Genomic DNA, 72089 nt, shown 5'->3' on the forward strand with positions numbered 1-72089 from the left:
TGATTGGATGAGACCCAACGGGATGCAACAATAGCCAACAAGGCTCACAAAAAATGTGTCAAAGCACACTTTGACCAGAGTGTTAAACCTCGTGCCTTCTCAGAAGGTGACCTAGTCCTTTTGTACGACCAGGAAGCCGAAACATTAAGAGCTAGCAAGATCAAACCACTATGGTTAGGTCCATATATCCTCAAACTTGTATTAGGAAAAGGGGCCTACAAACTGGTTGACTTTGATGGAATCCCTTTGATGCAACCTAGATATGGGTTTTACCTAGAAAAACACTATGCCTAGTTTACCTTTGCATAGTCACTATGTACATGTTGTATAGGTGTGTTAAGTGTGTTTGTAGCGTGTTTCCTTTTAATTTCCTATCATATTCGTTAATCTTGAATTACATTTGATTTGCATATGTTATCATTCCCTCATATATATTTTGGTTATGTTGATGACACTAGTCATAATACTCGAAACCTTTCTTCTGCAACATGGGAAATCTATTTTCTCGATGACAAGTTGGTGACTCTACAAGGAATTTGTATTAGTTTCTCAACTACTAATATCTCTATAGCGCAATCATTGAATTGATGTATGTTACTATTTCGCATGGAATTCGCTATTTAGTTGCTAGAATTGACTCACCACTTGTGGTATAACATTTAGATAATGTATATTCAGTCATAAGTTCAACTTTATTACACATGTTTTTAAAGGTTAGCCTTCTAGAATGATGTTTTGATTACATTCAATATCAAATACTCCTAGAAGTCTACAACACATTAACTAATGCATTAGCCAATTATGTTTTAGATAGACATTTGCAAAACATGCACATAATTCAATCAACATCACACATTGAACAAGAAAATATAGAAAATAGGAAATATCAATAGATAACTATATATAGAGTTTAGTTATAAGAAAAATTGTGTCCAAGACACATATGGACACATGACCTATAATATCAAAATACATGTACACAAAAATGGCTCAAAGGCCTCCTATTTTACTAATCTTGATGATGATCACGATAAAAAACAACTACGCATGAAACTTTTCACATCATTCAACTACCCATTGCCTCATCCGTTGAACTAGGTCTTGGAAGCTCACAAGAAATCCAACAAGGACAAAGAAATGGTATCCTCTATAGAGAAAAAGAGATTATAATAGAACCATACCCTGTAGGTTTTAACCCCGTACAGAAATTACCTGCATACAAATTCTAAAACGTAGAAAAGAAACAATGCGAGAGCATAACACATAAAACACATATACACAGAGATTTTCCCATGGATCCAAAAACTGGGACTACCAGCTTGATTTTTCATTATGTTCCTTTCAATGTTACAATACATATTTATACATGACGAAGCATCCAATACCATGGGCCGAAAACCATTGCATCCAAGACCATGGACTGAAAACCATCGCATCCAAAACCATGTGCAAAAAATCATCCACAAAACCATAGGTAGGTCCGCCCAACCTAATATAGGGTCCAAAACCAACATTTTCCAGGGCGTTGCCCCGAACCCCATAAAGTGGGGTTACATACACCCCTCAAACAACCTGTGACACCCCCCCCCCCCACTACACAATCGACACAATGAAGGGGGGGCTCCGCCCCCCTTCTAACCCCCCGGTTAACTACGTGGGCTAGTCGTGGAAAGAATATAACACAACCCAACATTCTCCCACTTGTTGTTTTCTTTCCACAGGGGGCCACAAGAGAGATTAGTCATTTATCCAGCCTTGCAATATCCATTGTTTCTCTACAACAAGAGAACTTCTCAGAGCTCACAGATTTTGTCAATGCATCTGCAGTATTCTTCAAAGTGTCCACCTTTACCAACAACACCTTTTTTTCTTCTATTATATCCCTCACAAAGTGATACTGAACATCAATGTGCTTTGTCTTTGAATGATATGCATGGTTCTTTGCCAAGAAAATTACACTTTGGCTGTCACGGTCTATCCTTATAGCTCCCTGTACTAACCCCATACTTGAACACAATCTCTGCAACCAAACTGCTTCCTTGCTTGCATGAGTGGCTGCCATGTATTGTGCCTCTGTAGTTGATAGTGCCACTACATATTGTTTCTTACTCATCCAACTGACTGCACCTCCAAATAGGTTAAACACATACCCACTTGTAGATCTTCTTTGATCCAGATGTCTAGCCTAGTATGCATCAACAAAGCCATGAATATCCAACACTCTGTCCAATCCTGGTCTTACTTGGTAGCACAAAACATAATCACTAGTGCCATGAAAATACCTGAAAACCCGCTTCACTACTGTCCAGTGCTCCTTCCCTGGTTTTGACATAAACCTGCTCAATACTCCCACTGCATGTGCAATGTCTGGTCTAGTACAGACCATCACATACATCAGGCTAACAACTGCACTTGCATATGGAACATGGGACATGTCCTCTTCCTCTTCTTTTGTCTTGGGACATTGTTCAGCATATAACTTTACACCTACAAGAATAGGAACCTTCACCGGTTTACTATCCTGCATATTAAACCTCTACAATATTGTCTTGACATACTTCCTCTGGTTTAACCAGAGCTTCCTCTTTGTCTGATCTCTTTTAATTTCCATGCCCAAAATATAGTTTGCAGCACCAAGATCTTTCATGTCGAATTTGGAGGACAAATGGATCTTCAAATCCTGGATAATTTGTTTGTCATTTCCAACCAGCAACATATCATCCAAATATAAGACCAGATAAATAACACGGTCACCAATTAATTTAAAATACACATAGTGATCTGCTTTTCTTTTGGTGAAGCCAAGTCCCCGAATAAATGTATCAAATTTATGATACCACATCATTGGTGACTATTTTAACCCATACAAATACTTCTTTAACTTGCATACCAGTTCTTTCTTACCTGCTTCATGTAGATCTCCTCTTCCAGATCCCCGTGAAGAAATGTTGTCTTCACATCCATCTGCTCTACCTAAAAATCAAAAGTAGCAACAACCGATAAAAGTAATCTAATAGAAGTTACCTTGGCAACAGGAGAAAAAATATCACCAAAATCAATTCCCGACACTTGGGAATAACCTTTTGCTACCAACCAAGCTTTGTATTTCTCCACCTTTCCTTTTGCATTTGTCTTATTCTTGAACACCCATTTGCTGCCATTGGGTTTCCTTCCAGCCGGTAACTCCACCATATCCCAAGCCTCAATTTTATGCAAAGATGCCATTTCATCAACCATGGCCTCTTTCCAGAGTTTTCCATCATCCGAATCTACTACTTCCTTCATAGTTCTGGGATCATAATCAGTAATAGATAAAACAAAATTTGAACAGAAAGTAGATGGACTATACCTTTTTGGCTGCCTTCTTTCTCGAACTGATCTTCTCACACCCGAAGTTTGTGGCTCTTCATCTTCTGATTCCTCCTCTGCTATAGAGTTTGATTCTTCCTCCTTTAGCTCAAACTCTATCTTCTCAGGTTCCTTTGGTTGGATTTCACGTTTAATAACATATTTCACTTCTATGAACACCACATCTCAGCTGTAGACAACCTTCCTTATTACTGGGTTCCAAATCTTATAACCCTTTAAACCATCCTTATACCCAATAAAGATGCACTTTTCAGATTTACTATCCAACTTGGTTCTTTTCTCCTTTGGAACATGTACATATGCATCACATCCAAATACCCTCAGATGTGAAAGAGAAGGTTTCTTACCAGTCCATACCTCTTGTGGAGTCTTATCTTCCAATGCTGATGAAGGTGATTTGTTGACCAGGTAACATGCAGTCTCCACCGCCTCTGCCCATAATTCTTGTCCTAACCCGACACCACTAAGCATGTTTCTTGCCCTTTCCATCAACGTCTTGTTCATTCTTTCTGCAACTCCATTTTTCTGATGTGTATATGGAGTAGTATTCTACCATTCTATACCACACTTCTTATAGAATTCTTCAAATTCCTTACTGCAAAACTCTCCACTGTTATCTGTCCTCAACACCTTTATCTTCCTCTTTGTTTGGTTTTCCACCAGAGCCTTAAATTATTTAAACCTGTCAAAGACTTCAGATTTCTTAATAAGGAAATATTTCCATGTATTCCTTAAGAAGTCATCTATAAATGATACATAGTACATAGACTTACCCAGTGTTGTAACCTTCATAGGTCCAAACACATCACTGTGCACAATCTCTAATATATGTTTCGCCCTCTTAACACCAGAGGGGAAACTCACGTGATTCTGCTTCCCATATTCACAATTTTCATAGAAATCAAAATCCAGAGAGCTATCACTCATACCTTCTACCATACATTTAACATGAAGTATTTGAAGGCCCTTCTCTCCAATATGTCCAAGCCTTTGATGCCACAGCATGGTCTTCTCTCCAGAGACCACTAGATTTTCTACTCCACTTTCAAGAACCACAAAAATTTTGCACCCATCAACAATAGTGCTACCTTGCAGCTTGTACAGAGTTCCAATCCGAACTCCCTACATCAATACCAGTGCTCCTTGAAGCATTTTGCAGGTATCCTTCTCAAACACTGTTTTTACAACTGCATCATCCATCTTGCTTACGGAAATCAGATTTCTGGCCAATGTAGGAATATGCAGAATTCCCAGAAGTGTTCTAACCCTTCCACTTTGTAACTTCAACTTTACTTTTCTGCGACCAATGATTCTAGCCTTCCTGTCATCCCCCAAGAAGACATCACCACCATCATATTTCTCATACTCGCAGAACCACTCTCTGTGGGGAGTGAAGTGAAAAGATGCACCTGAGTCAATCAACCATGCCTCATGATATACATGTGTACTTGAAGAAGCCAAGTACACATCCCCACCTTCATCTGAGGTGGTTTTCGCCTCTGCAGAAGGAGCATCATCAGATCCCTTTCCTTTGTCAGGAGCTTTAGATTTACAATCCCTTTTGTAGTGCCCTTCCTTTCCGCATTTCCAGCACACCACCTTTATAGGTTTTCCTGGAGATTTAGATCTCCCTCTAGATTTAGATCTCCCACTCGATGACTGATTTTTGTTTTTGTTCTGGGACCATCCTCATACAGACAAGGATGAGACTATTTCATCAAACTACAAGGCAGTTGCATTGCTACCTATTTCAATAACCAGAATATCGCACGAATCTGTTAGAGAACACAATAAACCGATGCATTTATCTTCATCTGAAATTTTAATATCAACAGATAATAACTGACTTACCACAATATTAAATGTGTTCAGATGTTCTGTCACTAAGTCTCCATCTTTCATCATTAGGTTATACAGCTTTTTCCATAGGAACAGTTTATTCACCAGAGACTTAGATTGATACAATGTCCCTAACTTGTCCCACAAAGCCTTCACCGTAGCTTCCCCTGATACATTCAGTAATACTGAATTTGAGACACACAATCGTATTGTGCTCTTAGCCTTCTGATCCAACTTCTTCCATTCTTCATCGGACACTCCCGTTGGTTTAGTACCTAGATCTACCGCGACCCACTGATCTTTATCCACCAATAGATCCTCCATCTTGAGTTTCCACAACTCAAAACTCTGACCATTAAATTTCTTGATCTTTATCTTTTCGCTGCTCGCCATCTTCTTTCACCACTAGAATCAATCTCACAGATTTCCCACTGAACAGGGTCTACCATAGGCCTGAGCGAAACCCCTCAGCAACAAAGGAATCCCCTTAAAGACAAAACAACTTTGACACCAAATGAAGGTTTCAACGCCATACAGAAATTATTAGCACACAAATTCTAAAACACAGAAAATAAACAAAGCGAGAGCATAACACATAAAACAAATATACACAGAAATTTTCCCCTGGATCCCAAAACTGGGACTACCAACTTGATTTTTCATTATGTTCCTTTCAATGTTACAATACATATTTATACATGCTGAAGCATCCAATACCATGGACCAAAAACCATCGTGTTGAAAACCATGGATCGAAAACTATTGCGTCCAAAACCATGGACCAAAAACCATTGTGTCCAAAAACATGTGCAAAAAATTATGCACAAAACCGTAGGTAGGTCCACCCAACCTAATATAGGGTCCAAAAACAAAATTTTCGTGGGCGTTTCCCTGGACCCCATAGAGTGGGGTTACTTGCTGATTCAAAAATCCAAAACTATCACATAAGAAGAACCTTTAAAAATGGCGGATTACACTATCGGGAGTGAAAAACACAAGGAAACAATGGAAATAGAGCCTATCGAAGGTCAAAACAACTTTTCATAGAAGCCGTCGGATCTGGCTGATCAATGGTCCAGATCCGATCAGCATATCACAATCGGCGGTGACAGGCAGAGGCTATCGGAGGCAACCATATGATAGTTTCAATCACGATTAGCATGGGTCAATGAGGACCGTTGATCAAGCACACAGATCGACAACCCAGATTAACTCGCAATATTGTAATCGGCGAATATAAGGAGCGCTTACCAAATGGCTCCAGGTCTATGCGATATGCGATTACGATCAATCGCATCGCAATATCGCGTCAGAGCAGTACAACGGAGCGGGATTGATATACATATGACTTGCGATAGCCAGACCCGATGGAGTTATAGATGATATTTTATATATTTTGAGGTTCGGAAACAACATTTTCCTTTGTATTTCGCATTTTTGTTAAATAAACTAAATGCAAAGGAAATGCGCCCAATGCGATGAAGCGGACCCCATGGAACTTATAGATGAAAATATATAGCATTTCAAGTCCGCGATAAAGCCATTTTGTGTTATTTTCAGTGTTTTAATGTATTTTTCAAATAGAAAGGGAAACCACGGAACATGGGCACTTAGGACTTGTGATAGCAATTACAGGCGGACTCGATAGGAGTTTAGAGTGGATTTAAGGATATTTGAAGTCCGATAAATGACAGTTCGGCGAAATTTCCCTTGTTTTTAGAGTATTTTTCTATGTAAACAGAGAATGCTATTTTTGGGGATTTCAAAGGCCCGATGGTCCCTTTCATTGCAGAACAGGTGGCCACCTTCCCTGAAGATGTTATGCCATGATTGGTTAATGATCAGAGGGGATTTGAGCAGATAGAGGCCAGGAGCCAGAGAGCCCGAGAATGGGAAACAAATAGACAACACCGATTGGATTTAAAGCCATAGACTGATAGAGACAGAGAAGGAGCAATACTGAGACAGAGAGAAAACAGAGAGAGAGAGTCAAAGAAAGAGTCTATGTACTCAGAGAGGCTTGAGGGATTCAAGCAAAAGTTCTGCTGTTTTGTATCTATTGTGTTGAGACTCAATTTGAGCTCACACTTTGTAAAACTCTGCTCTTGAAGACATAATAGAGAGGTTACCATTGAAGGTTGGACTAGGAGACGTAGCCCAAGAGTTTTGGGTGAACTCCATATTAAACTTGCTGTGTTATGTCAGTTTGTCTATTATGTTTCTCTAACTACTCAATTGCCTATATTATTCGCAATCTTATCGATCCATTGCACTAAGTAATATAGGAAAATCCATGCACATGAGTCTATAATACCTTAAAAGTAATCTAAGATCTTCATTTTCAGATCAAGTGGTATCAGAGTCAGGTTGGTTTTTGATTTGTTAAGGTTAGACAAGCTTGTGCTGGACTTTTTTTGAATGCTAACAAGGCCAAATCTCAAACTGGGAAATGGAGAACTTGTTGAGGCCATCCCAGAAATTGGAAGAGTCTATCAGAGGAGGAGAATGGCAGAAGAAGCTCATTTGGAATCAAAATCTCAGTTCATGGACGGTTTTATGGCCATGACAGCCATCGTAGAAGAGATGTATCGAGAATTCAAGAAAGTTTGAGGTGAAAGTACTTCAACCTCCAAACAAGATAAAGGAGCAAAAGTAACCTTCTCTAGATGCCCTAGAGGGAAAAGTGAAAGGGGAAAATCCTCCTCCATCATCTCCTCCACCATCTCCTCCATCATCCTCATCTCCTAGCCCTCATAAGAAAAAGAAGAAAACCTCTTTGATTAAATTAGATGTAAAATTTGATTTGCCAATATATGATGGAGAATTAAATGCAGAAAAGCTAGATAAATGGATTAGACAGATTGATGTATATTGCAGGGTGCAGAACATCGATTCAGAAAGGAGAAATATTCAGCTGGCTAGCCTTCACCTTGGAGGAATTGCCTTATCGTGGTGGGAAGGAAGTACACAAGATGATTTTAAGAAGCATGGTAAAATTCTTTCTACCTAGAGTGAATTTGTTTCTGCCATTAAAAAACAATTCTATCCACTAGCTTATATGCAGCAAGCAATGATGAGTTAGAAAACTCTTCACCAATTAAATGGGAAAAGTGTACAAAGCTATACCCAAGAATTTAGAAAAAGAGCTTTAATTCTAGGCATTTCTCTAGACTCACCTGAAACATTGTTGAAGTATATAGGTGGTCTGCATAGCTATTTGAGGCACACCATTCTCATGTTTAACCCTACTAGCATAGATGAGGTATCAGTTGAGGATACACATCTAGAGGCTAGAGGCAAGAATGTGAACCCAGAGATTGGGGGATCATCAAAACCCATTGCAAGCAAGAACAAGGAAAAGAAGAAGCAAAAATGGAAAGAGAGGAAGGAAAACGTTGTACATAAAGACAAACCTTCATGCACTCACTGCAAGAAGGATGGACATGATGATGCACATTGCTGGTCTTTGCATCCAGAGATGAAACCCAAAACGTTCGGTGGTAAGAAGAAGAAGACTACTACTGCTATTCAGAAAGACTTGAGGTCAGACTCAGGTGGTGAAACAACAATCACAACCATAGGTATAAAAGGTAAAAATTCTGAAGCATCTACAAGTAACTCTGCACAATCTATTGATAATGAAGATAATGAGAGGAAAAGACATGAGATTTTTCATATTAGAGTTATTTCCAAGCATCAAAAGATTGATACTTTATTTGATAGTGGATCACAAGTAAATTTGATTTCTGAAGCAACTGTAAATAAGTTGGGACTACTAACCACACCTCACAAGAAGCCATATCCATTAGGTTGGGTATGTGATAAAGCAAAGCTACAAGTGACTAGACAATGTAAACTTAGGTTTGCTATTGGGTCAGCATTTGTAGATGAGGTTGAGTTAGATATAGTTCCCTTGGATATATGTGGTATTGTTTTATAAAGTCCTTACTTATATGATAGAAAAGCCATTTTCTATAGAGTTGAAAATACGTATCAACTCACTAAAGATAGAGTAGAATATATTGTAAGAGTTCATAAACTCAAAATTAATTACTCTCACATAAATTCAGGGCAGATGAAAAGAATTGTAAATTCATGCAAGAAATTTTTACTAATGATTGTAAAGGAAAAGAACCCTGATAAAACCAATGTATTTGAGGGCTCTGATGCTAAACAGAACGCTGACTTAGAAAAAGTTGTTTCAGAATATGATATCCTATTTCAAGAACCTAAAGGTCTACCACCCAAAAGGGAAATTGTACATGATATTCATTTGCAGCAAGATGCTCCATTGCCTAACATTGGAATGTACAGGTAATCCACTTTAGAGAATCCAGAGATCAAGAAGCAGGTATAGGAGATGCTCAAGAAAGGGTTCATAAGACCAAGAACATCACCATGCAGATCTCCAATCGTGTTGGTGAGAAAGAAAGATGGTTTGTGGAGGATGTGCATTGATTATAGAGTACTGAATAAAATAACGATCAAGAATCGTTATCCTCTTCCTCGCAATGATGATCTATTATATCAGCTGAAAGAAGCAGTTTACTTTTCCAAGTTGGACTTGCGTAGTGGCTATCATCAGGTCAGAGTAGTAGAACAAGATGCATGGAAGAGTTCTTTCAAAACAAAGCAAGGGCTGTATGAATGGCTGGTTATGCCTTTTGGCTTAACTAATGCTCCTGCCACTTTCTTGAGAGTTATCAATGATGTACTCAGGCCTTTTATTGATGCTTTTGTAATTGTATATTTAGATGACATTCTTTTTATAATAAAACATCAAAAGAACATTTGAAGCATGTAAAGCAAACTCTAGATGTTTTGAAAAGAGAAAATCTCTATGTTAAGTTATCAAAATGTGAATTTGGCAAAACATCTTTAAATTATTTGGGTCATATTGTAGGGGGTGGTGAATTGAAGATAGATCCCTCTAAGGTTGAAGTCATTGTGAACTGGCCTAAACCCAAATCTGCTATAGAAGTTAGGAGCTTCCTAGGAGCAGCACAATATTGGAGATAGTTTATTGCTAACTTTTCCTTGATTGCAGCTCCTTTACATGCTATGACATGATTGAACAAGGTGTTTCAGTGGGGAGGCAAACAGTAGAAATCCTTCAACACCTTGAAAGAAAAAATTAGTACAACACCAGTACTAGCACTGCCAAATCTTCAATGACAATTTGAGATTGAAATAGATGCCAGTGACTATGCCATAGGAGAAGCGTTGATGCAACATGGTAAATCCATATGCTATCATTCTGAGACATTTAATTCTGCAGTAGTTAATTATCCCACATATGATAAAGAATTGTATGCATTAGTACAGAGTGTGAAAAAGTGGAAACATTACTTAATGGGCAAAGAAAAAATTATACATACTGATCATCAACCACTTCAGTATTTGCACTCACAAACTAAATTGCAGCAATCAAGACACTATAGGTGGATGGGTTTTCTACAACAGTTTCATGTACTCATCAGATGTAAGAAGGGCATACATAATAAATTTACAGATATGTTGTCCAGAACAATCATAAATGAATCTACTATACTTAAGCATAACTTAGTAATGCATGAAAGCTACATTGAACAATATGCTCAAGGTATAGATTTTAAATATGTATATGCAACTTTAACTCATGGAAAACAAGTAGAAGAATTGGATTATTTTGTTAAGGACCAACTCTTGTATCATTTGGGAAAGTTATGCATTCCACAAACTGAAAGAGTTAACATAATCCGAGAAGCACATACTTCTCTTTTTTCAGGTCATTTTGGTGTAAGTAAAACAATTGCACAACTGCAAAGGTTCTGTTATTGGCCAAGAATGCATGAAACAGTTTCTAGATATATTAAAGGGTGTACCATGTGTGCTAAAAGCAAGTCCAACAATAGAAAATTAGGATTGTACACTCCACTACTAGTTCCTTCTCGTCCTTGGGAAAGTGTCTCCATGGACTTTGTTGGGGGATTGCCAAAATCTAGAAAGGGTCATGACTATTTATATGTTATTGTGGGCAAGTTCAACAAAATGTGTATTTTAGTACCTTCTAACAAGTAGATTACAGTTGAACAAATAGCGAAGTTGTTCTTTCAACATGTTTGGGTTCATTTTGGCTTACCCACTTCCATTGTATCTGATTGAGATTCCCGATTTGTTGGGAAGTTTTTGTCAAGTTTGTGGGAGTTGATGGACACCAAATTGAATAAGAGTAAAATGTTTCATCCACAAATAGATGGGCAAACAGAGGTGGTCAATAGGACAATGATCCAGTTGCTCAGGGGCTATTTTAGCAAGCATCCCAAACTTTGGGATGAACATTTGTGTTATGTGCAACATGCTTACATCCGTGCTAAGCACTCTTCTACACAATGATCTCCTTTTGAGACTTGTTTTAGCTTTATACCAAAGTCTCCCTTGGATTTTGTGTTTGGAAAAGACATAACAGTTGATGGACAAAGTAACCAAGTTCATTGAACAGATCCAAGAAATTCACCAGGCAGTGCAAGAACAACTGGAAAAGAGCCAGGCCAAGTACAAGGCAAGGCATGATAAGCATCGAATTGAGCATAGCTTCCCGGTTGGTGATTAGGTCTGGCTGTACATCATCAAAGACAGAATGCAAGGTGAAGGAATGAAGCTGAAACCAATAAGGTATTGGCCTTTCAAGACACTTGAGAAAATTGGTGAGAATGCTTTTCACCTTGATTTTCCATCTTACATGCACATCTATTCAGTGGTTAATGCAGAAAATTTGAGACTGTTTGAACCTTCATTAATTGAAGATCCCGAAGAGTAAATTCAGTTGCCTTTTATTGATGATCTGTTGCCTAAATATCTCAATGAGTTACAGGAAGACACAGTTCTGGACAGGAAGGTGAGAACTACGCATAGAGGGGATATTGAGTACCTTAGAATTGGACTCAAAGGTTCAAAACCAAGCAGTGCACGATGGATGGAAATTGGATAAGTGAGGAAGCTATATCCTCACTTGATCGATGCTTGAAAACCAAATTGTGGTGGTCCAAAAGATTTTTCAGTGGGAATGCGTGATCCAAAATGGATCCTAAACACCCTTTAAGTCTTCAAACATCCAAAACTATCGCATAAGAAGAACCTTTAAAAATGGCAGATTACACTATCGAGAGTAAAAAACACAAGGAAACAATGGAAATAGAGCCTATCGTAGGTCATAACAACTTTTCACAGGAGTCGTCAGATCTGGCCGATCAACAGTCCAGATCCGATTGGCATATCACAATCAGCGGTGACAGGCAGAGGTTATCGGAGGTGACCATATGACAGTTGTGATCACGATCAGCGTGAGTGAACGAGGATCGTCGATCAAACGTGCAGATCGACGGCCTAGGTTAACTTGCAATATCGCAATCAGAAAATACAAGGAGCGCTTACCAAATGGCCTGGGGTTTATGCGATATGCGATTGACATTGCAATATTGCGTCAAAGCAATACAACGGAGCGGGGCTGATATACATAAGACTTGCGGTAGCCAGACCCGATGGAGTATATATGATATTTTATATATTTTGAGATCCGGAAAACGACATTTTCCTTTGTATTTTGCATTTTCGTTAAATAAACAAAATGCAAAGGAAATGCGCCCAATGCGATGAAGCGGACCCAATGGAACTTATAGATGAAAATATATAGCATTTTCAAGTCCCCCATAAAGCCATTTTGTGATATTTTTAGTGTTTTAATGTATTTTTCAAATACAAAGGGAAACCATGGAACATGGGCACTTACGACTTGCAATAGCGATTACAGGTGGACCCGATAGGAGTATAGAACAATTTTTAAGGATATTTGAAGTCCGATAAACTTTAGTTTGGTGAATTTTCCCTTGTTTTTAGAGTATTTCTCTGTGTAAACAAAGAACGCTATTTTTGGGGATTTCAAAGGCCTGATGGTCCCTTCCATTACAGAACAGGTGGCCACCTTCCCTGCAGACATTATGCCATGATTGGTTAACACTTAGAGGGGATTTGAGCAGACAGAGGCTGGGAGCCAGAGAGCTCGAGAAGGGGAAATGAACAGACATCGCCGATTGGTTTTAAAGCCATAGACTGACAGAGATAGAGAAGAATCAGTACTGAGACAGAGAGAAAACAGAGACAAAGAGTGAAAGAAAGAGTCTATGTACTCAGAGAGGCTTGAGGGATTCAACCAAAATTCTTGCTGTTTTGTATCTGTTAGTTGAGACTCAATTTGAGCTCACACTTTGTAAAACTATGCTCTTGAAGACATAATAGAGAGGTCACCATTGAAGGCTGGACCGGGAGACGTAGCCCAAGATTTTTGGGTGAACTCCATATTAAACTTGTTGTGTTATGTGTGTTTTTCTATTATGTTTCTCTAACTGCTTAATTGTCTATATTCTTCGCAATATTATCGATCTGTTGCACTAAGTAATATAGGAAAATCCATGCACATGAGTCTGTAATACCTTAAAAGTAATCTAAGATCTTCATTTTTAGACCACCTGGCAATTGGTGCAACGAAAGGGGGGCTCCGCCCCTCTTCTAACCCCTAGTTAACTACATGGGCTAGTCATGGAAAGAATATAACACAACCCAAGATACCCAAAGTTCTTCAAGCACCCATCCTTGTCTCTATTGAGATTCTCCTCCATATTAGGCAATACCCCTTCACTCCAGTTGAATATAGTAGGTTCTATGCATTCTAATTCATATTGCATTTGGGACATGGTAGCTAAATGCAAAGCAACATTGCTAGCTAGACAAGTAAAAGTGAAGAGGATCATCTTGAAAGGAAGTCGAATGACATCCTTGATATCTATCTTCCCATCTTTTGTTTCCTGGGAATGAGGCCTACGATGGACAACTATGTATTCCTTCATAGTATAACCACCTCTTCTCATGCTAGATAATGATATAGGATCTCCTCTTTAGGATAAACATGTTAAAATATATATATCTTACACCTCTATTGTGACAGGATGTGCTCTGATCCTGAAACACTGTCCCTAAATGTCCCATGCTCTAACTAAATATTCCAGCAAGTCAAGCTAAGCTCTCATGCTTGGAATCAAAAAAAATTAAGGAGTCCACAATTCCTTAAAGCTTGTATTGTTGTTGGGTCATTTGTAGCATCCAAGTCTTGAGACTCATGTTCTATTTCTCTCCATCTTAAAACCATTTTTCCTCTAGTGAATAACTACAAAATCACACAAAAAACACTTAGGATAAGTCTTGTGCAAAACTTTGAGAGAAATCTAGCTCAAAATTACAAATATTTTTCTCAAACTGTGCCCATCGTACCTTCCCTTTAGTGGATAGAGTGACCCAAAACACTTTTCCTTCTCGGTAGATGCACTAGTCCACTCTTCCTAGTGTAGTTCAGGCAGACCCAACACACCTTTCAATATAAAGAGGGTGCAATGGGCGTAAGGCGAAAATTTAAACACTTAAATGTTGAGAACTCTAAAATTTTTGCATGAAATGAAAAATTGAAACTGTGAAAAAGGAGATAAATGAAAGATCTTCTACCTAGAAATAACGATGCTAGAAATGGTTCACTGGATTGGCTACAATCACCGGCTGAAGTTTGAGAGTAAAATGCACTCAGAGCTCACTTAAAAGAGGTAAAATTAAAATGGTAAAGAAATGTTTTTACTTTTCACTATTTATGGTCAAATTAATTACTATTTTAATATATTTTTAATATTTTGACCTGATTTTTACCATATGTCATATATTTTTAATCCTTTTGTGGTTTTCTGAACAGCTTAATGGTTAATTAAAGGAAGTAATGCAAATTTGAAGTTGAATAAAAGTAGTTTTAATGAAAGAGCACTATATTATCACCTTTTTGGGTTCTATAAAATTATGAAAAAGGAACCCCTTGGAGTCCTCTTTCAACTCTTTTCAAACTCCTAAAACATGAAAAGATTTTTGAGCACTTGTATTTTTGAACTCGTTAAAGTAAATGAAAACACATTTGCCTAGTATAAGTTTAACCCTTTTCTAGACCGAGATATACTATTTACAAAAAATGAATATTTTAGTCAAACATGACTAAAAGGTTCTCCTAATTATCATTTTATGCATTTTCAGACTCAAGATACTAAATTTACGAAAATGAACCTTTGGAGTTTTCTTTTTTTCCTCTTTTTCAAACTCTCTAAACATGAAAAATAAGTTGAGTTAAACCCTCACTAGACTCGTAAAATTATTAAACAATGATGGACTCATTAAGAACGACGAGACGAAACCACTCCTCCAGGTTCATTAAATATACTCAGAAGGATTCATCCGAAGGATGGACTTATAAATCAAGCATATGTTATCCTCCTCAACCTTGTCAAAAATAAAGAGGTACTGGACAGAAATCATTGGGAAATTGGGAAAACAGGGCATCTTTACATATTAATGGCAAATAGTCACTCTTGAACATGACATTCTATCACTCCATATTTGTGACTACTTTTGATTGGGGAATCCACTTGCCTCACTATTGATTACATCTTCATCATGGGTCTTCAAGTCAATGCTTCCAATTCCATTTAGTGTGGTCGATATGTTCAAGATAAATTCCACCTTTAGTTGACATCTGATACAATACCTTTAAGCCTTATTTCATGTCTGTGTTTCTCAAACTAGCTTTGCATCCACATCATTCTGTCTCAAATCTTTATACGCGTTTTGTATCATTAATGAGGTATATATCAAGGCCCTCCTAAGATGGGTTGCTTCTTGTCGACATCAACTCATTATCCATGAGTTTTACGTAGAATCTCTCTTCAGAGCCTTGAATCTTGCATACCTCAATGGAAAGTTTCATCACTTCTCGTGATAGGTCCTCATCATTGGCCTTCGAACAAAATATTTTGTGTGGTGTTTGACTTCAACTCATTCCTTTACGCCATGTAGATTTTACTTTAGTACCTTGAGAGCCATTATCAATGGTTTATCTCACATCTATTGACGACTTACAACATTAGCTGGTAATCAAGTGGTGTCTACCATGTTCACCTTTAGCTCACTTATTTGCATGGTTAGACTCATACTATTGAGTGACCAAGGTAAAAGACCCCAAATCTAGTTTCATCCATCCGAGCTATGATTTCAGGATTCATACCAAATCACAAAGTATGATGACTATGATTGTTTTAGAAAGTCATCGAAGCATGGGTCCACATTTTGTCATCAATGGACAAAACTTCTTTGATAATTGTACATGCATATTAGCTTATAGGTTGAGTATGGGTATGCTTACCTCAACAATGATATCATGATGATTATGTATTGTAACATATGATCTCGACCAACCATTTCTTGATCCGACCTTGTCACAAGGTAATACACTTCAGTACTCAGTCACTGCTTTTGACTTTGTACTTTAGGTGGAAATCTATTACAAGTCATTTTGTCACATTCACCCAAATGGCATGTAAACTGGATCAATCAACATCCATAATGCCTTGTCATTAACCCTTTGCAAAGCCTCAAGCATTGGTTCTCCAAAAAGACCAAGAATTATGGGATTATCAACTCAAAAAATCATTTTTTGCCCCAACTCACCTTGCCTTGGAGTCCACCATGTGATGTTCACATGGTGCATAACTGAGAAGTTGCACTTTCCAACATAAGTTTCTCTACTCTATAGGTGGAATCGTTCTAGAATTTTGGGAAAAATAAAAAATATTTACAAAACTTCTCTTTCCAGAATATTCAAAGGTGGTTTTAACCATTTACCATGGATAGAGATCTAGAACTCCTATCTTATCCTACCTTGGATGTCTTATCTCTTATCCCTAGGGCTTTTCCTCCCTCATATGTGGATATCAAGCCTAGATTGGTAAATCCTAAATTACCACTTTTACCTTATAAATTCACTGCCTCCCATAGAGTTTGGGTTAGCTTTTGGATACTTTTAGCTGTGCCTTGATGCTGTTTCTTTTCCCTAAGGATTCATTACCATCCTTGAATTGTGATTGAAGGATTTCCTTATGGCTAAGGGAGGACAAGTTTTGTGGGAGATTCTACATTGTTAAGAATTTCTAAAGGGTTGTAATCTTCTCCAACATTTCATTAATACAAGAAGCTTTGTTTTCCATGATTTATGTCTATTTGATGCATATGTATTTCAATGCTCACTTGACTCATTAAATAGAGATATTAGTTTATGCTATAGATGTTTTGTAGTTCTCTTATTTGTTGTGATTGTATTGCAGGTTCCATTTATAGTAGTTGGAGTTGAACTTAAGTCTACAAGCGAAGAGAAGAGGAAGAATAGCGTTGGACTCCAGGTAGGCCCTTCCTCCATTTATTAATTTCTCTAAGGAAAAAAATGTCCTTTTTGGTTTCAGTTGTTTCTTGGTCAGCCACTAGATCTAAGGGATTCACTTTTGTTTGTAGAAGATAATTTTCCATAAAACAATAATGTTGAATAAGGACTCTAAGTTGAGATTTTGTGCATTTGTGCACTTTGTCTTAGTGAGGCTATTATTAAAATTATTCATAGATATATTTTATTTTTAATAAAATGTAAATAAAGTAATTATAATTATTTTTAACATGCTTTAAAAAAAATAATTATAATAAAATTTATTTGGTAAAATATATAAATAGACATTTTCTATTCATATAATAATAATAGTAGTATTTATTAAACTTTTGTTAGTTTTAATTATATTTTAATAATGTATAATTTAATTATTTTTTAATAACTATCAATATAAAAACACTAATTATATTTATATATAAGAGAGAAACACACACTTTAGCAATGTGTTCTATCATTGAATTTTTTGTAAGCATTTATACGCTTTATTCTTTCTATAAAAACATTTCTTTTTTTCTTACAGTATTGACCTAATGACTAAGCAAGAGCCATGACCCCCCATATTGATCAGAGATGGAGTGAAAATTCCCTGGGGCCACCTACTCCTTGAACCTAACTAATATAGGTTATCGAACCTAAGAGGTGAGAGAGTTAACAACCCATCTCAACCACTTGGTCTACCCTTACTTGACATAAAAATGCTTTTAAAAGTCTCCATTTTATGCTCCATAGGTAAGTGAAAGAAGATTGGTTTAGATGATGATAAAGAAATACTTCACTAAATTAAAATTTAGTGTATTTATTTGTGCTATTTGTTAAATTGATAGATTTGATAATTCAAACATATCTTGTTTTTATTTTGTAAATGATATTTAGCTTTTTTTTTTTGGAGTTTTATTAGGGTATTTGATTTGAAAAAGTTATAAAAGTAGCATTTTCTTGTATTTCGGAGATTATAATTTAAAATTTTCAATTGTTTGAATCTTTTTGATATGAATTGTGTAGAATTTTTACTTGTTCCAGGGTTCAAGTGGACACTCTATCTATGATATGGAAATATCTATGCTCAAATAGAATTTTCAATTTTAATTACAATTTGATTTGATAGAAAACATTTTAAAAAATTATCATATTAAAATTTAATTAAAACAGTTATTGTAAATAAAAACTCAATAAAAAATTCAAATTATATTATTCTTTTGTTTGTAAAAATGTTTATATTTTTTGAGACTATCTTTTGCATTAATCACATAAAATACTTTTCTTGTCGAAATTTCGAACCTACTAATGAGGTTCATCTTGAGGACTAAGGTGAGATGAACCTCATTAGTAGGTTCAAAAATTCGACCACAAAAGTATTCTATGTGATTAATCCGAAAAATAGTCTAAAAAATAATTATGGATCACAAAAGTTTGAGATAAAAAAATGTTTATATTATTATACATTGGTTTAAAATATTTATTTAATGTTATAGCCTATATTTTACTTAACTTTGGATTTACCAAGCGTAGAGGGAGCAAATCCATTTTCACTCTAAAGGAGGCTGATCCCTCTCGATCTTTGGCATATCCAAAATGAAGATGATCTAGGTTGGTTTTATTATTAATTAATAATCATAATTATTAATTTTATGTATTTTATTTTTATTTTTATTTTTATGTAATTTGACCAAGTCAAAATATTTTATTGATAATAATAATAATAATAATAATAATATATTTTAATTATATTTAATTTAATTTAATTTTAACCGAGTCAAAATGTTTAAAATAATGATTAAAAAATGCTTAAAAACTGTTAACGTGGTATTGATAAGCTATGGTATTGACCCATGATATTGTATTAACATCTATTTACAAGTTAATAATATCCATGATAAAATAGGGGTGAATATCCATAGTTGAGAACTTTGTTATAGTAAGTGTTAAGTTTTTTATGTGCTCATTAATTAAATTTAGATATGGTTAGTGAATCATTATTCTACAATGCTACATCTCCCCCATACCTTTTTTCTTATAGATTTAATTTTAAAAATATTAATTAAATTAAAATAAAATATTTAAAAAATGTTGACATACAATCTTTCATCTAACACCTACACATCTCCCCATAAATTATTAATTTGATAATGTAGTAAATTTATAATTATAAAATACTATAAGTTTAAATATAGCGAGGGTTGAGCATGTATACTTTTATGGAGCTCATATGTCCTTGGGATAGTTTAATTTCCCCAAAGATAGCTCCCATCCTAAACCTATCCTCATGAGATTTGAACCAATAACCTCACATCAGATCAAAAACTCCCACAGTACCAGGAACAGGTTGCAGATCCTGCGACTCTTTGTAGCGAATCAAAGAAGATTGATCTTGAGGAAAATTGGGGGTCGCTGAAGGTTTTTGTTGAATGTATGGAAGCTGAGCAAGGCTCCCTTTAGTTATTTCCAAACATCTAGTTCGTATGATATTGAAAAAGTTAATCGTAATTGCATGTATTAGGGTTTAATTGTGAAAGAACTTAGTTCTGGATTTTTCCAAAGCAATGAAGTAAGGGTTTCTTTTAGAACATATAATTAATAAACATACAAAATTTACTAAATTCATTTAATAAACTTTTATGTTTTAATATATGTGTTATATATAAATAAAAATTCATACTATGTAAATTAATATAATGATGTATATTCATAACTATTATATTTGAAGAATGGACGATGTCTAGGAGGGACTTTTTCGAAGGTACGAGTTGAGTCTTGAGCAGTAAGTTGTTGTTAAGCTTATTGTTGGGAAAGCATACTGGACTACTTTTTGGCAGCCCATGAAACTTGAAGGATGCACAAATTAGAAGAGCTAGGCTTAGCGAGAACAGTCGGTGGACCATAACATGCCCATGGAAATGTGTAATATTTGTAGACCCCAGGAGAGATTTCAGTCAAAGAAGGCATGGAATTGTTACTCGCCATCAAAGAAATGACATTTTGAGGTGATGTCTAATATTAGGGAGCATAGTACATCAATTGGTCAATGGTGACGATCTTCCCATTATGAGGGAAGATCATGGTATGAAAGATGGAAGATGCAACTGCTTTCATAATGTACATGAAACTATGACCAAACAAGAGGTTATAATCAAGAGGTGCATTAATGAATTCAACATCAACCATGATATGCTTACTGGCAAAAAAGACGAGACAATTCCAGTAAAGACCAAGAGGTTGTGTTGGGAGGCCATCATATGCATGAAGAGTGATAGCAGATGGTGAAGGTTTGGGGGAACCAAGTCGCTTCCAGATAGTAGCACACATCACACATGTAGACGTGCCTTCATCGATGATACACTACTAGACACCAATGTTTTTAATGGAGACAAGTATTTGGAAGGCAAAAAATGGGGGAAGGTGGGGATTATTTTTAGTGTTCACATAAAAACAATCATCTGATCATGTGAAGGGTCCACAATGCATAAAGTAGATGGTAGAGTTTTTTTTGAGATGGGTACATCTAGAGAACTTCTAGTGCTGACATAGTAGCATGATACTATGCTAAGTCATCTACTATGTTGTAAGTCTGGGCGGCTCGAGAATCGACAACATTTTGATTTAATGAACCTTTGGTAATATTTGATGTAACCTTTACCTTAGGTGGAAGGATTTGTAAGGTACCATTGGGTGACGAAAGAGGCTCTATGGATACTTGAGGTTGTGCATCAGTGGTCGAATTTTAAGGAGGTTTTTCATATTGACTCGACCAGGTTTGAAGGTTCACATTTTCAGAATTCTTCATAAGGATTTCATATGGTCTGTTCCTTGGCTGATGAGAGAGTGGAGGAAGAGGATTCTAACCATCTTGGGTGGCCACATATCCTTGTGAAGGGAAGGGGTTTCTGAGCACTGTCGGATGCATAGAGGGAGGTGTTGAAGGAGGTGTAGGTTACTTGACTCTAGAGGCAACTTCTTGATCTTCCTATTCCTTGTGCATCTGAGGGAGAAGGAGAAAGTCATGAATATAATGGACATAGGTACCATAAAAATCACAAGGTCTGTTCATTCGAAGGGATTTTTTCTGTTTGGGTTGTCTGCTCTATTACTGACTGCATTGAGGTATTAGACTGATCACCCTTATTAGGATTAAGTTGATGACCTTGGTTGCCTTGGTTTTCCTAAGATGACGGAGGTCAGGGAAAAGAGTGTAGACATAGCTTGATTGGGCATAGATTAGATCATACTTCAAAGTTGCTTGGATGAATTCCTCTTCAGTTTGAGGGAAATGGGATGCGACATATTTACAAATGGGAGTGAGAAGGAATCACAATAACCAATCCATATAAACATTGTCTTCGAATTCCAGAGCTTTACATAATCTCTACCTTCTACGTTGTTCGTAGACATGGTTAAAAAGGAAGGTGGAAGAAGTTTGATGGAATGAGGTCAACAATTTGGTATTGGTACCATAATTGATAGGTAACTAAAAGTGAGATAATAATGCATTGGAAAGGGTTACAAATGTTGAATGAGATGAATGGGGTTGGTTTATATACCACTTCATGATAGATTCATTGAGGGTGTGTTGAAAAGGGTGTAGACAGATAGAATCCTCTGTAATAGAGTTAGAGGAACACCACATGTGACATGAGTGAACATGGTTTGTGGGATCCTCTATGGAATTCTGTTCAAATTTGGTAAATCAAAAGGAAGCTTGTCCGGCATAGGTGGCCAACTTGGGTCCTGGTGAAGAGGATCATCAATGAGTTGGTTCAAATCTAGGAGAATTAAACCAACCATGTAAGGGAGAAATGGTTGGGAAGGAACCATTCCTTGTTAGGTTACAATGTTACATCTAGGAGGGGGACCCTGAGTATTATCAACATTACCACAGAAATTTCCTATGCTATTGGTGCTCATGTTGGGATTGGCATTATCATTAGTCTTGATACCTAGCATGGTAGCAACTTGAGGCTAAGAGGACTTAGAATCAAAGGATGAACTAGGTGAATCATAAAGACTAAAGTCCAAAGGCGGACTAGGGATATGGACCCTTACTCATCAAGAAGGTGTTAATGGATTTCCTAAAAAAAATGGAGGGTGAAGGCCATGGAGTCTACATGGTAAACACCTAGGGGGCACAATGATGTTGGGACAATGAAAATTCTAAAGGATAAAGGAAAAAGGTTGAAGAATGAAAATAACATAGAGCAAGAAAAACCTAGTGTAGTGGTGCAAAGTGCAAGTTAACTACAATGTAATGCTACTCTAATTCAAGAGAGCTCATCATATAAAGATAAAAATGACTCCTATCTTAAAGGTTATCTATCCCTAAACCAAGTCCTAGTACTATGTTTCTAATGGCCTTCAAAACAAATTCTTATTTGCGAGATCTCAACTATGTAACACTAGTACAAAATGGCTAATTAGTTACTAAAAAAATGACTAAAATTTGCATATAAATGACTATTTTTCAGTTGGTGACCATTAGTAGCTAATTTACAGTATCTTATATCGTGACCAACTTTTATTCGTTTTTAGCTTAGTCATTAATTGATTGTCTTAATTGTATCATCTAGCAGTATATCTAGTCATAATTTTGGTCATTGATTTAGTCATTAGTTGCCACAATTAATGACCAAATATACAACAAAATATATTGCTATATGATCATCTGAGAAAACCAATTAATGACCAAAGAAATATGAACAAAATGTTGGTCATGTTATAAGATACTATAAATTAGCTACTAATAGTCATATATATATGTAAAATTTAGTCATTGTTTGAAACCAATTAATGACCAAAGAAATATGACTAAATTTTTGTCGTGTTATAAGATACTGTAGATTAGCTACTTATAGTCATATATATATGCAAAATTCAGTTTTCATTTGTAATGAAAAATTAATCATTTGCAATAGTCATTTATATTTTTTTGGTAGTTTCATATTCATTATATAAACGACTAATTTAGTATTTTATATTCATTTCATTTATTTTCATTAATAATCATTATAAACAACTAATTTAGCTATATATTCATTTTATTTGTGTTAATCATTAATCAATATAAACTACTAATTTAGTAGTTTTAGATTGATTTTATGTGTTCACTATTAATCAACATAGATTAATTAGTATGATTTTGCAACTAAATTAAAAAAATAGCATAAAATGTGAAATGGTTCACCTAATATGAAAACTCAAAATTATATATGTTAGTTAAAATACTAAACAATATCAAGTGCAACTATAGATAATTTCAACCACATAAATTATATTATATGAAATGTCGAGTATTATGAGTTTCCAACTTAACATTGGGTGGACTACAATTTACACATGAAATTTTGTTTCATCACTATAAAACATTATCATTGCTTTGTCAAGTCATTGCAGGTGAATTCACCAACTATGAAGACTTGAACATCAGTTTCTATGTGTGTGTCTTATGCGAGATATTGGCTTTAAGGGTACCACTAGACCGATTCTCTTCTCTCTCTTTTTTCATTTGTCGCTCCAGTGTTATTGTTCTCCTCTTTCTTCAAATCTTGCTGCTTACCATCAATATTGGGTTCCTTTTTTGAAAACAGAAGAACCTAGAATGCAGAGTGTAAGACATGAAAGACGATGAACACTAGAATATAAATGAAAGTAGACTATAAAGGATTTATATTACATATACCTCAACATCAACAATGTTAAATCCATTCTTCCCGATAAGAGCAAGAAACTCGAACAAGTTTTCTTCAGTTGAGCAATAGTGGCCACTATGTGGCTAGATGACTCGTATAAAAAAATTAAAGTCACTATAGAAAATAACACCTTAGTAAATTAGTGTTCAACCTTAAGGGAAAGCTTAGGCACAATCATGCCAAGTAAGTTACATGCTAAAAAGCTCAAGTTGTAAATAACTTGTTAAAACAAATAATTTGAGGTGTGATGTTTAATCCTTGTCATTTTATTTGCAACAACAATTTGATTTCTAATGCATGAACTTGGTCAAGTATATAAACAACATGTTCTCAAATAACAACATGAAAGTAAACTTTTCTAATAATCATGATAATCTTTCAATACAAAATAGTTAAAAGGATTTCAATCAATATTGTGTAATATTAATTTCATCTTCAAGCTTTGGTTGCTGTTTAAACAAACATAATACCAAGTATTTTCAATTTCATAGTTAAAATACAAAGAAAAATTGAAATAAACGTTCAAAATACAATCAAACAATAAAGAGAGGATATCATGGAATGGAAATTGAAATTATAAAAAAATTGTTTACCTATCCATCGATGTCTTATCATGCATTCCAAAAACATTTCCTTGCCCAAAATAACCATGAGGTGAAAGAATCACAACATTAAAAACCATAGGAATACTTACTAGAAACATTTCCAAAGTTGATGGCTAAAGTGCCTGAAGGATCTCCAACAACAAATGAATCATATCCAAGACATGATGTCTATATTGTCTGCCCATCATTTTTCCAATCACATTTCATGTAACCTGCCCACACCAGAGTCAAGTAACAATCAAATGAAGGAATTGACATTTGTTTTTATCTTTTATGTGTATAAACTTTGAATATAATTTGTTTTGGTAGCATATTAATTCATATTTAAAGCCTTCCTATCATGAGAATGTATCAATAAAGAAGAACATCAGAAAAAATGACCTCAATGAGGTCCTCTAACAATTTCTACAATATCAATATTTGTCTTGCTGTGATATCTTGGATAGAAAAAAGAACATATCTGCAAATGAAAAAGCCATATATTACTTATGTTCAAACTATGTATATGGTGTATTCTTAGGTAAATTTTTAAGATGTCCCTCTACCTTTACCAAAGCAGATTGTAGCATGGTTAAACTTTTTATCCTTTCATTCAACATCAATTTTTGCAAGATAAATGTCACACATTATTCTTTCCCATTTCTCAACATGCTAGATATGATAAATTGAAAGTCACATAAAAGCAAGAGAAAACCATTTTCTAAACAAAACAAATAAACAAACAATGTCTCTAATAAAACTTCACACCTCAGAAATTACTTTTCCACATGATTAGACTAAAAGTGATATTATTTGAATCATCTTTAGGTCATATTTAATGAGATATTCGTAATTTTACCATGATATCAATTTGGTGCTAGAAAAAGCTATAAATCCAAGTTATTATCAATGACTATAAAGTATAATTCAAAAAAATAATGTCATTATAAGGTATGGATAGAGAAACATCTTCATAACTAGGATTCTCTATTTTAGTTTGGTTTGAGTTGAGTTGGTATTTGAATATATAGTTTTCTCTAAAGAAGTGAAAAAGAAAGATGAGAATCGAAATAACCCTGTGAATTTTTAATTAATTCATATTACATATCTCTAAAACAACCAGGTCATCCTTCTTTGCTATTTGATAGAGATTTATTGGAATAGAATAATAATGAATTAACTATCAAACACAATGATGCAATATATTAGCCAAGGAAAGAAAAATGACATGGATTTGGTATTGTGTGCTCGAATGAAATCCAACAATGGTTGTGTTCTTTCTTTATCATGAAATAGTATTGAAGACAAATGTTGGTTCAGAAATTGAACTTCGTTACCAATAGGAGATGGTCATGTTGGGTAAGGAAAGGATGAATTAAAGGGCTCAAGGTCTAGCTCAAATACATAGTTATCCTTGTCACTACAAAATACAAAGTTGTCATCATTTGCTTATCTAGGTAAAAATAAAATTGAGTTTGTATTTGTGCACTTGTGATAGTATATGAAAAAGAGAGCACTAGTGGAAATCAAAGTGTGTTGTCCCATCATTCAACCTAACAGAAAACTTATATATTCAATTGTTGAATACAATGGAAATCAAATGTAAAACACACTCAACTCGATCTTTACATGACATAGTTGTAATGAACTAGTACAATAGAAGCATGCTAACTCATAAACAAGAGATGATAAAAAAGAATAATGGAACATTACTTCCTACCACATAATTGGCATGAATAAAATTTCCACAGAACTCATCCAAAAAATGATAAGAACTTATGGAAAAAGAACATATCATTAGTCTTTTTTACCCTCTTTAACACATGTAGCCTAGGTAAGTAGAGGAGGCCAAATGTAGCAGGATTCCAATTGTGTGGGATATAAAAACTGAAATGTGGAAAAACACACCCGCCAATTCACAAAATCTCACTCTAAATAATAGAACATGTTGAGGATAGTAATGATGAAAATAGATCATGTATTAAGATCAAGCCCCTTATTAGTCATCAATTAGCAAGGCGACTGGGTTTTTTTACTCGTAAAAAAACATATCATAATTAGTGTAATGACTGTGTGGATCTTTTTGTGAATTTTTTTACATTTATATTATGACGTCCTTATAGGAGAGAGTGACGAAAGTTCTCCAGGTTTGGTCAGACTAGTTTCTCCTTTCATATTCTTATGTGAATGGACAAAGAGCTGCCTTCCTTTGGTTTGGAAATTCATGTGTCCCTCCCTTTCATTCAATATGAGGAGATGCCCCACCATTGAAGGACCTTGATAGTTCTGAATCCAATCTTACAGGCATAACAGATGGATCTGGTACAAATCAAGATGTTGCTATGGCGATTGGAGAGGGAGAAACAACTTGAGAATTGTTTAGTATTCCTCTTATGGAGCTTGAAAGATAGTGTAGGAAAAATGGTTTATCTATTTCTGGTGGTAGGGAGGTAATGTTTTTTTGATTGCTTAGCTTAGAAGAAGAAGGGAAGCATAAGAACCAAGATCAAGATGAGGATTTTAGGTATGGGTATAAATTTGAAATTGGAGGGAAGCATGCAAGAGAAACTAATTCTTATATACAATTGGGAAGGGGAAGGTGGAGCATGGGTGAAGAAATAAAATCCATACTTTATGATGATAAGGACTATATAAAATTATCATCATCTAGGAAAAATGTTCAGGAAGAATCATATTTATGGTCACGGGTTGAGGAACATGAATTAGTGGATGCCTCTTGCAGTGTAATTTTACCAAAAAATGTTGGTGTCGTGATGGTAGTGTCACGCGCTGTGCCCCCAAAAGTTCAAAATACTCTAGGCACTGTCAAGGAAAATTTCTTTCTCTACTCCCTAAATCATATCTCACCCCATCCATGTTTTGATAGACCAATTATCAAGATCATAAAATGATTTTTTCTTTAGTGAAGGAGTCCTAGGGCCAACAATTTAAGGATATGAACAATTTTTTTTTTTTAAATGGATAGTCTTGTTTGACTTGCAAGGACTTGGGTGTCAAACTTGTTGCCGAGCCAATGTTATTCACATGTCAAAATTTTGAGTATGACTTGGGGTTGAGTTTGAATGAGAAGATTTTTCTTAATACTTTTTAGTCAATGAAAATAACCAAATTCAAAGTGCATTTGAATTATGATTCATGAAGCATAGTAATAGAGTTGGTGAGCTTAATAGGGCTCATCCTTGTCGTGATGTGTTACATTCGAATGGCATGAATGCATGAATTTCAAAAGGCTGAGATATGATATAAATCTTGGGAAATTTTGACCAAATAAATAACCCAAACCTGACACTTGAGATATGATATAAATCTTGGGAAATTTTAACCAAATACATAACCCAAACCTTAAACCTAGTAGTGTGAAATCCATTGTTTGAAGTGTGGCTACTGAAGACAAATTTCTTAAATAATTTTAAAAATTAACATACAAATAATTTATAAAAGCATGGAATTTCTTTGTCAATCAAATGTCAAATCGGATAACAATTAAAGTGATAACCCATAATGACAATCCAAAATCGACAAGCATATTGGACAAATGTTGAAAACTCATTGGGAACATCCTAATCCTACAAGAAACTCATCTAAAGAAACTGAAGATGTTACCTTTCCTGGGAAACATGTAATGTTAATGATATACATGACAAAAAGATAAATAATCAAATCTGACTATTATAACCAGCGCAAACAACGAATGATAAACAAAATGAAAATGGGGAAAAATGTCGCATACCCACTCCATGAGACTTCCGTTTGCTTCCATACTTGATGTTTCCCAAGACTAAGCAGGTCATTCCATTGGTGTCCACATCCTCGTATCCATAGTATAATTAATCCTCATATCCACATACAATCTGCATTGGTCATACCCTTCCACAAAGAAAAAAATTGAAGAAAATGAAGCTCGAAAGCCTTTTTACTGGTCAATAGTTTAAAGATTTTGAAGCGTGTATTTAAAAAGAAGATTTTCATACCAATATTCCTTCTTGCTTTGAAACTCTATTCAAATACATCACTTCCTCCAAAACATTTACATATCGTGGATCGTCATAATTCAAGTCATCAATTAAACGAAGTTCTATCATCTCTAGAGTAGGGGTGCTCTGAAGAAAGGAACCTAATACACTGATTTCCCTATCATGAAATTCAATTATGTATACATAAACCTATATATACGGAGATGAGAGATTGGGGATCTGAGATGTCGAGGTATGGGATATTTTGAAAGTTCCTGCATTACATTTCAAAACCAGAATAAGCCAACTCTACACTAATTTATGAGGTAAAAGACATAAATATTCATTATGAACATAATGGAAAAGAACCATGGAAGAATTTTATGGGTTTTTCACATCTGATAGCAAGTTAACTTTTTTAATTTAGGTAATGTAGATTTTCATTAAGGAATAGATATGAAACAAATTCGTTACTTAGTTTTGTTTCATATCTATTGGATATACTGAATCTGTAAACAAGACATAATAACAAACCAAAACGTAATAGTCAACCTAAGCTACATCAATATATGCTTTGTATAATTTGTTTTTATGCTATACCTGACAACTAAGTAGGAAATTCAAACATTCTTAAACATTGAAACATGTTTTTCGTTGCACATGTAAAAGAAAAGCAGAAATTTTATTTTTACCAAGATAAAGTTGTCACCCATGAACAAACATTGGAGATTAGGAAGCCTCTCGAACAACAAATTGAGAAGAGACATATTTCTTAAAGCAAAGGCACAACACATATGACCATATCCTTTAATGATTTAAAGCTCCCCACCATCTCAATCAATGTCCACAAAGAAATTGTATGCATTATTGGGATATGAGTCAATTTCCAGTAAGGTCAAATTACTTCCACATTGAATATTGAGTCTCAAGATAGAGCATGAAAGCTATTGAAATAGTATCCCATTCACTCTCAAATATTTTATCATGTATGGCCCTGTATACACATACAAGACAACCTACGTTTACAGTGGTTTATATTTTATCCACTTAAAACCTGCATTTGCACTGGTTTCATTGTAAAGCATTGAAAGTAATAGTAAAATCCAGACTTACATGGTTGTAGTTTGAAGCAATGCGTTTAATGAGGTTTTTTCCATATCTAGCAGTTGTTTGATGCAAATTCAGTGATTCCTCTACTGAGGACCACAAACGCAGGGAGTGCACAGAAGGTCGAATACTGATGATTATTCTTTATGGTTTGGCTAGTCGATTGGGGCGTTTGATCAAATTGAATGAGCATACAAATAAGCTTCGAAAGGGGTCCTATGCAAGTGCTTTTAAATGATATCCCTTGGAAGCTTCAACATAGTACTTAGTATCATCATACAAAGGACCACCCAAAAATAAACCATCTGATCCTGTCAAAGTTTGAAGAACCAAGTCACCCTTTTTTAGAAGACCATTGCTACTTCCATTTTGAGAAATTATTTTAATGTCAACACGTGGGATTGCTGACAACACTGACCTTGAATGTACTTTCATAGGCACCCCACAAAAGAAGGAATAACATGTTGACACCCATTAGTTTTAACAACAGCGTGTTGAATTCTTGGATAAAACAAGACCTTTTCAAAACTATTTTTCTCACTAGCATTCCTTTTATCTCTCAGAACAAAGATCATTTCATCTTCAAGATTGGCCCAGTGAGTGTATTGATATACAACAATGTTTCTTGGTCCATTAGAAATTGAAACAAGTTTAACATTATTGATCATATCTATAAATGCACCCTCCTTTTTCCATATGTCAACAATAATGCTTCAAAACAACTCATTTGATTTGGGATAAGAACTTGAATCAACATGTATTTCACCACTCAATAGATATTTTTCACTAGTCAAATATATAGGCTTATGGTTCAATACATTGAATTCTAATGAAGACATTCCAAAGAAAATGCACAAGTTCAAGAAATGAAGCATGTGCACACGAGAAGCTTCTAAGCAGATTTGCTACCATCCTTTCTCAATCAACAAATTGATTGGTTCTTTGTTTGGCTGTACGATGTAAGAAGCCACAAGATGAGTAGACATAATACACAACCAATAGAATTTTTGGATAAAAACTATCTTTGAATGATCAGAAACACCAACATTGACATCAATAACCTTTATCTCCCAACACAAGTCATCATCCCAATCTAACAAATCAGATGAAGGTCCACATTTTACCTCAAGATGCAATGCACCAGGTAGGACTTTCTCAAATATGAATTCGCTACTCTCATTTGTTGAACTTAAAGAGTTAAGCTTCTTTAAACCTAGAGTTCAACAACTAGAGAAGTAAGTGATATAGAAACCAAGGAGTCACATCCTTCCTTGCATATCACTGATCCGCGGATATCAACAAGTGCCTTTATAAACTAAATGCCAAACATTGCTCTAGTTACTATCACATCAATATGTGATGGCAAAAATTGAAGACCAGAATCACATTCTATTGTTATGGTCAGTGGGGATATTCAATATTAACATGGTTGAACCTCGAAGCAGAAGTTTCCATATCATCGATCCTCTTTAGCTGAGGCTTAACATTATCAGGCAAATGTGTCAAGCCAACTTGACGCTTGCCATAATAGACATTTCTCACTAATTTTATGGAACCACAAATATTATAATGTGTTTCTTCTATATTCGGGATTGAAACCATGTTTGGCACAACCATGAAATTCAACAAATTGCTAAAATCGAAGTGATCCTTCTCAACCTTGATTGTGTAGCGCGTTGATGTTGTATGATCGAGCTTGTAATATCCCTGGACATCTGTTGTAGCTCTTTCTCGTCCATCAAATAATATCTTAACACCTTCAAAACAAACTCCTTTAGAAGTCACCACAAGTCCTCCAACTGAGAAACCTGTGACCTAAAATGGTTGAGATATATTAACACGACCGTGCTCAACAAGAATCTATATAGATGGAAGTGAAACATCAAATATCATATTCTCACCCTTGTGGAATGGCAAAAACCCTTATTTTCCACATGGAATAAAATTAAAAGCAAATTTCCCATACGCATCAGATATTGCATGAAAAAGCGCTTGATTTGGCCAGGGAGCTTCTTTGAGGGCACTTCACCCCATGGACATCATTTGAATAAAGGTATACATGAAAACCTAAAATAGGGTTACCCTAAGAAACAGCTAAGCCATCCATATAGGTTAAACACATACCCACTTGTAGATCTTCTTTGATCCAGATCTCTAGCCCAGTCTGCATCAACAAAGCCATGAATATCCAACACTCTGTCCAATCCTGGTCTTACTTGGTAGCACAAACCATAATCACTAGTGCCATGAAAATACTTGAAAACCCGCTTCACTGCTGTCCAGTGCTCCTTCCCTGGTTTTGACATAAACCTGCTCAATACTCCCACTGCATGTGCAATGTCTGGTCTAGTACAGACCATCACATACATCAGGTTAACAACTGCACTTGCATATGGAACATGAGACATGTCCTCTTCCTCTTCTTTTGTCTTGGGACATTGTTCAGTAGATAACTTTACACCTACAAGAATAGGAACCTTCACCAGTTTACTATCCTGCATATTAAACCTCTACAATATTGTCTTGACATACTTCCTCTGGTTTAACCAAAGCTTCCTCTTTGTCTGATCTCTTTTAATTTCCATGCCCAAAATATAGTTTGCAGCACCAATATCTTTCATGTCGAATTTGGAGGACAAATGGATCTTCAAATCCTGGATAATTTGTTTGCCATTTCCAACCAGCAACATATCATCCACATACAAGACCAGATAAATAACACGGTCACCAATTAATTTAAAATACACATAGTGATCTGCTTTGCTTTTGGTGAAGCCAAGTCCCCAAATAAATGTATCAAATTTATGATACCACCTCATTGGTGACTGTTTTAACCCATATAAATACTTCTTTAACTTGCATACCAGTTCTTTCTTACCCGCTTCATGTAGATCTCCTCTTCCAGATCCTTGTGAAGAAATGTTGTCTTCACATCCATCTGCTCTACCTCAAAATCAAAAGTAGCAGCAACCGATAAAAGTAATCTAATAGAAGTTACCTTGGCAACAGGAGAAAAAATATCACCAAAATCAATTCCTGACACTTGGGAATAACCTTTTGCTACCAACCAAGCTTTGTATTTCTCCACCTTTCCTTTTGCATTTGTCTTATTCTTGAACACCCATTTGCTGCCATTGGGTTTCCTTCCAGCCGGTAACTCCACCATATCCCAAGCCTCAATTTTGTACAAAGATGCCATTTCATCAACCATGGCCTTTTTCCAGAGTTTTCCATCATCCGAATCTACTACTTCCTTCATAGTTCTGGGATCATTATCAGTAATAGATAAAACAAAATTTGAACAGAAAGTAGATGGACTATACCTTTTTGGCTACCTTCTTTCTCGAACTGATCTTCTCACACCCGAAGTTTGTGGTTCTTCATCTTCTGATTCCTCCTCTGCTATAGAGTTTGATTCTTCCTCCTTTAGCTCAAACTCTATCTTCTCAGGTTCCTTTGGTTGGATTTCACGTTTAATAACATATTTCACTTCTCTGAACACCACACCTCAGCTGTAGACAACCTTCCTTATTACTGGGTTCCAAATCTTATAACCCTTTAAACCATCCTTATACCCAATAAAGATGCACTTTTCAGATTTACTATCCAACTTGGTTCTTTTCTCCTTTGGAACATGTACATATGCATCGCATCCAAATACCCTCAGATGTGAAAGAGAAGGTTTGTTACCAGTCCATACCTCTTGTGGAGTCTTATCTTCCAATGCTGATGAAGGTGATTTGTTGACCAGGTAACATGCAGTCTCCACCGCCTCTTCCCATAATTCTTGTCCTAACCCGACACCACTAAGCATGTTTCTTGCCCTTTCCATCAACGTCTTGTTCATTCTTTCTGCAACTCCATTTTGCTGAGGTGTATATGGAGTAGTCTTCTACCATTCGATACCACACTTCTTATAGAATTCTTCAAATTCCTTACTGCAAAACTCTCCACTGTTATCTGTCCTCAACACCTTTATCTTCCTCTTTTTTTGGTTTTCCACCAGAGCCTTAAATTATTTAAACCTGTTAAAGACTTCAGATTTCTTCTTAAGGAAATATATCCATGTATTCCTTAAGAAGTCATCTATAATTGATACATAGTACATAGACTTACCCAGTGTTGTAATAGTACATAGACTTACCCAGTGTTGTAACCTTCATAGGTCCAAACACATCACTGTGCACAATCTCTAATATATGTTTCGACCTCTTAACACCAGAGGGGAAACTCACCTAATTCTGCTTCCCATATTCACAATTTTCATAGAAATCAAAATCCAGAGAGCTATTACTCATACCTTCTACCATACATTTAACATGAAGTATTTGAAGGCCCTTCTCTCCAATATGTCCAAGCCTTTGATGCCACAACATGGTCTTCTCTCCAGAGACCACTAGATTTTCTACTCCACTTTCAAGAACCACAAAACTTTTGCACCCATCAACAATAGTGCTACCTTGCAGCTTGTACAGAGTTCCAATCCGAACTCCCTACATCAATACCAGTGCTCCTTGAAGCATTTTGCAGGTATCCTTCTCGAACACTGTTTTTACAACTGCATCATCCATCTTGCTTACGGAAATCAGATTTCTGGCCAATGTAGGAATATGCAGAATTCCCAGAAGTGTTCTAACCCTTCCACTTTGTAACTTCAACTTTACTTTTCTGCGACCAATGATTCTAGCCTTCCTGTCATCCCCCAAGAAGACATCACTACCATCATATTTCTCATACTCGCAGAACCACTCTCTGTGGGGAGTGAAGTGAAAAGATGCACCTGAGTCAATCAACCATGCCTCATGATCTACATGTGTACTTGAAGAATCCAAGTAAACATCCCCACCTTCATCTGAGGTGGTTTTCGCCTCTGCAGAAGGAGCATCATCAGATCCCTTTCCTTTGTCAGGAGCTTTAGATTTACAATCCATTTTGTAGTGCCCTTCCTTTTCGCATTTCCAGCACACCACCTTTATAGGTTTTCCTGGAGATTTAGATCTCCCACTCGATGACTGATTTTTGTTTTTGTTCCGGGACCATCCTCATAATGACAAGGCATCACCATTTTGGCTCTCCATATTTTTCCATCTCATCTCGTCTGTCAGCGAGGATGAGACTATTTCATCAAACTACAAGGCAGTTGCATTGCTACCTATTTCAATAACCAGAATATCCCACGAATCTGTTAGAGAACACAACAAACTGATGCATTTATCTTCATCTGAAATTTTAATATCAACAGATAATAACTGACTTACCACAATATTAAATGTGTTTAGATGTTCTGTCACTAAGTCTCCATCTTTCATCCTTAGGTTATACAACTTTTTCCATAAGAATAGTTTATTCACCAGAGACGTAGATTGATACAATGTCCCTAACTTGTCCCACAAAGCCTTCACCGTAGCTTCCCCTGATACATTCAGTAATACTGAATTTGAGACACACAATCGTATTGTGCTCTTAGCCTTCTGATCCAACTTCTTCCATTCTTCATCGGACACTCCCGTTGGTTTAGTACCTAGATCTACCGCGACCCACTGATCTTTATCCACCAACAGATCCTCCATCTTGAGTTTCCACAACTCAAAACTCTGACCATTGAATTTCTTGATCTTTATCTTTTCGCTGCTCGCCATCTTCTTTCACCACTAGAATCAATCTCGCAGATCTCCCACTGAACAGGGTCTACCATAGGCCTGAGCGAAACCCCTCAGCAACAAAGGCATCCCCTTAAAGCCAAAATGACTTTGACACCAAATGTAGGTTTCAATGCCGTACAGAAATTATTAGCACACAAATTCTAAAAAACATAAAATAAACAAAGCGAGAGCATAACACATAAAACAAATATACATAGAAATTTTCCCCTGGATCCCAAAACTGGGACTACCAACTTGATTTTTCATTATGTTCCTTTCAATGTTACAATACATATTTATACATGCTGAAGCATCCAATACCATGGACCAAAAACCATCGCGTTGAAAACCATGGATCGAAAACCATGGATCGAAAACCATTGCGTCCAAAACCATGGACCAAAAACCATCGCATCCAAAAACATGTGCAAAAAATCATGCACAAAACCATAGGTAGGTCCACCCAACCTAATATAGGGTCCAAAAACAAAATTTTCCGGGGCGTTTCCCTGGACCCCATAGAGTGGGGTTACTTACTGATCCAAAATGGATCCTAAAAACCTTCTAAGTCTTCAAAAATCCAAAACTATCACATAAGAAGAACCTTTAAAAATGGCGGATTACACTTCGGGAGTGAAAAACAAAAGGAAACAACAGAAATAGAGCCTATCAAAGGTCAAAACAACTTTTCATAGGAGCCATCGGATCTGGCTGATCAATGGTCCAGATCCAATCAACATATCACAATCGGTGGTGACAGGCAGAGGCTATCGGAGGCAACCATATGATAGTTTCAATCACGAATAGCATGGGTCAATGAGGACCATTGATCAAGCACACAGATTGACAACCCAGGTTAATTCACAATACTGTAATCGGAGAATACAACGAGCACTTACCAAATGGCTCGAGGTCTATGCGATATGCGATTGCGATCAATCGCATCGCAATATCGCGTCAGAGCAGTACAACGGAGCGGGCTTGATATACATATGACTTGCGATAGCCAGACCAGATGGAGTTATAGATGATATTTTATATATTTTGAGATCCGGAAACAACATTTTCCTTTGTATTTCACATTTTCGTTAAATAAACTAAATGCAAAGGAAATGCGCCCAATGCGATGAAGCGGACCTGATGGAACTTATAGATGAAAATATATAGCATTTCAAGTCTGCCATAAAGCCATTTTGTGCTATTTTCAGTGTTTTAATGTATTTTTCAAATACAAAGGGAAACCACGGAACATGGGCACTTAGGACTTGCGATAGCAATTACAGGCAGACTCGATAGGAGTTTAGAGTGGATTTAAGGATATTTGAAGTCCGATAAATGACAGTTTGGCGAATTTTCCCTTGTTTTTAGAGTATTTTTCTTTGTAAACAGAGAATGCTATTTTTGGGGATTTCAAAGGCCCAATGGTCCCTTTCATTGCAGAACAGGTGGCCACCTTCCCTGAAGATGTTATGCCATGATTGGTTAATGCTCAGAAGGGATTTGAGCAGATAGAGGCCATGAGCCAGAGAGCCCGAGAAGGGGTAACAAATAGACAACACCAATTAGATTTAAAGCCATAGACTGACAGAGACAGAGAAGGAGCAATACTGAGACAGAGAGAAAACAGAGAGAGAGAGTCAAAGAAAGAGTCTATGTACTCAGAGAGGCTTGAGGGATTCAAGCAAAAGTCCTGCTGTTTTGTATCTATTGTGTTGAGACTCAATTTGAGCTCACACTTTGTAAAACTCTACTCTTGAAGACATAATAAAGAGGTTACCATTGAAGGTTGGACTAGGAGACGTAGCCCAAGAGTTTTGGGTGAACTCCATATTAAAATTGCTGTGTTATGTCTGTTTTTCTATTATGTTTCTCTAACTACTCAATTGCCTATATTATTCGCAATCTTATCGATCCATTGCACTAAGTAATATAGGAAAATCCATGCACATGAGTCTGTAATACCTTAAAAGTAATCTAAGATCTTCATTTTCAGATCAAGTGGTATCAGATTTAGGTTGGTTTTTGATTTGTTAAGGTTAGACAAGCTTATGCTGAACTTTTTTTGAATGCTAACGAGGTCAAATATCAAACTGGGAAAAGGAGAACTTGTTAAGGCCATCCCAGAAATTGGAAGAGTCTATCCGAGGAGGAGAATGGCAGAAGAAGCTCATTTGGAATCAAAATCTCAGTTCATGGATGGTTTTATGGCCATGAAAACCATGGTAGAAGAGATGTATCGAGAATTCAAGAAAGTTTGAGGTGAAAGTACTTCAACCTCCAAACAAGATAAAGGAGCAAAAGTAACCTTCTCTAGATGCCCTAGAGGGAAAAGGGAAAGGGGAAAAGCCTCCTCCATCATCTCCTCCACCATCTCCTCCATCATCCTCATCTCCTAGCCCTGATAAGAAAAAGAAGAAAACCTCTTTGATTAAATTAGATGTAAAATTTGATTTGCCAATATATGATGGAGAATTAAATGCAGAAAAGCTAGATAACTGGATTAGACAGATTGATGTATATTGCAGGGTGCAGAACATCGATTCAGAAAGGAGAAATATTCAGCTGGCTAGCCTTCGCCTTGGAGGAATTGCCTTAGCGTGGTGGGAAGGAAGGACACAAGATGATTTTAAGAAGCATGGTAAAATTCTTTCTACCTGGAGTGAATTTGTTTCTGCCATTAAAAAACAATTCTATCCACTAGCTTATATGCAGCAAGCAATGATGAGTTAGCAAAATCTTCACCAATTAAAGGGGAAAAGTGTACAAAGCTATACCCAGGAATTTAGAAAAAGAGCTTTAATTCTAGGCATTTCTCTAGACTCACCTGAAACTTTGTTGAAGTATATAGGTGGTCTGCATAGCTATTTGAGGCACACCATTCTCATGTTTAACCCTACTAGCATAGATGAGGTATCAGTTCAGGCTACACATCTAGAGGCTAGAGGCAAGAATGTGAACCCAGAGATTGGGGGATCATCAAAACCCACTGCAAGCAAGAACAAGGAAAAGAAGAAGCAAAAATGGAAAGAGAGGAAGGAAAACGTTGTACAGAAAGACAAACCTTCATGCACTCACTGCAAGAAGGATGGACATGATGATGCACATTGCTGGTCTTTGCATCCAGAGCTGAAACCCAAAAAGTTCGGTGGTAAGAAGAAGAAGACTACTGCTGCTATTCAGAAAGACTTGAGGTCAGACTCAGGTGATGAAACAACAATCACAACCATAGGTATAAAAGGTAAAAATTCTGAAGCATCTACAAGTAAATCTGCACAATCTATTGATAATGAAGATAATGAGAGGAAAAGACATGAGATTTTTCATATTAGAGTTATTTCCAAGCATCAAAAGATTGATACTTTATTTGATAGTGGATCACAAGTAAATTTGATTTCTGAAGCAACTGTAAAGAAGTTGGGACTACTAACCACACCTCACAAGAAGCCATATCCATTAGGTTGGGTATGTGATAAAGCAAAGCTACAAGTGACTAGACAATGTAAACTTAGGTTTGCTATTGGGTCAGCATTTGTAGATGAGGTTGAGTTAGATATAGTTCCCTTGGATATATGTGGTATTGTTTTAGGAAGTCCTTACTTATATGATAGAAAAGCCATTTTCTATAGAGTTGAAAATAAGTATCAACTCACTAAGGATGGAGTAGAATATATTGTAAGAGTTCATAAACTCAAAATTAATTACTCTCTCATAAATTCAGGGCAGATGAAAAGAATTGTAAATTCATGCAAGAAATTTCTACTAATGATTGTAAAGGAAAAGAACCCTGATAAAACCAATGTATTTGAGGGCTCTGATGCTAAACAGAAAGCTGATTTAGGAAAAGTTGTTTCAGAATATGATATCCTATTTCAAGAACCTAAAGGTCTACCACCCAAAAGGGAAATTGTACATGATATTCATTTGCAGCAAGATGCTCCATTGCCTAACATTGGAATGTACAGGTAATCCACTTTAGAGAATGCAGAGATCAAGAAGCAGGTACAGGAGATGCTCAAGAAAGGGTTCATAAGACCAAGCACATCACCATGCATATCTCCAATCGTGTTGGTGAGAAAGAAAGATGGTTTGTGGAGGATGTGCATTGATTATAGAGTATTGAATAAAATAACGATCAAGAATCGTTATCCTCTTCCTCGCATTGATGATCTATTATATTAGCTGAAAGAAGCAGTTTACTTTTCCAAGTTGGACTTGCGTAGTGGCTATCATCAGGTCAGAGTAGTAGAACAAGATGCATGGAAGACTTCTTTCAAAACAAAGCAAGGGCTGTATGAATGGCTGGTTATGCCTTTTGGCTTAACTAATGCTCCTACCACTTTCATGAGAGTTATCAATGATGTACTCAGGCCTTTTATTGATGATTTTGTAATTGTATATTTAGATGACATTCCTTTTTTAGTAAAACATCAAAAGAACATTTGAAGCATGTAAAGCAAACTCTAGATGTTTTGAAAAGAGAAAATCTCTATGTTAAGTTATCAAAATGTGAATTTGGCAAAACATCTTTAAATTATTTGTTTCATATTGTAGGGGGTGGTGAATTGAAGATAGATCCCTCTAAGGTTGAAGTCATTGTGAACTGGCCTAAACCCAAATCTTCTATAGAAGTTAGGAGCTTCCTAGGAGTAGCACAATATTGGAGAAAGTTTATTGCTAACTTTTCCTTGATTGCAGCTCCTTTACATGCTATGACATGATTAAACAAGGTGTTTCAGTGGGGAGGCAAATAGTAGAAATCCTTCAACACCTTGAAAGAAAAAATTAGTACAACACCAGTACTAGCACTGCTAGATCTTCAATGACAATTTGAGATTGAAATAGATGTCAGTGACTATGCCATGGGAGCAACGTTGATGCAACATCGTAAATCCATATGCTATCATTCTGAAACATTTAATTCTGCAATAGTTAATTATCCCACATATGATAAAGAATTGTATGCATTAGTACAGAGTGTGAAAAAGTGGAAACATTACTTAATGGGCAAAGAAACAATTATACATACTGATCATCAACCACTTCAGTATTTGCACTCACAAACTAAATTGCAGCAATCAAGACACTATAGGTGGATGGGTTTTCTACAATAGTTTCATCTACTCATCAGATGTAAGAAGGGAATACATAATAAAGCTGCAGATATGTTGTCCAGAACAATCATAAATGAATCTACTATACTTAAGCATAACTTAGTAATGCATGAAAGCTACATTGAACAATATGCTCAAGATATAGATTTTAAATATGTATATGCAACTTTAACTCATGGCAAACAAGTAGAAGAATTGAATTATTGTGTTAAGGACCAACTCTTGTATCATTTGGGAAAGTTATGCATTCCACAAACTTAAAGAGTTAACATAATTCGAGAAGCACATACTTCTCTTATATCAGGTCATTTTGGTGTAAGTAAAACAATTGCACAACTGCAAAGGTTCTATTATTGGCCAAGAATGCATGAAACAGTTTCTAGATATATTAAAGGGTGTACCATGTGTGCTAAAAGCAAGCCCAACAATAGAAAATTAGGATTGTACACTCCACTACCAGTTCCTTCTCGTCCTTGGGAAAGTGTCTCCATGGACTTTGTTGGGGGATTGCCAAAATCTAGAAAGGGTCATGACTATTTATATGTTATTGTGGGCAAGTTCAACAAAATGTGTATTTTAGTACCTTCTAACAAGCAGATTACAGTTGAACAAATAGCGAAGTTGTTCTTTCAGCATGTTTGGGTTCATTTTGGGTTACCCACTTCCATTGTATCTGATTGAGATTCCCGATTTGTTGGGAAGTTTTGGTCAAGTTTGTGGGAGTTGATGGACACCAAATTGAAGAAGAGTAAAATGTTTCATCCACAAATAGATGGCCAAACAGAGGTGGTCAACAAGACAATGATCCAATTGCTCAGGGGCTATTTTAGCAAGGATCCCAAACTTTGGGATGAACATTTGTGTTATTTGCAACATGCCTACATCCGTGCTAAGCACTCTTATACACAATGATCTCCTTTTGAGACTTGTTTTAGCTTTATACCAAAGTCTCCCTTGGATTTTGTCTTTGGAAAAGACATAACAGTTGATGGACAAAGTGATGTGGACAAAGCAACCAAGTTCATTGAACAGATCCAAGAAATTCACCAGGCAGTGCAAGAACAACTCGAAAAGAGCCAGGCCAAGTACAAGGCAAGGCATGATAAGCATCGAATTGAGCATAGCTTCCCAGTTGGTGATCAGGTCTGGCTGTACATCATCAAAGATAGAATGCAAGGTGAAGGAATGAAGCTGAAACCAATAAGGTATTGGCCTTTCAAGACACTTGAGAAAATTGGTGAGAATGCTTTTCGCCTTGATTTTCCATCTTACATGCACATCTATTCAGTGGTTAATGCAAAAAATTTGAGACTGTTTGAACCTTCATTAATTGAATATCCCGAAGAGTAAATTCAGTTGCCTTCTATTGATGATCTATTGCCTAAATATCTCAATGAGTTACAGGAAGACACAGTTCTGGACAGGAAGGTGAGAACTACGCATAGAGGGGATATTGAGTACCTTAGAATTGGACTCAAAGGTTCAAAACCAGGCAGTGCATGATGGATGGAAATTGGACAAGTGAGGAAGCTATATCATCACTTGATCGATGCTTGAAAACCAAATTGTGGTGGTCCAAAATCTTTTTCAGTGGGAATGCATGATCCAAAATGGATCCTAAACACCCTTTAAGTCTTCAAACATCTAAAACTATCTCTTAAGAAGAACCTTTAAAAATGGCATATTACACTATCAGGAGTAAAAAACACAAGGAAACAACAGAAATAGAGCCTATCACAGGTCATAACAACTTTTCACAAGAGTCGTCGGATTTGGCCGATCAACAGTCCAGATCTGATTGGCATATCGCAATCAACGGTGACAGGCAGAGGTTATCGAAGGCGACCATATGACAATTGTGATCGTGATCAGCGCGAGTGAATGAGGACCGTCGATCAAGCGTGCAGATCGACGGCCTCGGTTAACTTGCAATATCGCAATCGGCAAATACAAGGAGCACTTACCAAATGGCCTGGGGGTTTATGCGATATGCGATTGACATTGCAATATTGCGTCAAAGCAGTACAATGGAGTGGGGCTGATATACATAAGACTTGCGGTAGCCGGACCCGATGGAGTATAGATGATATTTTATATATTTTGAGATCCGGAAAACGACATTTTCCTTTGTATTTCACATTTTCGTTAAATAAACAAAATGCAAAGGAAATGCGCCCAATGCGATGAAGCGGACCCAATGGAACTTATAGATGAAGATATATAGCATTTTCAAGTCCCCCATAAAGCCATTTTGTGATATTTTTAGTGTTTTAATGTATTTTTCAATTACAAAGGGAAACCATGGAACATGGGCACTTACGAATTGCAATAGCCATTACAGCTGGACCCGATAGGAGTATAGAACTGATTTAAGGATATTTGAAGTCCGATAAATGGTAGTTTGGTGAATTTTCCCTTGTTTTTAGAGTATTTCTCTGTGTAAACAAAGAACGCTATTTTTGGGGATTTCAAAGGCCTGATGGTCCCTTCCATTACAGAACAGGTGGCCACCTTCCCTGAAGACATTATGCCATGATTGGTTAACACTTAGAGGGGATTTGAGCAGACAGAGGCTGGGAGCCAGAGAGCCCGAGAAGGGGAAATGAACAGACGTCGCCGATTGGTTTTAAAGCCATAGACTGACAGAGATAGAGAAGGATTAGTACTGAGACAGAGAGAAAACAGAGACAAAGAGTGAAAGAAAGAGTCTGTGTACTCAGAGAGGCTTGAGGGATTCAACCAAAATTCCTGCTGTTTTGTATCTGTTAGTTGAGACTCAATTTGAGCTCACACTTTGTAAAACTATGCTCTTGAAGACATAATAGAGAGGTCACCATTGAAGGTTGGACCAGGAGGCGTAGCCCAAGATTTTTGGGTGAACTCCATATTAAACTTGTTGTGTTATGTGTGTTTTTCTATTATGTTTCTCTAACTGCTTAATTGTCTATATTATTCGCAATATTATCGATCTGTTGCACTAAGTAATATAGGAAAATCCATGCACATGAGTCTGTAATACCTTAAAAGTAATCTAAGATCTTCATTTTCAGATCACCTGGCAATTGGTGCAACGAAGGGGGGGCTCCTCCCCTCTTCTAACCCCCTGGTTAACTACATGGGCTAGTCATGAAAAGAATATAAACAACCCAAGATACCCAAAGTTCTTCAAGCACCCATCCTTGTCTCTATTGAGATTCTCCTCCAGATTAGGCAATACCCCTTCACTCCAGTTGAATACAGTAGGTTCTATGCATTCTAATTCATATTGCATTTGGGACTTGGTAGCTAAATGCAAAGCAACATTGCTAGCTAGCCAACTAAAAGTGAAGAGGATCATCTTGAAAGGAAGTCGAATGACATCCTTGATCTCTATCTTCCCATCTTTTGTTTCATGAGAATGAGGCCTACAATGGACAACTATGTATTCCTTCATAGTATAACCACCTCTTCTCATGCTAGACAATGATATAGGATCTCCTCTTTAGGATAAACATGTTAAAATATATATATCTTACACCTCTATTGTGACAGGATGTGCTTTGATCCTGAAACACTGTCCCTAAATGTCCCATGCTCTAACTAAATATTCCAGCAAGTCAAGCTGAGCTCTCATGCTTGGAATCAAAAAAAATTAAGGAGTCCACAATTCCTTAAAGCTTGTATTGTTGTTGGGTCATTTGTAGCATCCAAGTCTTGAGACTCATGTTCTATTTCTCTCCATCTTAAAACCATTTTTCCTCTAGTGAATAACTACAAAATCACACGAAAAACACTTAGGATAAGTCTTGTGCAAAACTTTGAGAGAAATCTAGCTCAAAATTACAAATCTTTTTCTCAAATTGTGCCCATTGCACCTTCCCTTTAGTGGACAGAGTGACCCAAAACACTTTTCCTTCTCGGTAGATGCACTAGTCCACTCTTCCCAGTGTAGTTCAGGCGGACCCAACACACCTTTCAATATAAAGAGGGTGCAATGGGCGTAAGGCGAAAATTTAAACACTTAAATGTTGAGAACTCTAAAATTTTTGCATGAAATGAAAAATTGAAACTGTGAAAAAGGAGATAAATGAAAGATCTTCTACCTAGAAATAACGATGCTAGAAATGGTTCACTGGATTGGCTACAATCACCGGCTGAAGTTTGAGGGTAAAATGCACTCAGAGCTCACTTAAAAGAGGTAAAATTAAAATGGTAAAGAAATGTTTTTACTTTTAACTATTTATGGTTAAATTAATTATTATTTTAATATTTTAACCTGATTTTTACCATATGTCATATATTTTTAATCCTTTTGTGGTTTTCTGAGCAGGTTAATGGTTAATTAAAGGAAGTAATGCAAATTTGAAGTTGAATAAAAATAGTTTTAATGAAAGAGCACTCTTTTATCACCTTTTGGGGTTCTATAAAATTATGAAAAAGGAACCCCTTGGAGTCCTCTTTCAACTCTTTTCAAACTCCTAAAACATGAAAAGATTTTTGAGCACTTGTATTTTTGAACTCGTTAAAGTAAACGAAAACACATTTGCCTAGTATAAGTTTAACCCTTTTCTAGACCGAGATATACTATTTACGAAAAATGAATATTTTAGTCAAACATGACTAAAAGGTTCTCCTAATTATCGTTTTATGCCTTTTCAGACTCAAGATACTAAATTTACGAAAATGAACCTTTGGAGTTTTCTTTTTTTCCTCTTTTTCAAACTCTCTAAACATGAAAAATAAGTTGAGTTAAACCCTCACTAGACTCGTAAAATTATTAAACAATGATGGACTCGTTAAGAATGACGAGACCAAACCACTCCTTCTCCAGGTTCATTAAATATACTCAGAAGGATTCATCCGAAGGATGGACTTATAAATCAAGCATATGTTATCCTCCTCAACCTTGTCAAAAATAAAGAGGTACTGGACAGAAATCACTGGGAAATTGGGAAAACAGGGCATCTTTACATATTAATGGCAGATAGTCACTCTTGAACATGACATTCTATCACTCCATATTTGTGACTACTTTTGATTGGGGAATCCACTTGCCTCACTATTGATTACATCTTCATCATGGGTCTTCAAGTCAATGCTTCCAATTCCATTTAGTGTGGTCGATATGTTCAAGATAAATTCCACCTTTAGTTGACATCTGCTACAATACCTTTAAGCCTTATTTCATGTCTGTGTTTCTCAAACTAGCTTTGCATCCACATCATTCTGTCTCAAATCTTTATACGCGTTTTGTATCATTAATGAGGTATATATCAAGGCCCTCCTAAGATGGGTTGCTTCTTGTCGACATCAACTCATTATCCAGGAGTTTTACTTAGAATCTCTCTTCAGTGCCTTGAATCTTGCATACCTCAATGGAAAGTTTCATCACTTCTCGTGACAGGTCCTCATCATTGGCCTTCGAACGAAATATTTTGTGTGGTGTTTGACTTCAACTCATTCCTTTACGCCATGTAGATTTTACTTTAGTACCTTGAGAGCCATTATCAATGGTTTATCTCACATCTATTGACGACTTACAACATTAGCCGGTAATCAAGTGGTGTCTACCATGTTCACCTTTAGCTCACTTATTTGCATGGTTAGACTCATACTGTTGAGTGAACAAGGTAAAAGACCCCAAATCTAGTTTCATCCATCCGAGCTATGATTTCAGGATTCATGCCAAAACATAAAGTATGATGACTATGATTGTTTCAGAAAGTCATCGAAGCATGAGTCCACATTTTGTCATCAATGGACAAAACTTCTTTGATAATTGTACATGTATATTAGCTTATAGGTTGAGTATGGGTATGCTTACCTCAACAATGATATCATGATGATTATGTATTGTAACATATGATCTCGACCAACCATTTCTTGATCCGACCTTGTCACAAGGTAATACACTTCAGTACTCAGTCACTGCTTTTGACTTTGTACTTTAGGTGGAAATCTATTACAAGTCATTTTGTCACATTCACCCAAATGACATGTAAACTGGATCAATCAACATCCATAATGCCTTGTCATTAACCCTTTGCAAAGCCTCAAGCATTGGTTCTCCAAAAAGACCAAGAATTATGGGATTATCAACTCAAAAAATCATTTTTTTCCCCAACACACCTTGCCTTGGAGTCCACCTGTGATGTTCACATGGTGCATAACTGAGAAGTTTCACTTGCCAACATAAGTTTCTCTACTCAATAGGTGGAATCGTTCTAGAATTTTGGGAAAAATAAAAAATATTTACAAAACTTCTCTTTCCAGAATATTCAAAGGTGGTTTTAACCATTTACCATGGATAGAGATCTAGAACTCCTATCTTATCCTACCTTGGAGGTCTTATCTCTTATCCCTAGGGCTTTTCCTCCCTCATATGTGGATATCAAGCCTAGATTGGTAAATCCTAAATTACCACTTTTACCTTATAAATTCACTGCCTCCCATAGAGTTTGGGTTAGCTTTTGGAGACTTTTAGCTATGCCTTGATGCTGTTTCTTTTCCCTAAGGATTCATTACCATCCTTGAATTGTGGTCGAAGGATTTCCTTATGGCTAAGGGAGGACAAGTTTTGTGGGAGATTCTACATTGTTAAGAATTTCTAAAGGGTTGTAATCTTCTCCAACATTTCATTAATACAAGAAGCTTTGTTTTCAATGATTTATGTCTATTTGATGCATATGTATTTCAATGCCCACTTGACTCATTAAATAGAGATATTAGTTTATGCTATAGATGTTTTGTAGTTCTCTTATTTGTTGTGATTGTATTGCAGGTTCCATTTATAGTAGTTGGAGTTGAACTTAAGTCTACAAGCGAAGAGAAGAGGAAGAATAGCATTGGACTCCAGGTAGGCCCTTCCTCCATTTATTAATTTCTCTAAGGAAAAAATTGTCCTTTTTGGTTTCATTTGTTTGTTGGTCAGCCACTAGATCTAAGGGATTCACTTTTGTTTGTAGAAGAGAATTTTCCATCAAACAAAAATGTTGAATAAGGACTCTAAGATGAGATTTTGTGCATTTGTGCACTTTGTCTTAGTGAGGCTATTATTACAATTATTCATAGATATATTTTATTTTTAATAAAATGTAAATAAAGTAATTATAATTATTTTTAACATGCTTTAAAAAAATAATTATAATAAAATTTATTTGGTAAAATATATAAATAGACATTTTCTATTCATATAATAATAATAGTAGTATTTATTAAATTTTTGTTAGTTTTAATTATATTTTAATAATGTATAATTTAATTATTTTTTAACAACTATCAATATAAAAACACTAATTATATTTATATATAAGAGAGAAACACACACTTTAGCAATGTGTTCTATCATTGAATTTTCTGTAAGCATTTATACGCTTTTTTCTTTCTATAAAAACATTTCTTTTTTTCTTACAGTATTGACCTAATGACTAAGCAAGAGCCATGACCCCCCATATTGATCAGAGATGGAGTGAAAATTCCCTGGGGCCACCTACTCCTTGAGCCTAACTAATATAGGTTATCGAACCTGAGAGGTGAGAGAGTTAACAACCCATCTCAACCACTTGGTCTACCCTTACTTGACATAAAAATGCTTTTAAAAGTCTCCATTTTATGCTCCATAGGTAAGTGAAAGAAGATTGGTTTACAGGATGATAAAGAAATACTTCACTAAATTAAAATTTAGTGTATTTATTTGTGCTATTTGCTAAATTGATAGATTTGATAATTCAAACGTTTCTTGTTTTTATTTTGTAAATGATATTTAGCTTTTCTTTTTTGGAGTTTTATTAGGGTATTTCATTTGAAAAAGTTATAAAAGTAGCATTTTCTTGTATTTCAGAGATTATAATTTAAAATTTTCAATTGTTTGAATCTTTTTGATATGAATTGTGTAGAATTTTTACTTGTTCCACGTTTCAAGTGGACACTCTATCTATGATATGGAAATATCTATGCTCAAATAAAATTTTCAATTTTAATTACAATTTGATTTGATAGAAAACATTTTAAAAAATTATCATATTAAAATTTAATTAAAACAGTTATTGTAAATAAAAACTCAATAAAAAATTTATATTATATTATTCTTTTGTTTGTAAAAATGTTTATATTTTTTGAGACTATCTTTTGCATTAATCACATAAAATACTTTTCTTGTCGACATTTCGAACCTACTAATGAGGTTCATCTTGAGGACTAAGGTGAGATGAACCTCATTAGTAGGTTCAAAAACTCGACCACAAAAGTATTCTATGTGATTAATCCGAAAAATAGTCTAAAAAATAATTATGGATCACAAAAGTTTGAGATAAAAAATGTTTATATTATTATACATTGGTTTAAAATATTTATTTAATATTATAGCCTATATTTTACTTAACTTTGGATTTACCAAGCGTAGAGGGAGCAAATCCCTTTTCACTCTAAAGGAGGCTGATCCCTCTCGATCTTTGGCATATCCAAAATGAAGATGATCTAGGTTGGTTTTATTATTAATTAATAATCATAATTATTAATTTTATGTATTTTATTTTTATTTTTATTTTTATGTAATTTGACCAAGTCAAAATATTTTATTGATAATAATAATAATAATAATAATCATATCTATATATATATATATATATATATATATATATATATATATATATATATATTTATTATATTTAATTTAATTTAATTTTAACTGAGTCAAAATGTTTAAAATAATGATTAAAAATGCTTAAAAACTGTTAACGTGGTATTGATAAGCTATGGTATTGACCCATGATATTGTATTAACACCTATTTACAAGTTAATAATATCCATGATAAAATAGGGGTGAAAATCCATAGTTGAGAACTTTGTTATAGTAAGTGTTAAGTTTTTTATGTGCTCATTAATTAAATTTAAATATGGTTAGTGAATCATTATTCTACAATGCTACATCTCCCCCATACCTTTTTTCTTATAGATTTAATTTTAAAAATATTAATTAAATTAAAATAAAATATTTAAAAAAGGTTGACATACAATCTTTCATCTAACACCTACACATCTCCCCATAAATTATTAATTTGATAATGTAGTAAATTTATAATTATAAAATACTATAAGTTTAAATATAGCGAGGGTTGAGCATGTATACTTTTATGGAGCTCATATGTCCTTGGGATAGTTTAATTTCCCCAAAGATAGCTCCCATCCTAAACCTGTCCTCATGAGATTTGAACCAATAACCTCACATCAGATCAAAAACTCCCACAGTACCGGGAACAGGTTGCAGATCCTGCGACTCTTTGTAGCGAATCAAAGAAGATTGATCTTGAGGCAAATTGGGGGTCGCTGAAGGTTTTTGTTGAAAAAATACGAATGTATGGAAGCTGAGCAAGGCTCCCTTTAGTTATTTCCAAACATTTGGTTCGTATGATATTGAAAAAGTTAATCGTAATTGCATGTATTAGGGTTTAATTGTGAAAGAACTTAGTTCTGGATTTTTCCAAAGCAATGAAGTAAGGGTTTCTTTTAGAACATATAATTAATAAACATACAAAATTTACTAAATTCATTTAATAAACTTTTATGTTTTAATATATGTGTTATATATAAAGAAAAATTCATACTATGTAAATTAATATAATGATGTATATTCATAACTATTATATTTGAAGAATGGACGATGTCTAGGACGGACTTTTTCGAAGGTATGAGTTGAGTCTTGAGCAATAAGTTGTTGTTAAGCTTATTGTTGGGAAAGCATACTGGACTAATTTTTGGCAGCCCATGAAACTTGAAGGATGCACAAATTAGAAGAGCTAGGCTTAGCGAGAACAGTCGGTGGACCATAACATGCCCATGGAAATGTGTAATATTTATAGACCCCAGGAGAGATTTCAGTCAAAGAAGGCATGGAATTGTTACCTGCCATCAAAGAAATGACATTTTGAGGTGATGTCTAATATTAGGGAGCATAGTACATCAATTGGTCAATGGTGACGATCTTCCCATTATGAGGGAAGATCATGGTATGAAAGATGGAAGATGCAACTTCTTTCATAATGTACATGAAACTATGACCAAACAAGAGGTTATAATCAAGAGGTGCATTAATGAATTCAACATCAACCATGATCTGCTTACTGGAAAAAAAGACGATACAATTCTAGTAAAGACCAAGAGGTTGTGTTGGGAGGCCATCATATGCATGAAGAGTGATAGCAGATGGTGAAAGTTTGGGGGAACCAAGTCGCTTCCAGATAGTAGCACACATCACACATGTAGACGTGCCTTCATCAATGATACACTACTAGACACCAATGTTTTTAATGGAGACAAGTATTTGGAAGGCGAAAAATGGGGGAAGGTGGGGATGACTTTTTAGTGTTCACATAAAAACGATCATCTGATCATGTGAAGGGTCCACAATGCATAAAGTAAATGGTAGAGTTCTTTTTGAGATGGGTACATCTAGAGAACTTCTAGTGCTGACATAGTAGCATGATACTATGCTAAGTCATCTACTATGTTGTAAGTCTGGGCGGCTCAAGAATCGACAACATTTTGATTTAATGAACCTTTGGTAATATTTGATGTAACATTTACCTTAGGTGGAAGGATTTGTAAGGTACCATTGGGTGACGAAAGAGGCTCTATGGATACTTGAGGTTGTGCATCAGTGGTCGAATTTTAAGGAGGTTTTTCATATTGACTCGACCAGGTTTGAAGGTTCACATTTTCAGAATTCATCATAAGGATTTCATAAGATCTGTTCCTTGGCTAATGAGAGAGTGGAGGAAGAGGATTCTAACCATCTTGGGTGGCCACATATCCTTGTGAAGGGAAGGGGTTTCTGAGCACTGTCGGATGCATAGAGGGAGGTGTTAAAGGAGGTGTAGGTTACTTGCCTCTAGAGGCAACTTCTTGATCTTCCTATTCCTTGTGCATCTGAGGGAGAAGGAGAAAGTCATGAATATAATGGACATAGGTACCATAAAAATCACAAGGTCTGTTCATTCGAAGGGATTTTTTCTGTTTGGGTTGTCTGCTCTATTACTGACTGCATTGAGGTATTATACTGATCACCCTTATTAGGATTAAGTTGATGACCTTGGTTGCCTTGGTTTTCCTAAGATGACCGGTTTTGTCTACCTTTCCCCTTGTTCTTCATTTTTGGATTGGGTTGGGGGGGGGGGACATTTTGTTGAGCATAATCTTGGCCCTAAGGAGGTAGTTGTTGAGGCATGAGAGCTTCAGGTGTTGGTGCCATTGGGACTGGAGCACTAGGAAATGAATATGGATAATAAGGATTTGAGGTAACATTTTGGTAACCAAGATGAGTAAGAGTTTGGTCTGGCATCGACATATGTGGTTCGGAAAATGCATGCAATGTACTCGTTCCTTGGTAGGATTTAAATCATGAAGGATTAAGGGGAGGATAGGCATAGTTGGAACTCCCCCCCGCTAAAATTGGCCATAAACCATAGGTCCTTGTGGATATAGGGATGGTTGAGGATAATATACTAACCCAACAATACCATCAATGACATGAGATTCCCTTGTTGTGGATGAAGCACCAAGCCTAGGGAGGTCAGGGAAAAGAGTGTAGACATAGCTTGATTGGGCATAGATTAGATCATACTTCAAAGTTGCTTGGATGAATTCCTCTTCAGTTTGAGGGAAATGGGATGCGACATATTTACAAATGGGAGTGAGAAGGAATCACAATAACCAATCCATATAAACATTGTCTTTGAATTCTAGAGCTTTACATAATCTCTACCTTCTACGTTGTTCGTAGACATGGTTAAAAATGAAGGTGGAAGAAGTTTGATGGAATGAGGTCAACAATTTGGTATTGGTACCATAATTGATAGGTAACTAGAAGTAAGATAATAATGCATTGGAAAGGGTTACAAATGTTGAATGAGTTGAATGGGGTTGGTTTATATACCACTTCATGATAGATTCATTAAGGGTGTGTTGAAAAGGGTGTAGACAAATAGAATCCTTTGTAATATAGTGAGAGGAACACCACATGTGAAATGAGTGAACATGGTTTGTGGGATCCTCTCTTGAATTCCGTTCAAATTTGGTAAATCGGAAGGAAGCTTGTCCGGCATAGGTGGCCAACTTGGGTCCTGGTGAAGAGGATCATCAATGAGTTGGTTCAAATCTAGGAGAATTAAACCAACCATGTAAGGGAGAAATGGTTGGGAAGGAACCATTCCTTGTTAGGTTACAATGTTACATCTAGGAGGGGGACCCTGAGTATTATCAACATTACCGCCAAAATTTCCTATGCTATTTGTGCTCATGTTGGGATTGGCATTATCATTAGTCTTGATACCTAGCATGGTAGCAACTTGAGGCTAAGAGGACTTAGAATCAAAGGATGAACTAGGTGAATCATAAAGACTAGAGTCCAAAGGCAGACTAGGGATATGGACCCTGACTCATCAAGAAGGTGTTAATGGATTTCCTAACAAAAATGGAGGGTGAAGACCATGGAGTCTACATGGTAAACACCTAGGGGGCACAATGACATTGGGACAATGAAAATTCTAAAGGATAAAGGAAAAAGGTTGAAGAATGAAAATAACATAGAGCAAGAAAAACCTAGTGTAGTGGTGCAAAGTGCAAGTTAACTACAATGTAATGCTACTCTAATTCAAGAGAGCTCATCATATAAAGATAAAAATGACTCCTATCTTAAAGGTTATCTATCCCTAAACCAAGTCCTAGTACTATGTTTCTAATGGCCTTCAAAACAAATTCTTATTTGCGGGATCTCAACTATGTAACACTAGTACAAAATGGCTAATTAGTTACTAAAAAAATGACTAAAATTTGCATATAAATGACTATTTTTCAGTTGGTGACCAGTAGTAGCTAATTTACAGTATCTTATAATGCGACCAACTTTTAGTCGTTTTTAGCTTAGTCATTAATTGATTGTCTTAATTGTATCATCTAGCAGTATATCTAGTCATAATTTTGGTCATTGATTTAGTCATTAGTTGCCACAATTAATGACCAAATATACAACAAAATATATTACTATATGATCATCTGAGAAAACCAATTAATGACCAAAGAAATATGACCAAAATGTTGGTCATGTTATAAGATACTATAAATTAGCTACTAATAGTCATATATATGCAAAATTTAGTCATTGTTTGAAACCAATTAATGACCAAAGAAATATGACTAAATTTTTGTCGTGTTATAAGATACTGTAGATTAGCTACTTATAGTCATATATATATGCAAAATTCAGTTTTCATTTGTAATGAAAAATTAATCATTTGCAATAGTCATTTATATTTTTTTGGTAGTTTCATATTCATTATATAAACGACTAATTTAGTATTATATATTCATTTCATTTATTTTCATTAATAATCATTATAAACAACTAATTTAGCTATATATTCATTTTATTTGTGTTAATCATTAATCAATATAAACTACTAATTTAGTAGTTTTAGATTGATTTTATGTGTTCACTATTAATCAACATAGATTAATTAGTATGATTTTGCAACTAAATTAAAAAAACATCATACAATGTGAAATGGTTCACCTAATATGAAAACTCAAAATTATATATGTTAGTTAAAATACTAAACAATATCAAGTGCAACTATAAATAATTTCAACCACATAAATTATATTATATGAAATGTCGAGTATTATGAGTTTCCAGCTTAACATTGGGTGGACTACAATTTACACATGAAATTTTGTTTCATCACTATAAAACATTATCATTGCTTTGTCAAGTCATTGCAGGTGAATTCACCAACTATGAAGACTTGAACATCAGTCTCTATGTGTGTGTCTTATGCGAGATATTGGCTTTAAGGGTACCACTAGACCGATTCTCTTCTCTCTCTTTTTTCATTTGTCGCTCCAGTGTTAGTGTTCTCCTCTTTCTTCAAATCTTGCTGCTTACCATCAATATTGAGTTCCTTTTTTGAAAATAAAAGAACCTAGAATGCAGAGTGTAAGACATGAAAGACGATGAACACTAGAATATAAATGAAAGTAGACTATAAAGGATTTATATTACATATACCTCAACATCAACAATGTTAAATCCATTCTTCCCCATAAGAGCAAGAAACTCGAACAAGTTTTCTTCAGTTGAGCAATAGTGGCCACTATGTGGCTAGATGACCCGTATAAAAAAATTAAAGTCACTATAGAAAATAACACCTTAGTAAATTAGTATTCAACCTTAAGGGAAAGCTTAGGCACAATCATGCCAACTAAGTTACATGCTAAAAAGCTCAAGCTGTAAATAACTTGTTAAAACAAATAATTTGAGGTGTGATGTCTAATCCTTGTCATTTTATTTGCAACAACAATTTGTTTTCTAATGCATGAACTTGGTCAAGTATATAAACAACATGTTCTCAAATAACAACATGAAAGTAAACTTTTCTAATAATCATGAAAATCTTTCAATACAAAATAGTTAAAAGGATTTCAATCAATATTGTGTAATATTAATTTCATCTTCAAGCTTTGGTTGTTGTTTAAACAAACATAATACCAAGTACTTTCAATTTCATAGTTAAAATACAAAGAAAAATTGAAATAAACGTTCAAAATACAATCAAACAATAAAGAGAGGATATCATGGAATGGACATTGAAATTATAAAAAAATTGTTTACCTATCCATCGATGTCTTATCATGCATTCCTAAAACATTTTCTTGCCCAAAATAACCATGAGGTGAAAGAATCACAACATTAAAAACCATAGGAATACTTACTAGAAAAATTTCCAAAGTTGATGGCTAAAGTGCCTGAAGGATCTCCAACAACAAATGAATCATATCCAAGACATGATCTCTATATTGTCTCCCCATCATTTTTCCAATCACATTTCATGTAACCTACCCACACCAGAGTCAAGTAACAATCAAATGAAGGAATTGACATTTGTTTTTATCTTTTATATGTATAAACTTTGAATATAATTTGTTTTGGTAACATATTAATTCGTATTTAAAGCCTTCCTATCATGAGAATGTATCAATCAAGTAGAACATCAGAAAAAATGACCTCAATGAGGTCCTCTAACAATTTCTACAATATCAATATTTGTCTTGCTGTGATATCTTGGATAGAAAAAAGAACATATCTGCAAATGAAAAAGCCATATATTACTTATGTTCAAACTATGTATATGGTGTATTCTTAGGTAAATTTTTAAGATGTCCCTCTACCTTTACAAAGCAGATTGTAACATGGTTAAACTCTTTATCCTTTCATTCAACATCAATTTTTGCAAGATAAATGTCACACATTATTCTTTCCCATTTCTCAACATGCTAGATATGATAAATTGAAAGTCACATAAAAGCAAGAGAAAACCATTTTCTAACCAAAACAAATAAACAAACAATGCCTCTAATAAAACTTCACACCTTAGAAATTACTTTTCCACATGATTAGACTAAAAGTGATATTATTTGAATCATCTTTAGGTCATATTTAATGAGATATTCGTAATTTTACCATGATATCAATTTGGTGCTAAAAAAAGCTATAAATCCAAGTTATTATCAATGACTATAAAGTATAATTCAAAAAAATAATGTCATTATAAGGTATGGATAGAGAAACATCTTCATAACTAGGATTCTCTATTTTAGTTTGGTTTGAGTTGAGTTGGTATTTGATTATATAGTTTTCTCTAAAGAAGTGAAAAAGAAAGATGAGAATCGAAATAACCCTATGAATTTTTAATTAATTCATATTACATATCTCTAAAACAACCAGGTCATCCTTCTCTGCTATTTGATAGAGATTTATTGGAATAGAATAATAATGAATTAACTATCAAACACAATGATGCAATATATTAGCCAAAGAAAGAAAAATGACATGGATTTGGTATTGTGTGCTCGAATGAAATCCAACAATGGTTGTGATCTTTCTTTATCATGAAATAGTATTGAAGACAAATGTTGGTTCAGAAATTGAACTTCGTTACCAATAGGAGATGGTCATGTTGGGTAAGGAAAGGATGAATTAAAGGGCTCAAGGTCTAGCTCAAATACATAGTTATCCTTGTCACTACAAAATACAAAGTTGTCATCATTTGCTTATCTAGGTAAAAATAAAATTGAGTTTGTATTTGTGCACTTGTGATAGTATATGAAAAAGAGAGCACTAGTGGAAATCAAAGTGTGTTGTCCCATCATTCAACCTAACAGAGAACTTATATATTCAATTGTTGAATACAATGGAAATCAAATGTAAAACACACTCAACTCGATCTTTACATGACATAGTTGTAATGAACTAGTACAATAGAAGCATGCTAACTCATAAACAAGAGATGATAAAAAAGAATAATGGAACATTACTTCCTGCCACATAATTGGCATGAATAAAATTTCCACAGAACTCATCCAAAAAATGATAAGAACTTATGGAAAAAGAACATATCATTAGTCTTTTGTACCCTCTTTAACACATGTAGCCTAGGGAAGTAGAGGAGGCCAAATGTAGCAGGATTCCAATTGTGTGGGATATAAAAACTGAAATGTGGAAAAACACACCCGCCAATTCACAAAATCTCACTCTAAATAATAGAACATGTTGAAGATAGTAATGATGAAAATAGATCATGTATTAAGATCAAGCCCCTTATTAGTCATCAATTAGCAAGGCGGCTGGGTTTTTTTACTCGTAAAAAAACATATCATAATTAGTGTAATGACTGTGTGGATCTTTTTGTGAATTTTCATGGTGATGTGAATGGTGAATGAAACAACCCAACCCGACTCGGACACGGAGTGGAAGTGTCATGTTCAAGAGCGACTTGCTACCAATAAAGACTCTTTGAGTTTTCTTCCCAATTTTTCCCCAGTCATTGCTGACCAGTACCTCTTTATTTTTGTCAAGCTTGAGGAGGATAACATATGCTTGTTCTATAATTTTCCCTTCGGGCAAACCCATCGCTATGTTTTAACGAGCCTAGCGATAGTGAAACTCGTTCTCGTCTAAAGACAAGTTTGTCGCTATTAATCTTTTTAACGAGTTTAACGACAAAGATAACTCGATCCTTTTCATTTTTAGAGAGTCTAAAAAGGTACGTAAAGGTAACTCCAAAATTCCTTTTTCGTCATCTAATCCCTTAAGTCCGAAAAAGTATAAAACAATACAGAAGGGATGAATTTTCGATAGTTTTAACGAGTCGAACAAAACAAGCGCTCGATCTTTTTGTGCAATAATCCCTCAGGTCTAAAAAGATTAAAATCTCGAAGAGGGATAGCACTTCCCGTCGCTTTAACGAGCTGGAAGGCCAAAACTCGGCAATATTTTCATATTTTATGAGTCAGTTGAAAAGAGCTTAAAGAAGACTCGTCTTTTGAGGAACGAGTGATAAAATGGGTAGCAGCTGATTCCAGGTAAGGTTTGGAATTTTCCAATCACGGCAGTGTCACAAGGATGGCTAGTGAAATCACTCTTCGCAGCTGTTCCTCAAAATGGGTAAACAATCAAATGGAGGTGAATGATTGGCCAATGGAAAAGTGGAGGTGATGGTGCAAACACGACCAAGGCTTTAATGGCTGAAATGTTACATTCACAGTGGTTATTTACCGGGGAATAGTTCATTTTTTAACGAGCTTAAATGCGGGTGGAAACATTTGCTCATGTCTTATGTTTATTTTTTAATGAGCTTGAACTATGTGCTAAAATTTCTCGATTGGATGGTCTTGTTCTGATTTTACCATAAATAGCTTTGTTCTTTCAAAGATCGTACTGTATTTTCAACTGCTTCATCAAACTAGTCAGAAATGAACAATATTTGCTTGAAAACGAGATTAAAGCGCTAATATTTTACTTTGAACTACGTAAAAGTAATCAAAAAGTGTTTTTACCTCTCATTTTACCATTTCATTTGAACTTGGTTTGTTGGAGCTTTGGAGGTACTTTTCCCCCTCGATTTTCATCAGTTGATTTCGAGAGATCCTGTGGACGATTCTCGGCGCCGTCTGGACCAGGTAGGAGCTAAACCTGAGCTCTTTCATTTCATGGTTTCCATTTTGCTTTTTGACCCTGATTTCCTGCTTTTCTGAGCCCCTGGGGTTTGAGGGATTCATTCTGCCATCAACTCACCCCCAGTGTATCGAAACCTGCGTTGAATGCTGGCTTGTATGAAGGCAGTTTGACATTCAACGCACCTAGAACACTGTTGCAGGTGCGTTGGGCGCAGAAAGGGAATTTGTTGCACAATTTTTGATGGAATTTTTGCCTGTTTCTCACCAAAATCAGGATCTAACTCCTCTCTTGTTTTTTCTTTCAGAGATTTGGGAGCAAAATGACCCTTACATGGCGAGAATGTGAGCATGAAGAAGAGGACATGATTGCCCTACATGATCCAGTTACAGTGAACGCGCTGCGGAATTGTGGCTTGCTGAAGTTCTTCTGCATTTCTAGCATGAGACAGCAGATCAACTTACTGCAGTATTTGCTCGATGCTTGGGATCCTATCAATCAGGTTTTCCATATTAGGGGCAAATCTATCCCCTTGACTGCAGTAGACATCTATTTCTTGACTGGTTTGTCGAGGCGGGGTGCCCCCATCTCTTTGTCAGGTTCGGCCCGAGGAGGCGATTCTGTGAGAGATTATGTCCGCCGGTATTGCAGAGAATGATCTCAGCCGAGTAAAGACGACAAGATCATCATCCGTGATGTCACTGACAGGTCCCTTAGGACTATCCTCTTTACTTTTGGTAGGATGGTCGGTAGTGCGTCTCTTCATGTAGCCAACAGATCCTATATGCAGCATGCCTTGGAATGCCTCCAACCAAAGGTGTTCAACTGGTGCGACGCAGTACTTCTTGTGATGAAAGAACAGTTGACCAAGATAAAGAACGGGAGGTTGAAGAACTTTGGGTTCGGTTCTATTTTGACCGCCTTTGTCTTGGAGAAGATACCACTGATGCAGCCGCAGTACATTGCACTCGATTTACCTTCTCCTACTGAACCACGCATGCAGAGATGGGTTGACCATATGTCTAGGCATGCTGGCCAGTCTCAGATTTCATTTTCTGATACCTTCTTCAAGTGGTTTGATCGTCAGGAGATGGTTTATTCCGAGTATCCATATGCTGGTATGGACTTCCGGGGTGATCCAGATTTAGTACTGCCGGATGGCGAGCAGTGGGGTGCTATTGGTAAAATCTCTGACCATATTGCTGTTTACTGCTTTTGTTTATAATGTCCTTGTGCTTTGTTCTATCAAGACTCTAATCAAACTCATGTGTACATGCAGATGTTGGTCCTGTTCGTCCAGTAGTTCGCCTGAGAGTACCAGCTGTTGCCCCAACAGGAGAGGCCGCCGGAAGAGCTATTCTTCGCGACCTTGATGTGGCTGAGACTCTCACAGCTTTACAGGAGCAGGTTGAGGGCCTCACTCTCGGTATACCAGATGTGAGGATTGACGAGCTACCTTTGTAGTTACAGCGGCATACTACTGGTGTGCCCAGACGATGGACTCGTCTCTTACGCATTATCGCACAGGATGTGACTTGCTATCACGAGCATCATTAGACTAGGGTGCCCCCTAGCATTTTGAGTTTTTGGGTCATTTGACCGATTTTGTCTTGGTTACAGAACATTATGTGTAAACCATAAACAGCTATATATATTTTTGATTTTCGGGGTTTTATTTTGGTTGAGCTATATGATCCACATGTAAAACACTGATGATGTGTTTCTTTTTATAAATGTTGCAAATGTCTATCTAACACATAGTTTGCTAATGAGTCGGTTAATGTGTTTAAGTTTCTGGAAATATGTTGGTATTGAATAAGATCAAATTGTCTTTCCAAAATCTTAACCCTTAGGAACATGCGATAAATAGCTGGGTTTCGGACAGAATATATACCATTGAGTTGTAGTATTACGAGTTGTGAGTCTAGCCTGACAATTAGTCGGCGTATACCATGGGTGATGGCATCAGAGAGAAGTTCTATCAACGCGCTATACTCAGCGATATTGTTCATTGATTGACCAATACATACACCTCTGAAACTTACTAACTCGCCGCTTGGATCAAAAATGGCCCAGGCTGCGGAGGACAGGTTCCGCAAACTACGACTCGCTCCGTCGGCATATCCAACACATGGCTCCAATAGGTTTGACATCTGCAATAAGTGTAAAAAGTGGATTACTCGACCAAAACAAACCCTTTAGTGAAAACAAAAATATAACAAAAGCATATTGGTTACTATTTATGCATAGTAACGCTTGAGGTACAACCCATTACGAGGTTGCGCCAGTGGAATTCCGTCATAATCCATTAACTCGTAGGCTCCTTTCGCTAACACTCGTTTAACAATATAGGGGCCCATCCATAAAGACTTAAATTTACCTGCTCCCAATTTATCGGATTCTTGGTCGTAAAGCAAGACCAAGTCACCTTCCGAGAAGACACGGGGTTTGACATTTTTGTCGAACTGTGCCTTGACTCGTTTCTTATGGGCTTCGTTAGTCAAAGCGGCATCACGACGGGTTTCATCCAATTGGATTAATTCCAAGAAACGAGCCTCTTCTTCTGAAGTTCCGGGGAGGAGATCAATTGCGAGTTTGAGAGACGAGATTTCACACTGGACTGGTAAGACTACTTCCAGGCCATATACCAGTTGGAAGGGTGTGAACCCGGTTGCATTCCTTACTGATGTTCGGTAAGCCCACAAGGTTGAGTACAGGATTAGGTGCCACCTTCTTTTGTGAACTCCGATCATCCTTTGCAACATGCACTTCAGGACCTTGTTGATCGCTTCAACTTGTCTGTTGGCTTGCGGATAATATGGAGTAGAGCTCTCGTGAGACAACCCTAGTTTGGCAGCTAATTCGACCATCATGTGATTGTGAAAATGCGATCCATGATCTGTGACTATAGCCTGTGGTACGCCGAATCTGGTGACTACATTATTGAAAAATAAGAGGGCAGCTGTTTCACCAGTATTATCTAATGCAGGCATCGCCTCGGCCCATTTGGTAAAATAGTCAACTGCGACTATGATATACCCATGCCCCCGGGTCGAGGTGGGGTTACATGTCATGAAATCGATGCCCCATTTGGTGAACGGCCCAACAACAACTATTGGCTGTAGAGGTGCGGGTGGTCTTCTGGTTTTGCTATCAAAAATTTGACAAGCATGGAAACTTCTGACTGCGGTTACGCAATCTTTGAACATTGTTGGCCAGAAGTATCCTGCTCGTAAGATTTTTTGTTCTGTAGCATATCCAGATTGATGCCCCCCACACGCGCCTGAATGACACTCATTCAGGGCTTTTTCGGCCTCCTCATGGGTGAAGTACCTTCTCAGAACTGTATCGATACCACGACGGTAAAGTGTATCATCGACGATCATGTAGTCTTTTGCTTGGTATCGAATACGTTTTTGTTCAGAGTGTGAGGTGTTTGGCCTAAATTTTTGGGTTTGGAGATAAATGATTATATCTCCATACCACTCATTGCTTGTAGATATCAGAAACAAATTCTCATCCATGATTGATTCTTCAGATGTTTCATCATTGGACGACGATGGGAGATCGCATAATAATTCTGCAAAAACTAGAGCTTTCTTTGACTTGGATTTTACAAATTCCAGATCAAACTCTTGAAGGATCGCTATCCATTTTGAATATTTTCCCCCCAGCAATTTTTGCGACAATATATAAGTCATGGGGTTGCAATCTGACAGAATGGTAGTTTTCCGAAAAAGGACATAGTGTCGAAATCTTTGTATCGCTTGAACAGCTGCAAGCGCTAGTTTTTCAACATAAGAATATTTGCTTTCTGTATCATTTAATTTCTTACTTAAATAATATATAGGATGTTCAATTCCATCGACTTCTTGAACCAAAACCATTGCGATGGTCGTATCTGCTGCAGCCAGATACAGGTTAAAATCTCTTTGATAATCGGGGGCGTACATTAATGATGCTTTCATTAGGGAATCTTTTAAAGCATCAAAGGAAGCTTGCGCAACCTGATCCCAGACGAAGGGTACCTCCTTTTTCAAAAGACGTGTATAACATTTAGCAAATTCGGCGTAATTTGGAATGAACCTCCTCAGAAAGTTTGCTTTCCCTTGGAGTTTCTGAATCTGAAGCAAATTTGAAGGTGGAGGCAAATTTATGATTGCCTGGACCTTGCATGGGTCGAGACGAATCCCATCCTTGGAGACTACAAAGCCAAGTAAACGACCAGAACTAACGCAAAATACACATTTGTGCGGATTGAGTCGTATCTTGTAGTGTCGGTAATGTAGAAATATCGCTCTTAAATGCTGCGGATGATCAGTCCGCTTTCGCGAATGAGCCGGAAGATCGTCGAGGTATGGTTGAACGATGTTTTTGATGTCATGGAAGGCATAATTCATTGCCCTCTGAAACATCGCCCCTGCGTTCTTTAAGCCAAAGGGTAGTTTTCGATATGCGAATGTGCCCCACGGACAAATGAATGCAGTCTTTGACTGGTCCTGTGGGCGGATATTTATTTGATTATACCCGGAGAATCCATCCATGAATGAAAAGATTTTGCATCCGGCACATTCATCAATTATCTGGTCAATGAAGGGTGTAGGGTAGTTGTCTTTTGGACAAGCTTGATTTACATCCCTATAATCGACGCACACTCTAATTGTCCCTTGTTTTTTCATAACAGGGGCAATGTTCGATACCCAATCGGTTAGAGGAACCGGGTAGATGAAACCAGCATGGAGAAGTTTTTCAACTTCTGCCTTAATGGCAGCGGCTTTCTTGGGGTGTACCTGCCTTAGCCGTTGTCGTACTGGTTTGACATCTGGATACATCTTAATTTTGTGTTCAACGATACTCGAGTCGATGCCTGGCATTTCACTGTATGACCAAGCAAAGACATCTCTGAATTCGCGAAAAAGAGCGTTATATATTTCCAGTTCTGAAGGAGAACAACATTTGCCAGCATAAATATTCTCTACAACATCTATTTTGGTCGAGATATTTATGGCTATAGTCTCTTCAATGTTAGATAAGTTTCGCTCGGAATCCACCGTATTTACAGTATTTGATAGAAAATCAAAGACTGAAGGATGATAAAGGTCATTTTGAGTCTCTTCTTCACAATCCAGAAGAAGGGAACGATGGTGGGAATCATTCCATGGTGCTCCTTCAATTACCATAGACTGGAGAATTCCTTCGTCGGTGACATGCACTTGCGACCAAGGATCTGAAGGAGTACCATATTCTCTAGACCTATCTATCCAAACGCTTGATGAGCGTTGATTTGGGTTTGCCTCCCATGCTAGAAACATTGATTGCTATAATATTTCCGTTGGGCTTGGGGGCAAAACCACTGCATGATCCATGTCGATATCGTTTTCTGATATCTTTGTAGAAGATATCATGTTGTAGGTTCCTATTGACGCTACTTCCGCCAGATTGATTGGAGGTGGAAGAGCGAAAGTTCCCATTAGTATAGGATCTTTTAGTAGGCCTACTCCAATATTCTGAAGCGAATGGGGGCTTCCATGGATCATGGGAATGCTTCCTGTAACTTGAGAACCATTGGGGAGGAAGTTTTGTTGATCGACGATTGTAATCCCTCCTTGAAAGGGAAATGCAATCTTTCTAAAATAGGTCGACACAACAGCTGCCATGGCATATATCCATGGTCTTCCTAGTAGGATGTTGTAATCAAGATTCCCATCGATGACTTCAACATCTATTTCTACCGTTTTTCCCCCTAGTTCAACTTTCAAGTTATTTAGGATACCATATGGGGTATATGTCCTTCCGTCGAATGCTTTTAACGTCATCGCAGACCGCGACAAGGTTGGAGATCCTAAAGTTTTCCAGCAACTCATCGACATAATACATGTAGATGCCCCCTCATCAATAATTGTTCGATGAACAGTTTTGTTGAGGGCTTTCACTTGAACAAGGAAAGCTAGTTGAGCCGGTAACTGAGGATCGTATCCTTTGTGGTTGAAGGATACAAGATTGGAATCCTTTGGATCAATCCCACCAATGGCTGATAATAAAGCTTGCCTTTGGGATGGGCAATTTTGTAGTACTTCAAGAGTCGACATAGCGGATGGCGATTGGGCCAAATCTTCCACTATGTTATAATGCTGCGCCGCTCTAGCGCGGGGATTGAATGTCGACTTGTGTACTACTCCCTTCGGCGGTTTTATCGTCAATTCAGGGATGGTGGGTGGTACAACTTATGTCGAAGTTGTTGTCGAACTACTTGGTTGATCTTTATCCTTGTTATTCGACAGCTGCGGATTCCCGTAATCTTTGTTCCTTGTCGAAATCAAAGCATCATTTTGCTGTTTTGAAATCGACAACATTAGCACTTGAGACGGGAAGCATTTCCACTTTCAACCAGATTCGTTCCTGGGTTCGGAAACGGATCAGTTAACACTACTGAGGTTTTCGAACTTTTAAAGAATTTCTTAAGCTCAGCTTTGTATGGACACTCTTTCGTCCAATGATCCTCATCACATATGTGACACCCCGCAGGGGGTTTCCTTTGCCCAGAAGGGTTTGTAGAAGGTTTTTCAGGAGATGACTCATCCTGTTTCTTCTTTTTCCCTTTGCCTTTCTTCTTGCTTCCTGGTTGTTTGGTTTCTTTTCCCTTATCTGTCGATACGACATTTACTTCAGAAGCAAGAAGTTCGTCTTTTGCATTTTGACCTGAAATCTTACGGGCCTTCTTGGATGTAGCCTTTGTCGATTTCGTGTCTGTTGTGCCAATCACGCCATCGCCGACGTGAGAGTCATTGCTTGATTTAGGAGGAGGAGGAATTGAGAATTCCGGTCTAGGGGCGTCGGGTATTTTGTCGTAGAGCGTGCCTGACTGAGTGTAAATCAAGTCCAGATATTGTGCACGAGCAATTACTTGCTCTTCCATTACGACTCCCCCCTTTTCCACATCTTCCGTGATGGAAGGCAGTAATGAATTGATAAACCATTCATCTAATAGCTGATCGGGGATGTACGTTTTTACCATCCTACGACGACGTCGCCAGTCATGTATATGATCGGGTATGTGAGTGGTCGTTGTCTGTTTGAAGTTGGTAAGAAGTTCTGTTCCTGTTTCATACCTTATCGGTAATTGAAAATGGGTTAAAAAGGTTGTGGCTAAGGTACTGAAGTTGTCGAACGAAGCTCTAGGCAATTCAATGTACCATTTTGCCGCTGGACCCGTTAACGTCCTCTGAAAGAGGCGAAGTCTTATCGAATCATCATTTAGGGTGTTTGATGAACACCATAGATGAAATGTCATCACGTGATTCGATGGATCTTCACCCGGATTTCCATTAAATTTAGGAATATCTGATGGAAGTTTATGCGGAATTGCTAGCCACCAAGGGGCGTAAGCAATTGGATCGTTTGTTAACCGGTTTAAATCAGGTAACTCTAAAGTTGCCACGAATGGTAACTGCTGATTCAGATTAGGTGAAGCATACCCAGGGTAAGATGGGATTGCCTGAGCAGTTGGTCTTTGCATTCCAGCATAATGCATTTGATGCTGGTATGACTGATAAGGTTGGTGGACATGACCATTGTAAAATGGTTGATTTTGACCGTTTTGAATGTACGGCTGTCCACTGTTCGCAAAGATTTGCTGCTCAGAACCTTGGTATACTTGTTGGAATTGTGGTTGTTGGTATTGCACCAGCCATGGTTGTGAAGCCATGTGCTGTTGCGCTATACTAACCGTTGGACCAAGGTGTGGGGTAATTGTACCCATCTGGACCTGTGTCACCCCACTAGTTGGCGATTGTGGTTGAGTCGCAGGGTCAAGGGGCTGTTGCATTACAACCTGAGAAATCTGAGGTTGGCATACAATAGGTAGCGTTTGAATTTGTGACACCGTCACAATAGCTGGTGTAGTCGGGATATTCGACATAGGTACACATTGTTGCATTGAATACACAAATCTTGGTTGTTGAGGTAGTATAGGTACCCAACCACTTGAAGTAATTCCAGTATAACCTGAATATTGTTGTAAACTCCCGTATGGATATCCTCCCGGAGGGGATAATGAAAGGGCATACTGCCCCCCATACGGTGGTAATCCAGAACTCAAGGGAATTGTTTGCCCTTGGGGACCGGACTGCCCAAATTGACCTCCAAACGGATCAATTTGTTGAGACTCAACATAAGAGTTTCCGGATATTATTCCGGATGAACAAACAGGAACGGACCAGACTGTCGAAATAGCCCCTGAGTGGGCTCCTTCTAGCGGTTGAGAGCTAGTTGGGACAGATGGTATGCCGACGAACATTGTCGGAGTGACAGCAGGGAGTTCTGCTGTCACTGTGTCAGATGACATAGTCCTAGATGTTGACGGTTGTTCAGACATTTGTAGTCTATCCAAAAGATTACCTAGCGATTCTACAGGAGCTTCGGCTGGTGGTAGACTAACTTCTGATGAAGAAGGATATAGAGTGATCCCGACTCCAAAGTGCGTTGGAGTACTTGTTTGAGGATCCTCTACAATTTCTTCAATTGCAATCAGACCAGGTGGAAGGGGAAGACCGTCAGGTCCGTAAAATATTTCTGGTGCCGAAGAAGGTGTGGAATCGACAGCGACAAATGTTTGAAGAGCAAGACTCTTCGAACCGGTTGTAGATGGAACTGGTTCGGTAACACAAGTGTTTACTCTCAGACTAGGATCAATATCACTGTCCCTTTGTGGCTGTTGAACTTCTTCTGTAGAGGCAGGGATTCCAGAAATGTTTGGAGTAACCGGAGTCTCTGATGTCGTTGGAACACTTGTTCTAACTTTAATAGGAGATTTGGAACCGGTTAAACGAGTTCGCTTTGTCCGTACTGGTTTCGATTCCGGAGACAAAGACGGTTGACTCGTAAGCCTCCACGAACGACGGGGTTTCAATTGACTTTCTTCCACGATTGTGGATTACTCGATCAACTAAAATAAAAAGGGGAAGGTATGTTTCTGTATTAAATGAATTTTAGATGCTTTTGACACATCTTATTGTTTCAGTTTTTAAGAGTCGAGAAAAAGCAAAAGATGACTCTAGTCTCCTTCGATTTTTAATGAGCCTGAAGTGACAGGTGCTCAGATGGACCTTTTCTGTTAAGGAGTCTGAAAAGGAACTAAAGGGACTGCTCTGGAGATCTAGGTAGAGGGAGTACCAAACCAATCGTAAAACTGCAGAATAATTTTTACGGTATGGCAATCAATCTTCCCGAATGCTGTGTTCGGTGCATTGCGATCAGTAGGGCGGCCGACATGGCTTCCTATGGATAAAAGGTTTTAAACCTATAGGGGTCTCCCAATATATACTCGACGGTACGTGGGAGCACAAGTCCGTACTGGCACTTATCGTCTCAAAGTGGAGGAATCACCCAACCATCAGTGAGGACAACAGTTACCAGGCTTTACGGCGTCGGAATACGTCTCTAGCCTAGACCTCTAAATGTTGTGCATTAAGTTCCAAAGCGTTGTTAGGTTCATTGAATTTATTTTAAGTTGATCTTTCTTATGAAGTTTGCCTTTTGGGTTCACCACGAGATGTAGATGTAATTCCTAAAATGCAATCTAAAGATGATAAGCAAACTTTTATCTCTTTTCAGCAATGAAAATACTAGCTACAAGGGGAAAAGAAAGACACAATCTTTTCACAAAGAGCAAAGAGCACACTGTAAATGCACTTTCCTAAATCAAGCCAAATAGACTGTCAATATGCAAATGCACATGTGCATTATTTGTTTTTCACTTTCTTAATATTGATGCCTAAAAAGAAAGTTGATGTACAAATCTGAATTTGCTTTCAAATGACAAACACAAACAAGCTTTTTTTCGAAATCAAAAGGTAGAGATGATTACGACACTTTATGATTTTGAAATAAATACTTGTTTCGACACTAGAAAGTTACAAATTCAAACCAAAGGCAAAAGTAAAAGCATAATCGACCGTCAACAGCAAATAAACTTTCTCCTATGATCAAAATCGACACTTGCGACAGATCTAAATCAAAGGATGACAGTATGACTATTCTACTTTTGCAATGGAAAACTGTAAATGATGTAACAAACACACAAAAACATCTACAGTCTTTTTGTACAAAGGAGGTAGAATTACGGCAAAGAAAAGGGGTTTTTAAATAGACACATACACTGATCACAGGCTGCAAAAATCAGAGACAAAACTGAAAAAATGAAGCAAAGAACCTCAGCTGCACAGGGCTAGGCTGATTAGCGCACCTGTTACACAGAGAAACTGCATTTCAGCGCAGGTAGCCCTCTCGAGAAGTGCGTTGAAATGCATAACCTCTTCACAGAGCCTGCGCTGGGGCAAAAACGAGAATTCTATTTGGGTTCTGGGTCACAGTTTGCAGTTTAATCTATGGTTTTTGGCCGAGTAAAAGCAATCAGTAATGCACAATCATAGGGTAGATTTAAAGGAGGTCTAAGAGCTATCACAAAGGGCAATCAGATCATTTGTGAATCAGCTGTTCAAATCATAAACAGATCTAGTGAATGGATTGAAGTAGCAGATGTCTACTTTGCATTTGTTAATGGAAAATGCAGTTCGATTGCTACTTCTAAGTTTATGAAACAAACAACAAGAGAAACACAAACAAACTAACTAGACAATCGTCCCTAGCGGAGTCGCCATTTTGTTAACGGGAAAAGTGTCTATTCAGAACGACCCTATCCCACTAAGGTGTGACAGTGACCTTAGAAACAAACAGAGAAAACTACTTTCGTATTCTTCTTTATGAACTATAAACGAAGAGGAATAGGATGAACCAACCTGTGTCTTGCGCTAGTCCTTTGATCCAATCTCTCTCCTCTTTGACAGCTTCCAGCTACCTGCTCCCTTACTTGCCCAGCTTCACCAAGTTCCTGTAAGATCACAGAAGAAGAAAACTACACAAAGACATGGATTTATATTCGTAAATAGCTTAGGATCAGATTTAAGCTAAACATACAAATGTAACAAACATCAATGATACACAAGCATGTAGGAGAAACTCAAATAGTTTTATTGATATAAAAAGAAGATCCAGGAGGAGTTACAACCGATGATTCCTGATCCAGCATCAACCTCCCAGCAAAGAAGTGCCTCTTCACCTCCAACAAAGCATAAATCACACAATACTCTGATATCTATCTCAAAACCAACAACAATTCTCTGCAATGTACAAAATTCCAGCCTCTGGATCTTTGGGATGAGGGATCCATATATAGATGTATGCAGAGAGGATGAGTCAGCTTATGATTTGACTAGTGGCTTCTCTCTGTCAGTTCTTGCTTCCACTTGGAGACTGAGAGCCTCTTACTCATTCTTGGTCGAACTCAGTGAGGCAAGTGTCATTGGAGAAGATTCTGGAAGCTTCCATTGTCTTTCCACCTCGCGGAATGGCACTGACATTTGTCATTTCCCGCTCAACGCACCCTGGTAGTGCATTTAGGTGCATTGCAACGCACCTAGCTAGTGTATTTGGGTGCTATGCAACGCAGCTAGCCAGTGGAGCAGCTGAAATGATCCTGATTTGACTGATTCTGAGCAGTTTCCGGTGGAGAACTTCTGGGAGAAGTTGTAATTTGTTGACCTTGTTCCTTTAGGGGTCAGAACAACACTTTTAGGGACTTAGGATCCCTTGGTTTATGGAAATTTCATGCTTATAGCTGTAAGGCACAAAAATGTCTATAACAACTGCATAAACAACTGACTGTCAACCAATGAGATTAAGCAAGCAAGGAAATAAGTGCATCTAGAAAAACAAAGTTTCTGCATCAAGTAAACTATGAACTATGAAAGGAAATGTTGATAACCATTGGAAGAAAATAAAGCATGAAAGAAGACTGTTGAAAATAAGGAAATGAGCATGATGAAGAAGTTCTAAAGCAAATCTAAACTAGACTATGAACCAACTAGAAAGCTGCAAACTCTAGAAGTCCTATGAAAGAGGAAAATCTGTGTTTTGGGGGCAGAAAGAGGGTCTTTGCCTCAAATCATTGTGCCAAAGGGAGGAAGAGAGGCAAAGGCACTATTGCTAGCATTTTTAATCTTTTCTTTATCACTACTTAATCTGCTATCGAAATCAAAAATGGAAGAAAACTACTAAATCATCAAAAGCAACCTATTCTTAACCATAAAAGAAATGCACCTAACAACAACCTAATCTACAGAATGAAATGAAACATACAAATACAAGTAAAGAGGAGCTTGGCTGCTTGGATTGGGCCCTAACCCAAGAGCTTCAGCCCTCTGAGGTAACTCAGTGCTAACTCAAAAAGGATTCCATCTTTATTCTCAAAACAATAACAATATTACATGAACTGTCAAGATAATAAGCTCAAAGTTGAGCAGAGTTTACATAAGCAAAACTGCAGAAAAAATCCAACAAAAATATGACCCTAGTGAGGTCCTAGGTCCCTCTACTTATACAAATGAAGCTACCAACAACTTCCTTAAAATCAGGGAGGCTTGGCTCCCAATACTCAAGATAATCATTAGCCATCCTCCACTTGCTTGGCTGCCTTCTAGTGCATGACTTGGCTGCTTGTACTCCAAGCTGAATGAAGGGGAATTCAAAGTGAGGAGTAATAAATGAGGTGGATTCCCTCCTATAAGTCCTCTCCTTTGTCAACTTCGAGTTATTGCTGCCATTTGTCCATTGGATCTTTGACTTTGACCACAAAATTCATTAATAATCTGCATTAAACACATGTTAGACCACATGGCATCATAACTATCTCAACTCACTATGTAAGCATAAATATAATCATAAAATCATACAATAAGCTAAGAGAATGGTTGATATGACTAGGTTAGGAGGTAAAATGAGCCCATATAATTACTCATTTATAAGGCTCATCATCGCCCCCTACTGAAGGTGTTGCTCATCCTCTGAGGAACTTAGTCAATCTCCTCATATTTTATGGCCCTGGTGGCCTCACTAGCATCCCATGCTTCTGATGTGGTCTCGTCTTCCTTGTCATAGAATCCTACCTTCTTGTCTATCTATTCCCACCGCTCCTACTCTTCTTCTTCTCTTCTGCCTTCCAGCATGCCTAGCAGTAGTGGGGGACTCAATTTGAGGCCAATCCAATTGACCTTCAGCCTCTGCATGGAGCAATTGTACATTGGCACTCTCCTTAGTGCCTCTTTCATCCTTATTGGGGAATGATACTCCCTGATATGCAGACTGTGTGGTAAGGTGTTCCATCTCCTCATACATGCATGCACACAATCATCCCCAAGTAACCTTTCCATATCCTCAAAATGTGCAATGTCTTGTGCCTAATCACTGATATATCTAGGGGCAATCTGACGATTATGTGAAAGAAGGTTATGTGTGCTGATGAGTGCCATGGGGTCTGATGGCTCAGATTTGATCATTAATGGCTCATTCTTCTCCTTTATCATCAACCTTCTTATTTCTACTGCCCTTAACTCTTCATGGTTCATCCATGATGCCA

This window comes from Pinus tabuliformis, chromosome 6, assembly GCF_031772625.1.
Source record: "Pinus tabuliformis cultivar Carrire ecotype Pingquan chromosome 6, CPIR1, whole genome shotgun sequence".
Lineage (NCBI taxonomy): Eukaryota > Viridiplantae > Streptophyta > Pinopsida > Pinales > Pinaceae > Pinus > Pinus tabuliformis.